General features: G+C 46.3%; 6 protein-coding genes across 6 annotated transcripts in view; 2 read left to right on the top strand and 4 right to left on the bottom strand.

Annotated features, from left to right (window-relative positions):
• The window catches only part of PtA15_11A409 (uncharacterized protein), a gene marked incomplete at both ends in the record, with an annotated part of 4,084 nt that extends 1,346 nt beyond the window's left edge, over positions 1-2,738 (top strand). The window contains 4 exons of the mRNA XM_053161314.1: positions 1-1,494; positions 1,601-2,147; positions 2,247-2,434; positions 2,515-2,738. The exon at positions 1-1,494 is cut by the window's left edge and continues 938 nt beyond it. Coding sequence (XP_053025273.1) covers positions 1-1,494; positions 1,601-2,147; positions 2,247-2,434; positions 2,515-2,738 — 2,453 coding nt within the window. The remainder of the gene's footprint in view (positions 1,495-1,600; positions 2,148-2,246; positions 2,435-2,514) is intronic.
• An 11,147-nt stretch (positions 2,739-13,885) lies between these two features.
• On the bottom strand, positions 13,886-16,198 carry PtA15_11A408 (uncharacterized protein; the record flags this gene model as incomplete). Its single annotated transcript, XM_053161313.1, has 9 exons — positions 13,886-14,446; positions 14,521-14,623; positions 14,708-14,771; positions 14,865-14,941; positions 15,011-15,122; positions 15,202-15,348; positions 15,492-15,824; positions 16,042-16,070; positions 16,167-16,198. 9 exons carry the CDS (start codon positions 16,196-16,198, stop codon positions 13,886-13,888), a joined length of 1,458 nt encoding a protein of 485 aa, XP_053025272.1.
• A 20,341-nt stretch (positions 16,199-36,539) lies between these two features.
• PtA15_11A407 (uncharacterized protein) lies at positions 36,540-36,746 on the bottom strand (the record flags this gene model as incomplete). The annotated part of the gene is made up of 1 exon (XM_053161312.1): positions 36,540-36,746. One exon carries the CDS (start codon positions 36,744-36,746, stop codon positions 36,540-36,542), a length of 207 nt encoding a protein of 68 aa, XP_053025271.1.
• A 4,416-nt stretch (positions 36,747-41,162) lies between these two features.
• PtA15_11A406 (uncharacterized protein) lies at positions 41,163-42,994 on the bottom strand (the record flags this gene model as incomplete). The annotated part of the gene is made up of 5 exons (XM_053161311.1): positions 41,163-41,461; positions 41,533-41,869; positions 41,932-42,063; positions 42,221-42,740; positions 42,975-42,994. 5 exons carry the CDS (start codon positions 42,992-42,994, stop codon positions 41,163-41,165), a joined length of 1,308 nt encoding a protein of 435 aa, XP_053025270.1.
• A 41-nt stretch (positions 42,995-43,035) lies between these two features.
• On the bottom strand, positions 43,036-46,341 carry PtA15_11A405 (uncharacterized protein; the record flags this gene model as incomplete). The annotated part of the gene is made up of 7 exons (XM_053161310.1): positions 43,036-43,043; positions 43,142-43,262; positions 43,361-43,472; positions 43,571-43,695; positions 43,781-43,892; positions 43,991-44,312; positions 46,320-46,341. The coding sequence occupies 7 exons, from the start codon at positions 46,339-46,341 to the stop codon at positions 43,036-43,038; spliced, it is 822 nt and encodes a 273-aa protein (XP_053025269.1).
• A 13,923-nt stretch (positions 46,342-60,264) lies between these two features.
• PtA15_11A404 (uncharacterized protein) lies at positions 60,265-64,458 on the top strand (the record flags this gene model as incomplete). Its single annotated transcript, XM_053161309.1, has 4 exons — positions 60,265-60,267; positions 61,952-62,034; positions 62,099-62,224; positions 64,278-64,458. The coding sequence occupies 4 exons, from the start codon at positions 60,265-60,267 to the stop codon at positions 64,456-64,458; spliced, it is 393 nt and encodes a 130-aa protein (XP_053025268.1).
• Positions 64,459-71,602: the final 7,144 nt, after the last annotated feature.

Raw genomic sequence — 71,602 nt, 5'->3', positions numbered from 1 at the left:
CACAGGACCAGAAACGCTCGCTCGATCAGCTCATCCTCAGTTACGGCCAGCCGCTCTCCCGACTCGTCCGGGTAGAGACCTACGATGGAGATACGCCCTCGGACGATCGAGCAGGGATCCGGAAGCATGCCAACGTGATCTTCACGAACCCGGACATGCTCCATTGGGCGATCCTTCCGAACGAAGAACACTGGCGACGATTCTTCCAGAACCTACGTTTTGTAGTCGTCGATGAGCTGCACATCTATGCGGGAATATTCGGTGCGCATGTGGCGATGATCATGCGGCGATTGAGACGGGTGTGTGAGGCGGTGGGGAACGAGGAGGTGCGGTTCATCAGCTGCTCGGCCACGACGACCAATCCGGAGGCGCATATGAAGAGCCTGTTTGGCTTCAATCAGGTCTCGCTGGTCTCTGAGGACGGGGCGCCATCGGGAGCCAAACGGCACGTGATCTGGAACCCGCCGCTGGTCGATAGTCGGGATCCTGGCGCGGGCCGGGTGAGCGCGATTGTCGAGACCTCGCGGGTGTTCCGGTTACTGCTCGAACGCGGCGTCCGGACGATCGTCTTTTGTCGGATTCGGAGGACGTGCGAGTTGTTGATGAAGCAGGTCCAGGAGGATCTCGTGGAGAGTGGACGGAGGGAGCTGAAGGGTCGGGTGCGTGCGTATCGGGGCGGCTACACTGCCCAGGAGCGCCGCCTGATCGAGTCGGAGATGTTCAGCGGCGAGCTGCTTGGGATCGTCGCCACGACAGCCCTGGAGCTGGGGATCGATATCGGCGGATTAGATGCGGTGATCAGTCTCGGCTTCCCCCATTCGCTCTCGGGACTGATCCAGCAAGCCGGCCGAGCGGGCCGACGAAGCAAGGATTCGCTGGCGATGTTGGTGCTCGAACAGCGTGGCTTGGACCAACACTTTGCGAACCACCCGGAGGAGCTCTTCGACGCCCAAGGCACCTCCGTCTCCCTCGACCTACACAACCCTCGCCTCCTGCTCGCCCATCTCCACTGTGCCGCCTACGAGATCCCCGTCGTGCCGGCCGAAGACACCAAGTTTTTCGGGCCCAAGTTGCCCGATCTGTGTCTCGAACATCTCGCCCGAGACGACCAGGGCTTCTTCCACACCCGCCAATCCAACCCCTCCCAACTGGTTTCGATCAGAGGCCTGAATTCCAACACCGGCCTCGATGGGAGCTCGGAGAGCTACACTATCATCGACATTTCAGTTCCCAACCGTCCTAAAATCCTCGAAGAGATTGAGAGAGATCGGGTACTCTTCGAGTGTTTCGAAGGTGCCATCTTCTTGCATCAAGGCTCTTCCCTCCTTGTCGTCGATCTTAATCATCCCCTTCGCTCCATCTCCGTCCGGGCCGCCGCTGTTCACTTCCTCACTCAACCTATCGTCAACACCCTCATCCTTCCTGACAAGGTCTTTCGAAACTTTCCCATCCTTCCCGATTCTTCTAACTTCGTATTCTACGGAAACATTCTAAGTCAGCTCCTTCTCCTTAACCATACCTTCTAATCTTGTTCTTCGAGATCCGAGACGGAGGACATGATTACTGAGTGGATTGGGTCTTTTTTCTTTGGTTGGGCCAGTTACGACGAGGATTACAGGTTACTTGAAGCTGGATGCGAAGAACCGGGCGAAGGTTCTGGACCGGATCGAGCTGCCGGCCGCTGTAGGAAACACAGGGGAGGATGGGACGGTGACGAATGTCTTGTCGACTAAGACTGTCGGGGTCTGGATCGATCTCCCCACCGCGATCATCCAGTCCTTGGTCTCCATCTTTAAGCCTCCTCACTCCGCCTCCCTTCCCCATCCTTCAGACGAAAGCAGCACAGACCTTCTGTTGCCCTCGTCCTACTATCCCAAAATCAACCTCGTCATCCATTTACTCGAACATCTTATCCTCTATCTCAAATTCAGCAGTAATAATAAGAAACTCTCAGATCAAGATCCGCAGGATCCTAGTCATAAGACGGAGTCAGCAAGATTTCGGGGTCCTCAGCAGCCCCATACCTTGAAAACCAGCTGCCCACTCTTCAAGTCTTCCTCGCCGAAAACCGACTCCCAGCGCGGATTTCATAACGGGGGACCATGGGGAGAAACAGCAAGTCACGAAGAGATCAAGCTGATCGACCGGTACGCTCTCTCCTCTCTCTGTCTTTTTTCCCAATCTATGCACTTCTCCAAAAAAACTCATCCGATAATCCTTGATCAAATTTCTCAAAAAATCGCAAGACTCATGATCTACGAGGACCCGAAGAAAAACTTGGACCGATCGATCGTCAATTGCTCATACAATGATGTTGGCACCAGTGATGATGATGTTTCTGGGTTGAAAGACTTGGCGACGAATGTCGAAGAAGTCTTGACGCAGATCTTATCCTTCTTGGAGCAATGTTCTTGCGTCCATGGATGTCTTTCTTGTTTGTCTCCTTCCCCCTTACTTGACTTTTATTTTCATAAAGAAAGAAATTGATTCACGATTTGAGTTCTTTTCTTTCAGGTATTTTTAAGCCGATTTGCCCTCATCTTGTCTTCCCAGCCTCTATCACCAAGGCCAAGAACAACACCCCGCAGAGCACCACAAATCCGGACCAGGATCCATCCAATGATCATGATAATCACAATCATTGTGGTGTTGATGATGAGTTGTATCGTGGCGTTAAGTTTGGAGTGCTTGTCTTAGCTAATGGGTTGCTGGATAGAGTCTGGGTTCCTGAAGAATGAGTTGCTCCTTTTTTAGAGGAGTGTCATCTGCTCAAGAGCTAATTTTGTTTTGGTCTTAAACATCAAGGTTCTGTATCTAGTCTGGGCTTAATCTTCTCACAGCATTTTTGTGTATTTTGTCTTTTTCATGTGGCATGTATCACCAGGAGAGACTTTGATGCACTCTCCAGAGAGTGCCAGAGTCTAACCTCATGTTTTTGTGGGTTGAATGTGAGTCAGATGTGGATTAGGAAATGATTGATAAATTCTTCAGAAGTCAATGGGAAGTGTGTCAGAAGTGAGGTGGAATTGTTACAGGACCTTGTGCAATGTTGTTTAGAACCATTTCATTCTCTAAGGATAACTTGATTACAACCTATAATGAAATGATAGTTACTCAAAGACCCATGATTAATCATTTATGGTGAATTTCTGTGGATCAATTTCTCTATGTGCAAGGACTAGCTGGGGCTTTAATGGCTTTCTGATAGAGATGGCCCCGGCAAACATGTTGCTGTTTTATGATTTGATTGTGGCCATTGTGTCAGTGGAGGACTTCCCGTCAATCTGGGAACCCATTCCAGACCCAGATCTGAGCCAAATTTTGCAGGGAAATTTAGCCTTTGAGACTCTGGGAGGCTCTCAGATTGCTCCCAGATTGCGACGGGAAATCCTCCAGTGATTTCAACTGTATTCCAGTTGAGTTCCAGTTGACTTCTGCATGACTTCTGGATGATTTATGGATGAATCCAGGATCAGTTTCAGGTCAGTTGTGGATGAGTTCCAGCATTGTTCATGACTTCTTACACTACTTTCACCAAAGGCATCCAGCACAGTTACCAAAAAGGGTATACTATGGCACTCTCTGGAGAGTGCGTCAAAATCTCCCCTGGTAGTGCATCAAAATCTTCCCTGGTGTATTACGTGGAAACAGAGATCCTTTCTCTGCCTAATATTTTGTTAGATTTTCAATTGCTCCCCTTGTATGGCCTTTTGTTGTGAGGATCTGGACTTGAACCCTGCCCCATAAAGGCAAAGAGGGTTAAGGATGAAACCTCACCCATCTAAGGAGACAGGTTAGTAACCACTCCCCAGGCACATGCATATGCATGTTGCTCAGACAGATGGATAAAGCTAACAGCTGACTCCACCGTCCCTAACAGCCACATCACTCAACAAGGAGCCAAACAAGACCACACACTGCAAACAACCTTCAAGGTAAGTGTTACTTGCTGGTCCAGGTTCAGCTGAAGGAATCTTTACTGATAGATAGAGATGGTGATTTTGCACCCGCTGGTGGGTACCTGCCACCTTTCACAAGGCAACTGTGTGCCCTTGCAGGTACCCATGGCGGTGTGGGATGTTCAATCCCAGTAAAAATTCAAGGAATTCACTCCACAACAGCCCTGGGTACCTCCCAGGGCACACAGTTGCATCCTGAAAGGCGGCAGGTACCCGCCAGCGGGTGCAAAATGGCCATGTCTACTGATAGATGTGAAACTCTACAGAACTCACAGTACCAAAGCTCACCCAGGCCTCAACAGCTCCAGCCTTAGACAGCAAATAACCTTGGCATTGACCACAGGTGAGTAGCCCAGTATGCAGAGCCAATCCTAGGACAGACAGCAGTACATAAAACTGATGCGAGTGACTGACCACAGATCACAGCACTTCTGCCTGCCTGTCCCAACACATTGCCAATCATGAAGGTCTATAAACAAAAACAGCAAAGCGTAAGATAGACTTTTCCTAAGTATACTCCAGCAAGTGATGCAGGTGCTGATGCCATGTGCAGTTATTCTCTCTCACCAATTACCATCACTCAGCCCCAGCTGGCCTTTGATAGCCAGCCAGAATCTTGTCATAGCCAGAGAAGGACTCAACCCACTTCTAGGTAAAATTCTCAACCTTTATTTCTTTCAACACAAATTATGCCATCTTTCAATGTACATAGATTACAGCCTTCTAATTAGCCATCAAACTTCTAGATGTTGCAATTCTTTTAATTGTAATGTTTTCAAAATTACTGTCAGAAAAGAAATGGCTCCACCAGGACTTGAACCCGGGTTGGGCTAACTCTAGGTGCCTGCTTTACCACTAAGCTACAAAGTGTGAGTTGCCAGATTCATAATCTAACATCCTCCCGGAATCTGGATGCTCTAAGGCTCTCCTAGACCCGCTGGTGTGCCCTCTCCTCTGCAGGTACGCTTGGCTCTTTGAGCTCGAGACTGTAAATCGGTCAGAAAAGAAATGGCTCCACCAGGACTCAAACCTGGGTTGGGCTAACTCTAGGTGCCTGCTTTACCACTAAGCTACTGTAGAGGGATGGGGTGTGCAAACTCCACATTTGGAGTGTGGATAGTTCAAGAGGTGGGCAAGGGGGAGCAATGACAACCAAGGATTCAGACAACAACAGATTAAGAGTCTTACTCTCCAACAACGCTAGCTATCGGCACCACGGCACTCGGCACCAGTCTTTTTGTGTATGGTCAATACCAGACGTAATCGACCAGAACTTCTAGGTCCTCTTCCTCCGCCAACTCAAACAAAGTGACCTAAACAAACAAATGCCTATAAAGCACTCTTAGCGCTACCTCCACTCCCTCCCTCCCCCACTGACAACCGACCTTCCTCGCATGAAAATCTCCCACAACAAAACCCTCCGGATACGCCCATCAAAGCATTAGCATCACCCTTGAAGACACTCAGGCCTACCCCTCGGGCAAAACCGGAAAAGAAAGGACAGTCGACAAACAAACGTCAACCTTTTTGGCCCATCAGTACTTGTCCACGCCATTGATCTGATTCCAAATCGTTGTCTCCATCACCGCATAGCACGAGTTCGTCTGATTCTGGATCTGCTGGACGATCTCCATCGCCCAAATCTTGTGATTCACTCGTCCAGACCATCAACCTACTGTCAATGTCCACATCGGCCTTGGAAGCGACTCCCAAGACCAAATTCCTTCAACAACCTGGTATTTACAAACAGGATGTTGAGCCTTTGGCCGCCGACGGTTTGAACTTCTCGAAATGGAAACGCAGCCTCAATAGAGTACTTTTCCTCACACTTAGCATCCAGAACCTTTTTGACAACCCGGAAAATTACGTGAAAGTCAAAACTCAAGAAAATGCTAGCATCCTCTATCTTATCCAAGTCACGATCCACAATGAGTTACAATCAATCACGGAACGTTTCACTACTGGCACCGAAGCTTTCAATGCCCTTCAAACAAATTTCCAAGGCACGGTCAGGTTCCGACAGATGGAACTTATTGACAAACTTCTTGAATTCCGCATCACTGGACCAGCTACTGAACCTTCCCAGGTTCAAGGTTTCTTCAACAAACTCTTTGATACCTTTGCCGACCTCAAGAAAGTTGGGGCATCCCTCTCACCTTTGGTTGAAAGTCTCATTTTACAGGCCGTTTCCCCGGTTCCGCCGTCAATGTCCCAGTCCCAATTGTTTCAAAATATATCTCTGCAAATCGGTTCAAAAGACGGCATCATGGCACGTGACGTTCAAACGATTATCACTTCGGCCTATGGCAAAAGTGTTTGGTTTGATTCTAATCTTCAACCAAATGTTTCGGTTTTTTGATCTTATCCTTCCGGCCCAAACCAACCGATATGGAATAATCAACAACAATTGTCTTGGACTCAGCAGCAACAACATCCTTCAAATCAATCAGGCAACCGGGGCGGTCCGGCAAACCAAACCCGACAAAATCCTCCTCAAAACCAACAGCCCCGACATCCTAACGTGGGTACACCAGGAAATCCCAGTCGATGATATTGCGGCTGCGCTCAACAACATCCGCAAAGGAAATCATGGTCCGAGCAATCCTTCCATCTACATTGGCAAACCTTGTGCTTACTGCAAGGTGTTGGGTCATTGGCGATCCTCGTGCCCAACTCTCCGCGGCGATGCCAAGATGCCCCCACCTAACACCACCCTTGGTCGCCCCGCTTCCGGTTACGCCCGTCAGGCCACACCACCAAACGACCCACCCACCAGAATTGATCAGAATGGGGCAGTTTGATCAGCGGTGGGCGCGGATGCAAATGGTTCCGCCAGCGCAGGCACGGTTTTGGATTCTGGGGCGACCCATCACGTGAGCGGATACTTTCACTTATTTTCTTCTCTTTGTCCTCTCCAGCCGACTATCAAACTGAATCTCGCATTGTCCACGGGTTCAATGATGGCAACTCACAGTGGTCACCTGAAGATGGTCAATGGGGATGGTACCCTAACCATACCAAAGGTCCTGTTCAGTCCGGAGATGTCGGGGACACTCCTTAGTCTTGGACAACTTATTGATTCTGGTTTTTGGCCCGCTTTCTTACCAAACCACAATATCCTTTTGACATCTTCTTTTGCTTCGATCACCGCACGCTATCTCAACCGGTCTTGGATAGTCAACCCCGCTTCTTTCCAATTTCTCCCTCATTCTGTCTACCAAGTATCCACTTGTTCATCGTCCAAGCCAATTTCTCCATCATAAGATTGGCACTGCCAGCTGGGCCACGTATCGGATTTGGTTGTGAAGGACTTTCTTTGGCGATTTGTACCCTTGTTCAATCTGAAATCATGGCAACCCTTTATCTGCGAGACATGCAAGCAAACAAAAAGCGAGCGGTAACAACATTGTTTACCGGAGGTCATCCCACGAGAAAACCGACTCGACTTATTAGTCACCGACGTCATGGGTCCCTTTGACCCTGATACATCCAGCAATCGTTTTCTTCTGACTGTGCGGGACCACGCGACTACGTATTCTTTTGTATTTCCGATGAAGTCACGATCAGAAGTCCCCAATATCATCATGGCTCTAGTGAAAAAGATTGTAGTTCACTTTAATTCGGCTCCAAAGTTCATCCAATGTGACAACGCCAAGGAGTATACAGTACAACCATTGAACAACTATCTCGATTCCATTGGCTGCAGCATAATCTTCACCTTTCCATATACACCAGAACAAAACGGTGAGGCAGAGAGGCTGAACCGCACCCTTGGCGACATAGCTCGGTCAACTCTTACCCACTCTGAATTACCATTGAAATTATGGTCATACGCTTATTGATGTGCTTGTTTCCTCGTCAACCGTTTATCAAACCAGTGATGCAAAACATCACCGCTTGAATTATGGTCTGGCCAACAACCAGATGCTTCAACTTTCTACCCGTTTGGTGCTTGGGCAACAATCCACATTCCAAAGGAACGACACCGGAAATTAGATCAACGGGGATGGACAGGTTACTTGGTCGCGTACCAAGATGATGAACGCGGCTAGTTTCTCTGGAATCCTTTTTTGCAAAAGGTGGTGAACTCAGAGTGTGCCACGTTCCTTGGCTTTCAAGGGAAGCCTCTGTTTCCAGTCCCTTCTGTTCTTGCTAACAATCCGAACGTTCGTAGAGTTCTGACACTTGGCCAGGAGAGGACCAAGGAGATCTGCGAGGATCAAGACAACCAAATCAATCATCTTCAAGCTCTGTCTGACGCAGAAATACCGGCAACACTGAAAGCGGCACTTTGGTCTCCAGCATCGTCCGATTGGCGCCAGGCATGCATATCCGAATGGACACAACTAGAAGAAATAGACACGTTTGAAATAGAAGAGAAGGAAAAGAAACACTCAATCGGAACCTGGTTCCTTTTTGACATCAAGAGAAAACCGGATGGATCGGTAGATAAACTCAAGGTACGTTTCGTCGTGCGTGGTTTCAAACAACGGCTTGGGAAAGACGTGCGTTCGACGTTTGCTCCGACGGCATCGCTTTTGACCTTACGAGTCCTCCTTATCTTGGCAATCAAAAATAGATGGCACATCAACTCTTTCGATATCACCGGGGCGTTTTTACACAGCCCAATTGACAAGACAATTTTCGTCGATCCACCTGTTGAATTATTTCCTCACCTTGCGGGCAAAGTTCTAAGACTGAAAAAGGCTCTCTACGGGACTCGCCAGGCCAGCCGGTGCTGGTGGAAGCACTTCAAAGGATTACTACATGGCTGGGGTTTTGAATGCGACGAAGTCAAAGAATGTCTATATTGTTACCGGAAGGGCGACTTGGTGATCATTTTTTGGATTCACGTCGATGATGGAATCGTGTTTGGGACTTGTCAGCCGGATATTGACCTGTTTTGTGAGAAAATGGAAGGCAGTCTTTGGGTAAAATGGGATCCACGGCCTGACAAACTCGTTGAGATTTGATTTGAGTATGAGGATGATTGCATCCTCTTAAGTCAACATCTATTAATCAATCAACTCGTCAACAAATATTGTAATGAAGTCAATTCAAACTTGGTACCCATTCACACTCCGTTGCCTGGCAAGAACCTCACAACGTCTTGGGGTGATCCTGTATCAGCCACCTTGTACCAATCCCTCATCGGCTCAATCAATTACCTAGCTCTAGGAACTCGACCCGACATCAGCTTTGCGGTAAACTATTTGGCTCGTTTTAGTTCCAATCCAAACGAGTCTCACTGGAACTCACTATCTCATCTGGTTCACTACATTAATACAACTCGATCCAAGCGTCTCCGACTACGACCAGTTGGAAATGATTTAGTGACTTGGGTGGACGCGAATTGGGGAGGAGAATTCCAGCAATCAACCTTGGGTTTTGTAATTACTCTTTTTGGCAGTCCTGTGGCGTGGGGATCACGGCGACAGAAGGTGGTAGCGATGTCCACTTGTGCGGCGGATTTCATATCTTTGGGTTCATCGGTTGATTTCCTTTTGTTTCTCATTCCTATCTTCAAATCACTAGGCGTCAAAACAACACTCAAGATCAATTGCGACAACCGCGCGGCAGTCTTGGTATCTGATGATAATGCTTCCAAAGGACGTATGAAAATTCTGGAAAGGAATTTTTTCTTTGTTAATGACGCGGTTTGTGAACACAACATCCGGCTCAAATGGGTTTCAACCTTGGAAAATCTGGCGGATTTTTTCACCAAAACACTCAGGGCCAATCTTCATGCGGTTTCGCTGGGTAAAATATTAGTGTGATCCAATATCTTGTTTCTTTTATTTAGATCTTGTTAAAATTTTCATTTGATTTTAAATCCTCACTCTCTCAACAAGAAAAAAAAAAAAAAACACTTGTCCTAAGTCTCAATATTATTCTCTCATCATATATTTCTTCCTCTCTCATTTTCTTCTTATGCTTGTATTTAGAGGTGTGGAGTTTGAGGGGGGGTGTAGAGGGATGGGGTGTGCAAACTCCACATTTGGAGTGTGGAGAGTTCAAGAGGTGGGCGAGGGGGAGCAATGACAACCAAGGATTCAGACAACAACAGCTACAAAGCCTGAGTTGCCAGATTATGAATCTGGCAACTTGAGTCCTGGTGGAGCCATTTCTTTTCTGACAGATTTACAGTCTTGAGCTCAAAGAGCCAAGCCTACCTGCAGAGGAGAGGGCACACCAGCGGGTCTAGGAGAGCCTTAGAGCATCCAGATTCCAGGAGGATGTTAGATTATGAATCTGGCAAATCGGACTTTGTAGCTTAGTGGTAAAGCAGGCACCTAGAGTTAGCCCAACCCGGGTTCAAGTCCTGGTGGAGCCATTTCTTTTCTGACAATTACACTGATATATTAGGCCCTGTTTAGACAACCTCTTTATATGTCATAAATCTTCAAGGCTGCATGGAATCATTTGATATCCATTTATATTGATATGTATATCAACTTGCATAATCTAGCAGTAAAATTTGGAATTTATGATGTATTTACCATATTGCACCAGGCGTCCAAACAGGGCCTTAGTTTAAGGCCCTGTTTGGACGCATCATGAATGTAGGTGTTATATTGCACAAATCATGAGAGGTGGCCGGCAAGGCGCAGCCCAGAGGTTGGGTGTCCATGGCTCAGCCGGGGTGTTTGGGGTCCCTGAGAGAGCAGACATGGAATCAAGCAGAGCCTCCATGGGTGCAAGAAAAGATACACTAGATCTGCTAGCCTGTGAGCAGTAGTTATCACACAGAAGGATTAACTGTTGTTTTCCCGCGGCAGGCATGACACACAACCTCTCTTAGCCGTAGGACAGTAGCCCAGGCCAAGAAAATTTTAGAGAGGTGTCAGCCAGGCCAGGGAGATGATGGCCTGATAAGCAGGCCACTCAAACAAGGCACAACCTCAGGAGTTTCTCTGTGTGCCCACAGCCTTTTGTTCATTGCTGTCAGGATTTTGGGTCAATCCCAAATTAGAGGAAGGGCAAGGCTACTCAACCTAACCCTATAAGGGATAAAGGTGAGCTGGCGCAACCTCCAGGTGCATGCAATATGCATGCTGCCCTCAGGCAGATGGAATACACTAAAACTAATTCCTCTGCTCCTAAACCTTCAGCCATGTCAGCAACCAACAAAGCACCTAAGCAACCCAAACAAGACAAACCACCTACCAGGTAAGTGAGTATGTTGGGATAGCCTCAGCTAGGATTGATGGAGCTGATTAGATTATCTTTATGATCTCACAGCACACTCATATCCAAGGCCAGCCAAGACCAAACAGCTCCAAGCCTCAGAAATAGAATCTCTAGCCCCAGTAACAGAGGTAAGATCATCACTGCTGATCCTTAGTCATATATGACCCTAGACTGACAGTTGTACATGTGCACAGCAACAGAAAACTGCGGTCTCAACTCCCTCTCAGCTTGTATCAATGGTTCTTGAGATACAAGACCCACAAGCCAAAGTAAGCAGAAGTTTTCTATTAGTGCATCCTACAGAGTGTAATCACTGATGAATCCTTCAGTCTCATCAGCCTTTAGAACCCTTGTATTCATCCAGCTGCACTGCAGCCTTAAGAATTCTTCCTCTTTATCATAAATCAGTACTAAGCGGATCTCCTCTTAGAGCATCTGCATTGGTGCAGGAGTAAGCCCAGTAGTATCAGATTAGCTTACTGCTGGATTAGCGCTAATCTTGGCCATCAAACACATCAGTGAGTGCCAATTTGATGTGCAATTATGGTGTATGCACCTGCAGCTTATGTCAGCTGTGTTTGGTGCATACATTTGAGTGGGGAGCAGTGCCCGCATGCATGGGAATATGCATGAGAGGCTTACTCCCAGGATTAGCAAGGAGTAAAGTTACTTCTCCTTAGTCCAAATTGTACTCCAAGGAGGAGTTTAGTCTGACTAAATCGGACCCAATTGGTTTCCAAGGAAGGGTTAGCTAGGCTAATCCCTCCTTAATTTGCCTTAGTCCACAACCAATGCAGATGCTCTTAGGTACACATTTGTTTCTCATTTCCCCCTCTGTCTCCAAGATTGTTGGATAGACCATAACTCATAGGAAATGATAACCTCTTAGTTGTGTGAAAATTAACAATTACATCATCTTGCAGAGGAATACTTACTTTCCTTTTTTCACTCCACCCAACCACCCTTCAGTTGTTTTCTAGCCCAGGAGAGGGTTGGGATTGGTGCCTCATCCCACCCTTGAGCTATCAGGTTCCAGTGTCTGCTTGTGGGTTTTCTTTACCTGACTCAGTGAGAGCAAAAGTACTGGCAACAGTCTTTTCTAGGGAGACAATTTTTCTCCTCTGACCCGCACACACTTGATTTGAGCCTTCCAGCTGTGTCAGACTCAGGAACCTCACAGAAGAGGTGCAGAGTGTGCAAACCGCTATGGCATGCAACACACCAGGCTACCAAATCCTTTTCTACCCAACCCAGCCGGTGCACTGGTGGTAGAATGGATCAAAAAAAAAACTATTCAAAATGTGGTACCTAAATTGTAAACCCCCCTCCTCCCTTGGGGTTCACTAGGTTTCACTAGGACACAAAACATGTCACATGTAGATAGATATCCTGGTCCCTTCTGCCTTCCCTGGTTCAGCAGAGAACTGACAGCAGTCTCTCTGGACCAGGTAAGCTATCTTCTCTTCCTCAGATTGTTCTTCCTTTTTACTTCTGCCTCATCACAGAGAGAACTGACAGCAGTCTCTCTGGACCAGTGAAATCAAACCCCTGAGTTTGGTCCTAGAAAAATCGCCCTCTGTGCCATTGCTCCTCTCCATTTCCTCCCCCGTTCAGTGAAGGGATCACAACCCTTACATAAATGTTTTGTCAGGGAAGGTGAAAAACTGATCTCAATATTCCCATCAGATTCAAAAAGAAAATGCCCATCTTCAGCTCCATGATAGCAATATTAGCCCAGTTCACATTGGATTCTTAGCACCATTTTTATCCAATTTATCATTAATTTTTTTCAGTTTTTTCAAGCTGGCCTGATTCTTTTGAAACCAATTTTTCTGATGATTCAGAAATTTGTGCAAATTTTACAATAAAATGTGACAAAAATGGTGTCAAAGTCACCAACATGAACCGGGCTATTACACCCTTGACCAATATCAATTTCAATATTGCTTTTATGGTGCTGAAGATGGTCCAATTATTTCAATCTGATAAAAATATTGAGGGAATCAGGTGTTCACCTTGCCTGACACAGAAATTAGGGATCACATTTCTAATAGTTTGTTTCTTATATAACAATTTGTGCAATATAACACCTACCGTTATGATGTGTCCAAACAGGGTCTTCAAATCCCCAAGAGTTTATCTTTGCTCAAAGACATACTACTTTTACTACATGTGAACACTGATGATATTCTCTCTTGAGGATATTCATAACTGCTTAAGAAGTAAGAGTAGTAGGGGGCCCCTCACACCTTTGTGTTGAATACTTAGTGCCCTGGTTCTGATGGTACAGTGTGACACCATCACCTTTTTCTCAAGTTTTGTGGATTGCCTTGAGAGAAATGAGCTTTGAACCTGTGTCTATCCTTAGATGACTAAGAAAAAAATTTGCCTTCTGTTTACTTCTTGAAGCAATTGGTTGCTTTCAGGGTTCCCCCCCAGGAAATGGCCAATCAGTTCAGTCAAATTCAAATCACTACAGTGTTTCTGAGGGGAGCAGTTCAAGGGAATTTACAGCATCAAAATATGGATAATATAAAAAGAGCTAAAAAAATACATGGAGGACTACAGACGATGCAAATCAGTGTACAAAATGTACAGATCATCTATGATGTTTACAAAGGGTGAATGCACTAAATGCAAGATTCCATACTACACAAAAGTGACGTTGAATGGTGGCCAAAAGTCTAAGATTACAATGACCGATCTGCGAAGAAATATCCATGAGAATATGACACTCATCCGGCGAAACCATGCGAGGTTCCGTGGGATCTAGAGATAGAGCTGGCGATGAGATAATATCCAGGCGTTCCGAAAGCCCTAGGAAATAAGATTGGCTGCGAACGTTGGCGTCGAATGGCTGGCCGAGAGGGTGAGCTGAACGAAAACTGGACGGAATTCCAGGAAGAAGGACTAGATATCTTGTGGGAGTTGGGCAGATGATTAAAATGGTTCGCGGTTCCTTGAATGCCCATCGCGAAAGACTGATTTTGATCTATTGGTTGGATCACTAAGTCGGCGACACTGGTCGATTCAGTTGACTCCTCTTCTGGAACCGGCGTCAGTGTGGTATGGCGACCCGTCGAGCGGAGCTTTGCTTGCTCCTGAGGTGCCGTCTCATCTTTCTCCGAGGCAGGTGGCTCTCTAGTTAAGCAGTACACTCCAGTGAAGATAAAACCACAAGCAAAGATGAAGTTTCCCACTTGGGCCGAGCCCAAATTTCTGAAGTCGCCATAGAGTATAGTCGATCCAACCACAGCCATAATTGTAAATATGACAAACTGGACGGGTACTACGTGCTGTGGGTTCAGGAAGCAGCCAGTTAGTTACAGACCACCCCCAGCATCAGTTGTCCAGCGCAATTGGGGCTTACCTTTGAATCGAATCTTTGCAAGGCACGATTCAGAAATATAATTTGTAAGATCGCGGTCACCAGCATCACCACTAACATGATCCAGGTGATGTGATATTTGAAGCTGTGCGCAGAAAGTAAGAAATATGTCAATTGATATCCGACCAGGAGGGTGACCGTACTTGAATGATAAAGCAAAGCCACAAACCAATCAAGAAACAGCGCATTTAGCAATGAACTGAAGGCTTTCGTCGATAAGACAGTGAATCCGCCTGGAAGCAATTCAGCAAGTTGAGGTTGGCATTAGCACTTTACATATTAAGTGTCGTTTTTGTTGTGGATTATGTAGCAGACAAATCAAATACCAGAGATTGCACAAAGTCCGACGTCGATCCCGATGAAGCGGTTGGCCCATTTAGTGCTAGAGAGGCAGATGAGAAGCCTGGTTGATAATTTAGAAACACAGATGAGCATTGCTCTCCGCATGAGGAGTTAGGTCACAAGGACTAACAGGATGGCGAGTAGACAGAGACTGGCGTAGATAATAAATCCCAATCCACGGAATGCAACGGTCAGTTGGTCGGGTGATAGGGCTTCTGAGTTCCTAGGACTACTGAGAACGACTGAAACCCATATTTGGTGCATGTTATTCAGCCATGGTGGGCAGAAACGGATGGAGGGTGACAGCTATCAAAACTCAACTGGTGATGGTCCCTATTATTACCAATCCGATCCCCAGCCAGTCGCGCTTTTTGAACTGTTCACCCAGCAGAATTGGAGCAGCAACACAATTGCCGACCAAGGCCACCGTACCTAACGGGGCGACTACGCTAGCAGGCGCAAAGCCATCTGTTCAATTTCACCAAACAGTCAAAAGTTCATCAAAAAAAAAAAAAAAATCAGCGATTCTGTGTCTCAACAAGCCCGGAAAGTAACATGCTGTGGGCATCATAGCATCCGAAGGATTGCAGCTGGACTGGAGCTGGACTGACAAGACACAAAATTGCCCAATTCGCCAGTGGACATGAGAATGAAACCAAGCCACCATAGCGGAGAAGATAAGTAAGCGAGGTCATTAGGTTGATAAGGCTGAGAGCGCGAAGATGAGGGCGATAGAGATCGATCGGAGGGGTGGACGGTTGAGGAGGATTCGAGATCAGGTGTTGAGTTGTCGAGATCCTGGGACTGTTCGAGCAGATGGGTTGATTCGGATGGCCGACTGTCGCATGGCCTTTTCGATGGCGGCGAGTCGGCTGCTCTTCGGTTTTCGAGTCTTTGGTGCGCCAGTTTCTGGAGGTTCAGGGCCAGCGAAATCAACAGGTTGCCTGGCCGTCGAGTCCGCGCGAACGGGGAGATTCATCCAGACCGCCAACAAACAATCACATCAGCATCGAACTTGGATGCCCTTTGGTAGGCCAAAGGAGTGGTCGAGGTCAGCTCGCTTCCCGGAATGATCTTACTTGCAGCCAGCCATTGTGAGCCAGAAGAAAAAGAACAAGCACAGAAAATGTATAACAATCAGGCACCTCATTTCGAGCTTACCTGCGACGGAAATCCCAACACCTATAAATCTATGGTTTCGGAAAGAAATATAGGACACGTCCCAGGTAAGCACCGAGACAAGCAATCAAGAGTGAGCTGAAAGCAGATCAGACAGATGGACAGACGTGCTGGTCGACGGCTCGGCCTGGATCGTCATCGTTTTTGGACGCGGCCAGAAACCCTTTGGTGGTCGAAATTGAAGAAGGGCAATCTTGCAGCGCGATAGGCAGCTCCGACAGCACAAGAAAGAAAGGAATTAAGTTTAGGATTACATGTCTTTTTTTAGTGCTTACAAGGGCATAGCCGCCAAATTTGGGGTTACAGGGGGTGTGAAAGCCACAGGATGTGAAAGGCCCAAAGGGGAATGGGACAGATCAAAGGAAATGATATTTTGATGATGCAATTTCAGGGTGACTATGCATTCATTCAGTCAAAGGAGAAAACAACTTTTAACTGAAAAATGGGTGGAAAAACAACATTTCAAGTGAAAACTGGGTGAAATAAGGCCATTTTTTTGGGGGGAAAAGACACAAAACTTGTTACTGAAAAGGTAAATCTTTGGAAAAATGGTGATGACTAGAGAGAATCAGAAACTCTGAAAATGTGAGAGAACCTCCTTTTAAACAATTTTTGAAGTTTCATATGAAGACTGGCCACTTTCAGGCTGTGGAATCACTAAATTTGTAGTTTGGCTTGACTTGCTTCTTGAAAATGCAACATAGAGCTGGCCATGACTAAACACAGGTTCATGAAGTACAATACCAACATTAGGGGGTATCAAATATGAGAAATCCACCATTACAAACCAGTCAACAGGGAGGGATGTGTTGCACTCTCTGGAGAGTGCCAGACCATAATTTCTTTCTGGAACCCTGCTGGATGTCAACTGTGTAGAGTGTGCAATTCAAGCTTCAGCCCATTTTGATGACGTGTCCAACTAAAGCTGATGTCATCTGTAACTTAATACGGTAAGAAAAAATCACCTTGACCAATTCATGACTCAAGTGCAACTCAACTTAAATCATATTTGAAGGCCAAGTTGGCTCTGGGCTCACATCATGGGTTACTGTCACAACTTGTGGATGGGACAGATGTGATTCTTCTACAGGATACCATCACAGAAGATCCCCAACTTGAGCCAGATAAGTGCAGCAGGAGACTGAGTTGTAAATCTGGCCTGTTCCAACGCATAGGGCTTAATTTCATGAAGGTTTAATTGAACCTCATAAAGCCCAAGATTTAATAACATGCCTGCAATGAAATCTGAGATCCCCCTTGTCAGGCTGTTATATGTATACCAGCCTGCTGAGAGTGATCCCGCTTGGCAAGCTGGTATATGTATGCCAGCCCCCTAAGAGGGGTTTCCTCTTGGCAGGCTGGTATCTAGGTGGAGTTTCACTTGTGTAACATTTCCCTCATGATTTTTGGCTAAACATCAGGGTGGAAATTTCCCTGCAAAGTACAGGTCATAGAGGGAGTTGTAGCTCCTCTTAATGACCAGCTGTAGTGGTCATTGAGGAGAGTTACATCTCCTTGGATGTGTTGATGGACTGTCACTTTGTGAGCCCCCTCCCAAGGTGTCACACACATATCACAAGACACAGATCTGGACCCATATAGTCCTGTTTCCTCCTCACCTACCTAGCTCTGCAGATATACTGATCTCTCATTGCTAGGTATGTTCTTCCCTCTCTCTCTTTCCTCTCCATTCTCCCTTTTCCCCAGTTGTATATACTGAGAGATACTGATCTCTCATTGCTAGCTCCTTCCCCCTTTGAAATAAATCACAGTTGGGCACTAGAAACCATTGAGACGAGTTTCTCAGCGCCTTTGCAAGTCTTTAGTGAAGAGTCCAAACGGGACTCTTACACTTTTTTTTTCTAGCCCACAAACAACCCGCAAACAAACCAGAATTGTTTTCCCTTCAGTTTTGAATCGTGCCAAACACTTCATCTTCTGCTATCAACGTCAACAAGCCATACTCTGCTCAACCCTTGCCTCCTTTTCCTTTCAACCTGACCTTGCCTTATCCGTGCCTTTGATTACCCAACCTTGCTTTGTCCATTCTTGCACTCGGCCTGCGATTGCTGCAACGTTACTGCCTGCTTTGGATCGCCGGCAAAACCTTTTTTTACAACAATATCTCTCCGTTTTTCTGTTTTCACAAACCGCACACTACCCATCCCTTGATCACTCTGCTCCAAGCCTTGATACTCTAGCCAAACACATCAGGACAAAGATGACGACCCCACTCACAAACTTGAGATTAGAATTTGTTGGCCCGCTCCCCTCAACTGGCGAATTTGACATGATCCTTACGTGCGTTGTAGGACTCGTGTGGGACACTAAATATAATTTGGTGAAATATCTGCTGAGGGGGAAATAAATTGCTTAATAGGTTGAAAGGCTATTACAACTTACGGGTGGTTTGAAAGACCTGCCCCTCTAATAATACTATGCAAATATCTAAGAGTCTTGTAATCAATATTTATAAAGATATGGCTGATTCCAAGATAGATCTTACTTTCATATAGTAATCTCTATCAGACCTAGATCACTTGATTCAACAGGCTAGCAAATCTGTTATAACTTCTTCGCACGCAGGCAATATACTTACTTTGTTATACTCGTACTACACGTTACTAATATGCTGCTTAACTCGAATTTTTTGTTGTGTTATGATTGGTTCTACTACTGCCGACACACTTATACCACTACTAAACTTCTACGGTACTTGTACTAATCACTAATACCGCTAATAACCACTGCTGACTAAACTAACTAACCACTTGTGACCAAACCTCTGTAGGCTGATCCTAACTAAACTAACTAACCACTTGTGACCAAACCTCTGTAGGCTGATGGCAAAACCATCTGATGAGGGGAGAAAGGGCCTCCTTATATATTAAAGGGTGAGGGATTTTTGCTCCAGGGAAGCTCCTCATGAGGGATTATTGCTGCAGGAGATCTCAACTACACAGCCTCTCATGCATGTACTGCGCTGCATGTACAAACAACGAGGGGTTTATGCTGCAGGAGACACTCAACTACACAGCATCTGCATGCGTGTGCTGCACTGCCTTACAAACAATGAGAGATTTATGCTGCAGGAGACACTTCCTGTACAGCTTATCTGCCTGCATATGCTGTGCTCCATGTACAAACAATGAGGGATTTATGCTGCGGGAGACACTTCCTGTACAGCTTATCTGTGAAGCCCCCTTCGGGAACTCACAAGCCGGTATTACATAAGCCATCGACGGACTCTTAGACTCAGCTCCCCCGCGCCCTCCTAGCTCAGCAGAGAGAAGCTGAACTTCTCTCCTGGGCTAGGTGAGCACCGATCTTTCCCCTTCCTTTCCTTTCTCAGTTGTATGTACGGAGAGAAGCTGAACTTCTCTCCTGGGCTAGTACTTTGCAATACACAAGTGGTTCCTAGAAACCGTTTCAGGCCTCTGTGCCGTGTGCCAGCCCAGACAGTGAAGAGTCCCAAGCGGACTCTTACACTTTTTTTTTCTCGATACCACTCCTGAAAACCCTTTCGTGATGGGTTCTCTAAACTCTTCGTCTTCGTCGAGCAATCTGGCTCACCTTTTGCCTTCGTCTTTGCCCTCGACCTCGCTCCCTTCCTCAAAGTTGTCCGACGTACTCAACCCCTCTCTGAATCCGATCAAACCAGCACGAGTAATAATTGAACTGCAAATCACGGGCCGTTATTTCAGGGCTCTCATCGACACAGGCTCTGAGATCGATCTCATCTCGGATAGAGCAGTGGACGACTCCTTTCTGGAACGCCAACCAATGGCACGACCTAGCTCAATTCGCCTGGCGCTGGGAGACGGCTCCGCAATGCCCCTCACCATCCGTCATTTCGTCGTGGCGACGCTGCGTGTCACCCGACCCACATTGATATTTGAAGATACTTCTCTGCGGGTGGGACCGGTGCTAGGCGATTTCGACCTCATCCTTGGAACGCCATTTTTGCATCGTCATGGGCTATCCGTCTCGGTGGAACAACAAGCCATGGAGTGTTCCCGACTGAATGTCCTCATCCCAGACTACCGAGTGGACCCTGGACAATTTCAATCCATAGCCGCAGTCGACACCCCCTCCGAGGCAAATCAATATCCGTGCGCGGAGTCGGAGAGGTTGATTTTGAAGGAATTTGCTGATCTGTTTCCCGAGGACATCCCTGCGGTCAATGAGGACGTTGACGACTCAGATCAATCTAAAGGAAGCTTGTTTCCTAACAAACTACAAGACGCAGCGTCTCGAACTCGACACAAAATCGTACTGACTGACCCCAATGCAGTAATCAACGAGCGTCAATTCCCGTACCCTCCCAAGCACCTCGCATCGTGGAGAATACTCTTAGATCAACATATTAAAGCGGGCCGCATCCAACGGTCAACCAGTCAGTACGCGTCCCCAAGTCTAATCATTCCGAAAAAAGACCCCTCTGCCCTTCCCCGTTGGGTTTGCGACTACCGCAAACTCAACAGCCTCACTGTTTGTGATCGCTCGCCCTTGCCGAATGTGGATGAACTCGTACGAGTGGTGGCTTCAGGCAAAGTTTTCTCGATACTCGATCAAACGAATGCATTCTTTCAGACCAGAATGCGAGAGGAAGACATTCCATTGACGGCAGTCAAGACCCCGTGGGGACTCATGGAGTGGGTCGTTATGCCCATGGGACTCACAAACGCGCCGGCCACCCATCAGGCGAGACTAGAGGAAGCGCTAGGTGACTTAATCAACGACATTTGCGTCGTATACCTCGACGACATCGTCGTTTTCTCGGATTCCTTCGAAGAACATGAAGCACACGTCAGAGCGGTCCTCCGTAAACTCCGTCAAGCCAACCTCTACTGCAGTCCCAAGAAGACGAAGCTGTTTTGCACACGAGTAAAGTTCCTGGGACATTGGATCTCGGCGGAGGGTATTGAAGCGGATGACGAGAAAATTGCAGACATCCAATCCTGGCCTTCACCGCAATCAGCAAAGGGTGTGAAATGCTTTCTTGGGACGGTGCAGTGGATGAAGAAATTCATATGGGGTCTACAGCGCTACGTAGGGACGCTCACTCCATTAACAAGCTCAAAACTTGAGAATAAAGCCTTCCAATGGGGCCCCAAAGAGGAAGCAGCCTTTCAAAACATTAAACGTATCATGACCTCTCTCCCGTGTTTAAAAAATGTCGATTACGAGTCCGAAGACCCACTTTGGCTTTTTACAGATGCAAGCGGCTCCGCTCTCGGCGCGGCCCTATTCCAGGGTAAAGACTGGAAAGTCGCTTCTCCCATCGCTTACGAATCCCACCAGATGACGCCGGCGGAACGCAACTACCCAGTTCACGAGCAAGAGTTGTTGGCCGTCATACACGCACTTCAAAAATGGCGCATGCTTCTCTTGGGGATGAAGATCAATGTGATGTCCGACCATCACTCACTTGTACATCTCCCTTGTCAACGCACTCTCAGCAAGCGACAAGCACAATGGTCAGAACTTCTTGCTGACTTCGACCTCAACTTCAACTACATTCGCGGGGAGGATAACTCGGTCGCGGACGCCCTCTCAAGGAAAGACCTCCCCGACGACGATCCATCCACACCTGAAGAAGTAGCATGCGTGGCGGCGCTGACAGAAATTGGTCTGTCCATTGACCCCTCTCTCAAACAAACTATCTTGGCTGGTTATGCACATGACCAATTTTGCATTGCCTTACGTGATGCTCTTCCCCTCCGCACGGATTGTATAGAAGAGAACGGACTTCTATTCATTGATGGCCGACTTGTCATCCCAGCAAATTTTCAACTGCGAAGATCACTCATCAACAAGGCCCACCAACGCCTTGGCCACTTGGGGGTCCTCAAGACCACCAAAGAGCTTCGCCGGGACTTCTTCTGGCCTCGGATGTCAATAGACATACGACAACTCCTCGAGCGGTGTGAAGTTTGCCAGCGTACTAAGGCTCCCACGACGGCACCGCTGGGCAAGATGCTCACTCCCTCGTTTCCTCGTCAACCCTTAACCAACATCGCAATCGACTTCGTGGGCCCATTGCGTAAGGCAACCCACTACGATATGATCTTGAAGTGTACCTGTCGTTTATCGGGATTCATTCAAATCATCCCGGTTCTCCAAACGGACACGGCCGAAAAGACTGCTAGCCGCTTCTTCAGTGGCTGGGTTGCCAGATTTGGAGCCCCGACCTCTATCATCAGCGACCGGGACAAAACCTGGACATCCCGTTTCTGGAAATGCCTCATGAACCGTCTCAACATCAATTTTCACATGTCCACTTCGTTCCACCCTCAGGCCGACAGCCGTAGCGAACGATCAAATAAAACAGTCGGTCAAATTCTACGTACCTTCACCTCCAAACGACAATCAAAGTGGCTCGAGGCCCTACCCGCCGTCGAATATGCTATCAATTCAGCCGTGAACGTGGCTACGGGTTTCAGTCCTTTCGAACTACTTTACGGACGGAGGCCCTCCCTTTTCCCAAGTCGACCCCCGCCACTTACAGACTCACCGCCAGATCTCCCCACCCTTGACAAGTGGATCAAGCTCCGTGAGGACACCTGGGCAGAAGCCCGGGACACACTCTGCGCAAGCAGGGTCAAACAAGCGATCCAACATAACAAACGACGAGCCGACCCGCCTCCTCTTTCAGTTGGTGATCGAGTCTTCCTAAACCCGGCCGACTGGCGTGGGAAACACCAAACTGGCGTTGACAAGCTGAAAGATCGTTTTGAGGGTCCATATCCAGTTGTTAAAACATTCAATCACGGACAAAATGTGACCCTGACTCTCCCAGAAGGCGACAAGCGACATCCAACCTTCCACATTTCGAAAATCAAGCGTTTCCGTTCCTCATCAATGCCCTCTACTCCGGACGACAACTCGACTCTCTCCGATCATCCTGAACAGTCGTCCTCTATGTCTTATAGGGGGGGAGACTGTGAAGCCCCCTTCGGGAACTCACAAGCCGGTATTACATAAGCCATCGACGGACTCTTAGACTCAGCTCCCCCGCGCCCTCCTAGCTCAGCAGAGAGAAGCTGAACTTCTCTCCTGGGCTAGGTGAGCACCGATCTTTCCCCTTCCTTTCCTTTCTCAGTTGTATGTACGGAGAGAAGCTGAACTTCTCTCCTGGGCTAGTACTTTGCAATACACGAGTGGTTCCTAGAAACCGTTTCAGGCCTCTGTGCTGTGTGCCAGCCCAGACAGTGAAGAGTCCCAAGCGGACTCTTACATTATCTACCTGCATATGCTGTACTATGCGTACAAACAATGAGGGATATATACTGCATGAGGCGCTTGAGCTACACAGCACTTTCATGCATGTACTGCGCTGCATGATGTCATGTGTTGCTATGCAACCAAGCCATCTTCCATCCTCTTCCACACACTCTGCATCCATTGTCTAACCTGTTCCATTCCCAATGTTGGGGGTCAAGGCCTCTCCTCCCATCTTTCTCCTTCTTCCCTTCTTCCCCCGCACTGTATTACACACTCCCTCCACTATAATACCTCTGCAATGGGCTTTTGGCATTGTCACGCATATGGAACACCACAGCGTCTGCAGGCTTTTGGGGTTTGTGAGGTTCATTCCGTTCCGACATGCTGATACAGCTGAAAAAGCAGCCAGATGCTTCTTTGAGAGCTGGGTGACGGCATTCGGAGCTCCAACCGCCTTCATATGCAACCTAGACAAAAGCTGGATATCTCAATTTTCCACAACACTATTGAACAAGTATGAAATACATGTTTGCTTATTGTCGCCCCCTCCAAAAGCTAACAGCGCCAAGATGGGTGGAAAAACGGTCAAGGAAATTCTTCAGAACTTCACAGCCAAGCAAAAAAGCAGGTGGCTGGAATCTCTACCAGCGGTAACAGTCGCAATCAACTCAAATATCAACCCTGTCACAGGGCTTAGCCCATTTGAATTTGTTTTTGAAAGGAGAAACCTAAACCTTGTCCGCCGCCCGCTGTCGCTGCCCCCACCGCTTCCGTCCAACCACCTTGTTGGTGTCCTTCAACACCTGCCTCCTTAGCCACACCAATAACCCCCTCGCTCTCAGACGTGATTCCCTGCAGCTCTCCACCTTCCCGCTCGCCAGACGCAGCTCAGCCACCAACCCAAGGTTCCCACCACACTCGCCCTCACTCAACCAGCACCAATATCACCCACAACAGCCCCACCCATCTGCCCGCCGTAGACCATCAAGCCTTGATCGGCCCCCCAACTGCTCGCGACAATGCCACCAACAACCGAGGTGGCTCCCCTGTCCTTTCTCCTGCATTCTCAAGCGTTGCATCCCCTTGACTTCACCCCCATTGCCCCTCAAATCACTTGCCCGTTGCCAGACTCTCTTCAAACGCTACCCTTCCCCCCGAGGCACCGTCAATATTGTCCACGCTACCGTTGAATTGTTGCTTTTCACACTTGGTCTCCACTTGCTCACCGCTCCTACAAGCAACGGGACCGCCAAATCTTGACAAAATAACATCTACTGATCTGCTCCCATCTGGTCTTTGAGATCCCCTCAGGCCACAAGCCTTCCTCAACACCACTGACAAGGACCACAATACCAACCCATTGAAACCCTACAGCACCTCAAACAGTCTGAGAAGCCTTGATCAATGCCTCACTCAGATTCGAATGCTCCTTGGGGACCGATTCAACCAGAGCCGTCCTCCTTCTTCGGCACACACGCCACATAATTCTTCTGCGCTTTCCCCACCGTTCTCATTCGCCTCTCCTTTGCAAATCTGTTCCCCTCAGCCGACCTCTCCAGCTTCACCTCCACCTTACACACCTCCTTCTGCCCTTAAAATGCCACAACAACCTCACCACTATCCTGCCATTCCACAAACCAATCTTCCCTTACCTCAATTATCCTTTTTTCCTCACATTGCCCCTTGTTTTTAACCATTTCTTTTCTTCCCTTCTTTTTTCTTTTTTATAAGAGGGGAGACTGTGACAGCTCTGTTTATGAAGCTTGGGGCAAAAAACCCGTCAAAATAAGGTTTTTTGGGGAGTTTTGGCTAAGAAATTGTTCCATTCCAAATGGTGGAAAACAGGATCTCATCCTCCATTTGGAATGGAAGAATCACTGGAGCTGGCTGTGGTCAGCTCTGGCACGTTCAGTCCAAATTCCAGCTCACACAGCTCCACCAAGCCAGCAGAATTCCAGCTCACCCATATCCTGCCACACCAATAATCCAGCTCATGCAGCTCCCTTCATACCCAAAAAACCAGCTCACCCAGCTCCACTGGCAGCCCAAATTCCACCTAACCCAGCTCCACTGGCACCCAAAATTCCAGCTCACCCAGCTCCCCTCCAGACACAAAATCCAGCTCACCCAGCTCCAGCTCACCCAGATCCTGCCACACCAATAATCCAGCTCATGCAGCTCACTTCAAAACCAGCTCACCCAGCTCCACTGGCAGCCAAAATTCCAGCTCACCCAGCTCCACTGGCACCCAAAATTCCAGCTCACCCAGCTCCACTGGCACCCAAAATTCCAGCTCACCCAGCTCCACTGGCACCTAAATTGCTCCTCATGCAGCTTCCCTTGTCACCCAAAAACCAGCTCACCCAGCTCCACTGGCACCCAAAATTCCAGCTCACCCAGCTCCCCTCCAGACACTAAATCCAGCTCACCCAGCTCCCTGTGCATCCAGAAAATTCAGCCCACCCAGCTCTACTGGCACCCAAAAATAAAAGCTGAACTTATTAGAAGCTCCCCCTGTACCCAAAAAACCAGCTCACCCAGCTCCACAGGAACCCAAAATTCCAGCTCACCCAGCTCCCCTCAGGACACAAAATCCAGCTCACCCAGCACCCCTCAGCACACAGAATTCCAGCTCATGCAGCTCCCTTTGTAGCCAGAAAATTCAGCCCACCCAGCTCCACTGGCACCTAAATTCCTGCTCATACAGCTACCCTCATCACCCAAAATCCAGCTCATACATCTCCCTCTGCACCCAAAAATCCAGCTCACCCGGCTCTCCTCAGCACCCAAAATTTCAGCTCACCCAGCTCTGCTCTTCTCAACACACAAAATTCAGCTCACCCAGCTCTACTAGGGCACCCAAAGTAAAAGCTGAACTAGTTCCACTCTTCAAAAATTCTCAGCTGACCTAGCAGCACCTGTCACACATTTGCAGCTCACACAGCGGTGAACAGAGCAAATTCAATTAGCCCTGGAAATAGCCTGTTTTTGATACACTCAACACACAATGTAAAATTTTTGGGTTGAAATAACTTCATAAAAAAAGTGGATATTGAATTTTACAAAGTGTTATTTACAAGGTACAAGGCAGTAAAGAATTCTGGGGGGTATGTGTAATTTTAAAATTTCTGTTCTAGATTCCCACCTTTCAATATGAAAACAACCTTGTAAAAATATACCTGAAGTCTTCCATGTGGAATTTTACTTGGTGTTTTTTTTACAAAGTGCCACCTTGTAAAAAATGCACCTTGCAAAATTGCATATTTGCAGACAAAACCTGAATTTTACAAGGCCAATTTGGAGGAAGCAGTACACCATGCAAAATATACCTTGTAAAAATCAATAAAAATGGCAACCAGGTTTGAAATTACTAGCTGTTGTGTAAATTTCACAATAATGGTCATTGTACCTGGTAAAATTCACTTTGTAAAATTCACCCACAGCATAAAAAAACTACTTGGGACGTAATTACCATATGAAAACCTGCAATATTGTATCAAATTGTTCAGCAATTTTTGGACACAGCATTATAAATGGTAATGTTAGTGGAGAATGAGGAAAAGTTTGGGTTGGATGAGTCATAATTTATCAAGTATGAGTCCAAAAAAAAACTTGCCCACATGATTCACAGTCCAAAATATGGTCTGTTGTGAAAGGTTGGTGATAGCCTGAGACATCCCCTCAAGTTGCATACTGACACACAACCTGAGCCTGAGAAAGCCCACTTGGGAAAATCTACCAAGAACTAGCTCCAAACAGCATCCGAATCAGAGTCACCAACCTAGCTCCAAACAACATCTGAATCAGAGTCACCAACCAAGAGATATAATACTTCAGGTAGCTGATTTATGCTTAAATGACTTCTCCCTTTAGCTGATTTTGTAATTCAATCTCATTTTTTGAACAGTCATCATGGTTTCAACCCGATCAAACAGAGGCCAAGCTGGCCAACAACCCCAACAAAACCGAGGTGGGAGGGCCAGTTCTACTCGTGGTAGAGGAGGAGGACGACTCAATACCAGAGGTTGTGGTCGATCTCAATCAGATTCAACTCATGATGAGCAAAATCGACACCAAAGCTCACCTCAGCCAAGTTTGAACTTCGGAGCCTTATTGCTGGACAATTACGAGACGCAGTTGCCTTTGTGGTCGGAAAACCAACTTCTAAATGGTCTAGCCAAACAAACCAATCAATCCAATCGCATTTCAAACAAAGTTCAAGAAGCACTTAGATTCCATAAGAACAACTACACCAAGATCAAGCTCATGTTGGCTTTGGTTGATAATGTTTCTATCAAAACAATCAATTCCTGGTTGTGAGTTGATGGTTTGCTTTTCACAATTCCTCAAAACCCTTTTGTTCTGAAATCCTGAATATTTGTCAGAGGGGAAGATCGCCCTCCTAGGAAAAAATGCGGCTGGAACCGGTTTGTTGCATTCAGTATGACCAGTGCAACTATTCCTGGTATGTAAGTTTTACGAAAATAGTTATCTTTTTTAAATTGACCAGTGGTCAATACTTAGTCCCCCATAAAGGATTGACTCTTGGATGGGATAAACAAAATGGAGACCTTGGAATTGCTTGGAAATCATTATCTCTAGAAGAAAAGGAGGTTTTTGACTCACGAGTATTTAGATTCTTTTCCAAACTACCCATTCCCTATGAAGGAGAAGACGAAGATGATGAAGAAGAAGACAACACTATCAAGGAACTTATCTCCCCTGAAGAAGAAGCAATTTATCAGCCCCTGTACGAGAAACTTGTCAACCACAAAAAGGTCCAGTTGTTGCTCAAAACAAAACACACCCCTGATGCCCAATCAACAGTTGAGAAACAAGCTATGAATCATATTACTCGAATCAATTCCGAGGTAAGCAATCCAATTCCGCATCTTTTTTTACCAACCATTCACAAGTTGAACTTATTTTTCCAATGTTCAGCTTTATACGATATCAAATCTTTATAATTTAACTTACTACTTAATGGCAGCTACCCGATTTCCTGGTAGGGGTAGTTTCTGTAAAGAACTTTCCAATGATCCTGTATGGCTTGGTTTTGCAGAAGATAAGTGGACCTCGAAAGACATATTTGAATCCTATAGTCAAGGTCGATCCATTCAAGAGATTCTCGAAGGACTTCAACCTCCAAAAAAAAGGCCAAGACTATTGCAGGCCAAACAATCCGATGCGATACAAACTAAGTTAAGGGAAAAATTGAACATGTTGCTCCGTGTGTAATAGAACACTACTAGAGTCCAAGGCGGCTACGCCGCCGCACCCAGAGGGTTGTTGGAGAAAGTGAAACAGCGGCGACACCAGGAAACCCCGCACCGTCAGCCCTGCTGACACCAAGGAGAAGGCCGCCGCGCAACTGACTTTCTAACCCTGTAGATCTTGCCTTGAAGACAATCACAAGCAGTTAAAATTCCGACTGACAACCGTTGGCCCAGGCGAGAAACATCCAAAAATGTTCAAAAGTCAAGCAGGAGGGGCTCATTTAGGACCAAGGCGCACCCAGCAAGTAACACACCTCAACTACAAATTTATCAATGCTAAGTTCCTCCACAAGATATGGTTACAGAAAGAAGACTGAGGGAGCGCGCTAAACATATTACCAACAGGTGTTTTGGAAATACAAGACTTGGGAGTATGACTTATTCCCCCAGCAAAACGCACTGCAGAAAAGGTTTCTACTTTACAAGTAGCAAATCAACCCACACCCTCCGAGGAAAACAAACATTTTCAAAAGTCAACATTCAGCGAGCTGGACGTCCCATCAGAATCATTATCCAGCAGATCCTCTGATGAAACGGTCACCTGGGTAACCTGAAAAGCATGAAAGCGTCAGCCCAATGCAGCAATACTTTGCCAAAGATTCCATCATAGTCATTCACCTCAACAATCATTCGACACGACCTGTTCCCAAAACCCTCCAGTGACCCCTTATACGCGATCTTACTCCCGTTGAATAAATTCAATCCTTTTGGGAAGTCATCCGATGCCAAGCCTAATATACAACGCACACGGAAAACTCCATTGTTTGACAGCTTTGGAAATCGTCAGCACAATTACAAAAGAGAAAGAGCAGACGCCGCACCTCGCCTGTATGCTCCACGGCAATATCCGCCAGAATGACACTCGTGTCTGGCCAGGAAGGCTTGCTCTTAATTTTAACAACAGTCCCAACACCGGAAACCTGGACGCGTCTCCATTCCGTGTGATGTCGCTCGAGGTTCGAGTTCCTCTGATCACCAGGCGTCCAAGTCAGCTTAGGAACACGCATAAAGTTTACTCCTTTTATCTCTCCCTCAATCGCATAAAGTTGGCCCGCTACGAGCGGTGTATCTGAGTTGTCCGCCGTCATTAAGTTTACTTGGAAAATTGTCTTCCCGCGAGTCCACGTCCCTGACGAAGCCGCGTAACTCTTACTCGCGCGGGGAGTATCGCCACTTGGATGCCTGACAAATTGGTGTGCCTGAGAGGGGCCATGAGTCTCTTTTCAAAGCTTAAATATCAAGACCAACTCACTTCTCCAACTGGAATCAACTTTCCAACAAAGCGCAAACGATCCTCGCCATCTATAAATGAATCGCCAGTGGCCAAAGTGATCTTCGCCTTTTGGAGCATGTTGGATGGCTTCAAGCAATTTAAATGAAATTCCAGTTAGTTTGAAAGAGATTGTCCGAAGCTGAGAGGCGTTGGATTAGATTGACAAAAAGTTTGTCAGTCCAGGGCAACAGCTTTTAAGGCAAATTTGCCACTTCAACTGAGCGCCCAATAATCCTCTGCCCGCCACGACACCGCGTCCTACGCCACAGCTCTCCCCGAGGCGTGTTGCACCCGTGAATGCCACGGCGTCCGTGGCAAACAGCCAGATTCGTCTTGTACCTTTGAAGGGATGCCGAAAACAACGTATCATTATACATCTTCCAAGCAAACCATGCCCATCGCGCCCAACGAGTTACAATGGCCCAGGTGAATCCATCCCGGCCTCACACCTGCGGGACATCCCGAAACCTGCTCCCGTCTCAGCACCTCTCCTCCGATGATGTCGGTTGTAACCAATGCCCTGTCAACCTAGGCTCTGTTGCTGTTAAGGCCCTGAGGCATGCAAAGCATGGGTCGTCAAGGCCACAAGATTTCTCTACCACATCCGCGAGAGAACTCATTGTTAAGGCCATACAAGAGCTTTTCATTACGCGCGAAATGTATAATTCAACAGCAAAACAATTCGACGTTATTTTCCTGCAGAGGTTCATCACCTTTGATCATCAACATGGGAACTTCTCCAATGACGAAAATACATTAAGCGCGAGAGACGCGAGATAAAGTAAACGTTCACCGTGCCGTTGTCAGGTTACAACCCGCCCCACGAAAATCGCACGTAGCATACATCCTCCATTTGAACCTTCCTCGAAAGCCAATGGTCTTGAATTCAACCTGGAACGGGAAAGCGTCAGTCACGAGCTGATGAGCCAGAAGTTTTCAAGGCACTCTTATTCCGGGACGGGTTGAAAATTGATTTATGGACTACGTTGATTACCCCATCCCGATTCTTTGGCTTTGCAACAAGTAAATCCTTCACATTTGAGACCCGCGATAACGCAACGTAAAGTTGACCATGAGCGAATATGTCTGTCTGCAGAAACACCCCGACCCGCGCAAGGGTTTGTCCTTGGCTTTTGTTGATGGACATGGCGTACGCTGGCTTGACTGGAAACTGAAATCTGAAAAACGACTGGCCCAATCCCTTATTCGCCTTAGTCTGTAGCTTTATCCTAGGCAAAGTAACTTCTTCGCCACCAAATGGCCCACCCATTATCACGCCACATAAAAAACCTTGCGCAACTTGAGTTAGAAGGACCCGAGTCCCGTTGCAAATACCATTTCCAATCCTCAAGTTACGGGTCACCACAACTGGCATCCCAACTTTTAGGGTTAAAATATGATCCGGCAGTCCCTGTGGAGAAAGCTTATTCAAGCACTCTTCCGGTAAACTGTCAAATGCATCGGGATCCGGAGTATCAATTGACCTCAAAACAGTAGCCTGACCCGGAAGCATCCTCATCACTTCCTCATTGATATTCTTGACGTCTCTGTTCAATGGGGCCAATATGCATTGCTCATTCAGGTACTTGACTTTTTCTCCAATCGGTTTTCTGTTTTGTTCGGATATATCCTTGTACACAAAATCAATCAATGCGATGCTACTTGTGACATCCGAATCAAAATCAATAATGTTTATGTTATTTAGATTGATAACCTCGAAGTCGTTCGACTGGTTAACCCCTTCGCCAAGGGCTAACAGGGACTCCGCAAAATTGACGTTGTCGGCTGCCTCATCTTCCGCCAGTGCCCTGGCAAGCCGCATGTTTTCCTTCAGCTTTAACTGCGTGAGTGCCTCCCAAAGTACCGAAGATTTCAATGTTGCATTAAAGGACTTAGGAAATTCGTCGTATTTCACAACAGGAAGAATTTGTCTGAAGTCGCCAGCGAATACGACAGTCTTCCCGCTGAAGGGTTGATTGGAACCACAGAGCCGCTGTAAAGTGATACTCACCGCCTCAATTGCAAAGCGGTGAATCGTGACGATCTCATCCCAGATGATGAGGTTTGAATTGATCAGCTTTTCGCCCAAAATCGTGTCGGCCTCCACGGTGCACTCGGCTCCCTCAACTGGATCGATGGGAATGCTGAAAGCGGAATGTGCAGTTTGGCCGCCGCGGAGCAGGAGCGCGGCAACCCCTGACGAGGCGACTACGATATTCCGGTGACCTCGAACCTCGGATGCATCAATGATTGAATTGAGGAGGAAGGTCTTCCCCGTTCCTCCCGGCCCATCGATATAGTACATTCTCCCTTTCGCGGAACCCAACGAGCTTACGACCTTCTTGAATATCGTCCGTTGGCCATGGTTGAACTGCGCCTGGTGACGTTCAAGTCGTGAGCATATGTCGGTTGTTTGGTGAGGCGTCAACCTTTCTCGTCGCATCTCATCAAGTCTTTCTTCGGAGGAAACAGCGATTCCGCAACTCGCCAGCGAGCTAGCCATGCTTTCCATCATCGCCTCGAGGCGGAAAATGCCGAGGACACGGCGCTCTTCCAACCGTAGTTGGCGGCTATTCCGTACCGTCATGTCCACTCGGATTAAGTCGTCGGTAAGAGCCTCGAGATGCGCATCAAACAGTGCCTTTGGGTCTGAAGGCGGAGAGTGGTAGCGTACATTTGGGTGAGTTGGTAGCCCGACTGAACTAACCCCGCCTCCGCCAAAGCTAAGTCATAGAGAGAATCATTCGCGAGTAATCCGCGAGCGTTGCAAGCATCCTGGTAGGAAGCATAGAGTTCGCCATTGAATTTCCGGAAATCTTCAAAGGATTGTGCCCCCTTTATGTGGAGCAGCAATACTCGAAGGTAAAATTTTTCCCCAGCAAGATAAGACACCGTGTAAATCCTGCCAACGCATTCTGCTTTAGTTTTTCGAGGTTTCCACTCCTTTTCGCCCTTATGCCACCAGAAAAAGACGGGAATGTCCCCATATAGTAACGTTCTCGCTCGCCGGCCATCTGCACCAACTGCGTCCGTCTGATTCAGTTGTAGATAGCCTGTAAGCGTTGTTTGTGCTGCTTTCCCGCTTTTGATCTGACCTTCAGCCCCCTCGTTCTCATTGAAATAGACAACGTTTTCGTTTTCTTCGTGAATGGTAAGGCGAGTTACCGCCGGTGATCTATCTGAAAGGGGAAACTTAAAAAGACGCCAAGCAGCTGCAGTTGATGTGTTAGCTCCAAAAGTAGTTAATCAGGAGAACCAATACTTCTACTAACCTTCAGGCGGTGATATATACCGGGCGTCAATATAAGCCTTAGTCTCATCTTCAACTTCCAATGCCATGTAACTCCGGTCATGCCCCTTTGTTATATACTTATACAAGTATTTGATTGCTGTGCTATGTACCGGAATCTCAACGTTTATGTGGCACTGGAACATTAACGTGAGGAATTTGTTGAAAGGCACAACTGAACCGTTGTCAAACCGTGTGGCTTGTTTCTGGACAAAACGTCCGTCATTGCGTCGCAAATACACAGGATATGCTCCATCAACAGTGACTGTGCGTGGCGAGAAGGGTTTCGGGAATCCTAGCTTGCAACCCTTCTCCCGAAAACAAGACCTGCCCTCGCATGGGCCGTGTAGCATAAACCGGGTGACAAGGGCGTGCAGTTGCGGCTCTTCAACTTCGTCGGGGATTTCCGCTGACACAAGGAGATCAATTTTTTCCGGCGTAGTCGGCTTGTCCTTTTCGTCGAGCGTGACCATCAGGTGGGCGTGCGGCAAACCGCGCTTTTGAAACTCAATGGTGTATACGTATGCAACCACCTTTCCAAGACGACCCATTTTCACAAGTTCATGTATTAATCCTTTAATCTTGAGACGAAAGACTCGCGCGACGATCATGGGATGGTCGAAGGCCTTTTCGCCCTTTGGAATCATCGACGCTATCGCAATCCAATCTGGATTTGCGGTCATGGTTATAAAAAGGGACGGCGGGCCGAACTTGTTGCAAATTGCCATTGAATTGTAGTAAAGTTGGCTCATTCCGCGGGGACTTCCAATAAAAGTGGCAGGCAACACGACACGCCTAGCTGAATAAGATTTCTGGTTCTCGAGACCCTTTATCAGTGCACTATATTGACTCGCCTTCATAGCTTCCTGATTATCCCTTATGTACTGCAATCGTTGGCGTTCAACGCAAACGTACATATCGACAAAGAATTCTTGGAGGAGTGATTTGCCGCGAAGAATTGGGGAGAACCTTCCAGGTCGGTCGAAAAGGAGATGCGCGTACCATTTGAGTGATCCCACTTTCCTGTTCTTGACTGAAGGCAGCGTCAGCTCATTGATCTAATTTCCAGTAAGCGGGACTGGCAAACCCCTTTCAGTTGAACAACGGTAATGCAAGTGCCATTGCTGTTCGCCCCTCGGAAAAAAGAGCGGGTATCGTAGAGGAAAATAAGAAGAATGCGTGTCTGAAATTGAAATCAACTTATCATCCTTGCGGTGGAGTAAAATATCTCTTTCCTGCAGGATTTCCCCGTCGCCCGCCACCACCGCGGCCACTTCGCTGAGGGTAGGCTCATTGTACCGCTTTGGGTCTTCGCCGGGTCTTGAGATCCCTTTAAGCTTCAGCGTTTTCGCGTTCGACTCTTCGAGGACCTGACGTGCCGATTTGAACAACTTTGCATAAGGGTTATGCTTATACATATAGGCCATGATTGTTGAAACGGTCGAAGGTTGCAGCCTTGAAACTCCCCCGTTGATGATTCCCAATCCTTGTGCCTTCCGAACCCGAAGTTCTGCCTCGTTTGTTCCATGATCGCCGACGACGAAAATTTGGGCAAACCCCGGGTCAGCCGGTCTTAAAGGCTCAATGCTAGAAATCAGGTGAGTAAGGCCGCCGCTCATCCGAAAAACATTAACACCAGCCGGCCCCTGCACCGAGTAGTCAATGTTGGTGCGCAGTGACGTAAATGACACGGCGTTGTTGTACATCCGCGTCAGATTCTGGAAGTTAAGCGCAGCTGGAAAGCACACATTAGTTGTTGGATTGTTGGATAACGTCCTTAAATGAGGTACTCACAAGGAGTCTTCAGTGTGAACAGCTTCTGGAGAACTTTTGGGTAGCACTTTGCCGCTTCGTCAAATATAGGCAGCCGTACTTTGTTCTTCCCACAGCACATTGTATAGTCTATTGCCGCCTTGTTCTTATCGCTGACTGCACATTCACCAGCCCAGTGCAAGGCCCCACAGGAAGCGCAAAGACGATTGCACAGCCCAATATTATGTGGTATACTGACAAAGTCGAAACCAAGAATCTTCTTTTCACAGTTTCGTGACGGGTGGTCGATGACTTTTCCCTTTGATTCTACCATCCCGTCAGGTTTCTAAGAGCGCAAACATCAAGTCAATTTGTTCGAGCAGAAAGACGAATGAGTCAGTATTTCAACTTGGATATTGAATCAATTACATAGCCAACAGAAATGCGCGACCTACGTTTCGCGACGGCGGTGACTTCACCTTGCTGAATTACTTGAGAGCGGAGACTGGTTTGGAGGGTACAGTAAAAGTGGTTGGCGCTTGAGTCTTCACCGGTGATTGGAGTTTGCGGCTGCCTGCGGTGTTGGCTGATGGTTCTTTTCTACTCAAATTTATTCTTAGTGCCTCATCATTGCCTCACTATTTGTCATTCAAAATTTCTCCTTCGTTCGTCGAGTCTCTATATTTCTATCAAAACCTGGACCAGTTTGGTCCATACAAAAATTTAGCCGGTTCTGATCAAGATATGTGTGCCGCTATACAGTCTGTGCTCATCATGCGAGGCTTGAGCGTTGCGCTGACCTTCTCGGGCCGTTCGCCCGGGCTGGTTTTCGCGTTCTTCTCTCTTGCGCAATCGTCCGTGCCAAGTCATTAATCTTGAGACCATTAGCGTTGGTGGCTGAAACATTAAGTGGTGCTTCCCATCAGAATCAACTGTATGCCTTTGGCTAGTTCAGTTACAGGGCGCTCACCGCACTATGAGACTCCCCCCTTCCCTTCAGTTTTAGTCAATCAGGTCATCGGGGATTTGGGGGGCATTGTCATTTCAGCTAAGCGGCTCAACGATACTCGGGTCAGATCACCCAATTAATGCGGCGAGTCTTCATTTATGAACTCCAGCGTGGAGTAGGCACATATTTGCGTTCGCCGTAGCATCGCCCCTGTAAGAAGATCTCTCTCGTTCAAATGTTTTCACGCGAACTTAAGACAACAGACACCATTTCCCTGCGACTTGATAGTACCACGCCCCTTCGCTTCCAATTTGTCACATCTCACTTGATCACTGTATGTTTTACATTCCAGTTGACAAAAAATTTTTGGAACTTGCTCATAGTTGCTTCAAAGGACCTTGAATTCCGGACAAAAAATGATCCTCAAACTGTAGGACAAAGGGAGAAGGAAAACAGACGCTTCAGATTAGAGGAAATTACAGACTTTCTGTAAGATTGGTTTGGCAACGCTTCGTTTGATATTAAGTCGACAAGCGCCTTGTAGAGCCGCCGCGCCTGACACTCGGCCGATACTATGTCGCTGATAAAACTGACTTATGTGCGAGGAGTTTGGAAAAAAACCGCTCCACCTAGGGTGTCTGAGTGGATACATTCCCGTCAGAATGGCTTATTCGCCTACTACGGCACGGGAGATTACGCACCAACCTGTAAACCTCACAACTTCTTGAGGCGTTTGGCGGCATCCAAGAGGATAGCCTTGCGCGGTAGACCTCGGGTTGGTTTAACTGCCACCTCCTCTTCATCGTCTTCCTCTGCCTCAGGCTCGACTTCCACCTCATTGTCTTCTTCACCGGCAGATTCTTCTTCAATGACCGCCTTCGCCTTGCCCTTAGAGCCAGAGGGAACGGGGTCCGGCGACATCTTCGTGAAGATCCTTTTGCAGGGGGAAGCGCTCGGTGTAGCCAATGGAGAGGTCGGGTCTTCCGATCCAAGCTTCAATCTATAAATCACTTTCAGTCAGTGGCTAATTGCTGCCTAGTCTCCGGGCCACGCACATGTTTCTTCCTTTGCCATGAGGACCCAACTTCGCAGGTAAGCCTGAGCCACTTGCTCGGCTGGGTTGGTGCCCGCTGGTTATACTGCAGTCGTTGACCTGTAATTGTTATCCGGTCAGCGAGCTGTGAGGGAAAAAATGACAAGTCCTTACCAAAATGACAGCCATTTTTTGATCAAGGTCAAAGTCGACTAAAACCCCGCTGATTTCACATTCCCGCCCAATGACGTAGAGCGCGTGAGTCTTGATAAAGTTTTTTGACCCGGGGACAACATATGTGACCTTGAAGGATTTGTGACGTCGTTCCTAGCAGTAACAGCTCAGTTTCTGCGCGAGATTGAAAGACTGGATGGCTTACTTGAGAATCCCAATCACTATGCTCCATTGTGACTTCGAGGGCTCTGTCATTCCCGGCAGTGACTTCTTCTCGTTTGATGACGATTCCGAGGCCGATTACACTTGCCTTATTGGCGAAATCGAACCCCTCCTCGCCAATTTCCCTGACGCGCGAGACCGAATGTTGATTGTACGTCAAAATTGGCGTCTTGCCGTCGTTCGTCGCAATTAACTTCCCAGCCATGAAGTAGACAACATTCGCAGCCAGGACGTTGGCAAGGGCGGTGTTTGTAGTGAGAGTGATCTCAAAGTCTCTTTGGGCAGCCCCGTCGACACCGGCGCATTGCAAGAATGATTGCGTCGTCACGTTACCGTACTGGTTTGCGCGTATGTTTTCTGGAACAGACTGTGGGGACCTTTAGCGAAAACGTCACACATATGACGCATGGGGGCAACGTACATCCGCGAGAGGTTCGTACATGCTTGTCATGTGAACGGGGTGGTTTGGGTTCCTGTTCATAGCCATTCCTAATCTATAATGTTAGATGTGCTGGTGAGGATCGGTGGTGCGCGTTACGGTCGAGTTCTGGCGCTGTCTTGGTGAAGGCTAAGGTGGAAACCAATATAAAATAATTAGAAGGTAAATTGTTAACAATGTGGATAATAATGAGATCAATTGTACTAAAGTTTTTGATTTAAACACTCGAATTGAGACCTACAGGGAGAGGGCGGAGCGGGAGTTTCGAGTTCTGCTTGAGGGGTCGGCGAAGACGAGTGTAGAGGAACAGCGAGTGATTGCTTTGAGGAAAAACCAACAGCAGCGGAGCAAGCTCAGCAGGGTTTTGAGGAGAAGGCGGCAATGAGACAAAACAGGAGCGTAGTAGGTGAGTTGATGCCGAGTGAAGTAAGAATCAGTGTGGCAAAAGCCTCTCTTTTAAAGGTATTCGCCCAGTCAGGGAGAACACTATGCATGAGGTAGTTGTTAGCGCCAAGGGAAGTAAAATTGAACCAAGCAACAGTTTCTTACCACAAGCGTTTGAGGCCCGGTCCCTGTGTGGCGCCAATCAGGGTACCAATTGAAACTTGACTCAAGGGTCCGATGACTGCAACCTTTCAGGACAAGTGACAAGGCACTGCCGGCGGAATTCGCAGATGCACTCACGGGTGGTGGAGCCTGAGAATCTGCAACCAGGTGCTGGACCAGATTAATGTGAACTAACGCCCCTGTGAAAAGACCCTGATTGATCAAAGACCTCGTCAATGGTTAGCTGAGTTGCGAAGCGACCCGACGTGTGACCTGTACATCAAATCATGAATAGAAAACATCGAGTATCCAGTATAATATTAGCCTTCTTCTTCGCTAGGCAGCAAAGATCCCTGCCGAGGGGTAAAATACAAGGCTTCCTGCACTCTATGATTCACGGGCCCTTGGGAATCAAACGTGGGGGGGAAAGCAAGAGTTGTAAATCGAAAAAAAAACGGCCAGCTAAGAGTTCACTCGGAGGATGACTTACATTAGGAGTATGTATGTATATGCCTTTCCGGGAGGTGTAGTCCTCTACGAGTGGTTACAGTTGCGTGATCGTATTGAAACCGCAAGCTGAAAGGTCAGCCCTGATCCGGAAGCGACGAAACATTATCTAAACGGGAATATCAGTTTCCCAATGAAGATTCTTGATGAAACATCCCTGTGAAAAACCTGTGAAAAATACCGGTAAGGAGAAACAGGCAAGAAGCCCTTCGACCATATAATGGGTTGATCATTGAGTGGTTTTCCGCTGGCGGCTTGAGTTCCCCCGTTGCGCTTGCACGGGTAGAGCAAGCTCGCCCTGGTCCCTCCGCCATCACACTTGTGATAGGTCCGAGGGGTTAACCATAACCTTTCATAAACCTGCTGCATTTGCACAGTTATATTTTAGCCCCCCTCCGTCACTTTGCACTTGCGAGTGACCCGAGGACCTTATTTAATTAATTCACAGTTTTTTGCCCCTCTCCTGCCCTTGCAATTGCAACTGGCACGAGGGGGTTGAACCCGGCCCCTTTTCATTCCTGCTTCAGGGATTGGGGGGCCAGTCCGAGGCATTTATGTTCGGGGACTATAATTTAATTTTCTGACGGTATTGATACCTGAGGAAATGAGAGGTGGGAGACAAGTGGAAATTATAGATCATTTGCCACCCCTTTTCAGAAAAATGCAGGGGGAACCCTTGATCCCAATTTCCACAAAAGCGTGGATTTAATATACTTAGATTCCTGCCTGATTATTCCTTTATTTATTTTCGGAGGCTAATTGACATTTGAATTCACATAACAGGATCAGTTGTCAATCTTCCCAACGCAACATTTCCGAAGAAACCAGATCCGGAGGCCATCCTTCTTGCCAGGTTCCCGCATTTAAGAATAGTTCAATCTGAAGAATCTACCCTTACTAGTGATAATTTGAAAATTGGCTTAGATTCAATGATCACTGATGTTAGAGAATTGTGGTTAAGTGACATTGATAGTGGTGCCTTCCAAATTGTTCATGCAGTCACTATTCCAAACACCTGATGAATATCCCATTTTTCAAACACTTCTCAAATTGTTGAACATTGTTTTGTTGTAGTAGAACTTAAACAATTTACCCTGAAAAGTTTGACTTCTATTACCTGCCCCTAGTGGTCTCATGAAAACAAGATCCCATCTCTTTGGTGAAAAGTTTGACCAAACTGGTTTTTGGTCCAGTGGTTTTTCAACTCTCCAAGTTCAATCATCAGTTGATCCAAATATATCAAGGGTGCAACCACTGTGCTGCACTTTGTGCAGCACAGTGGTTTTGGCATCTGCTTTGCTGCACAGAAAGTAGCTGCCCCACTAGCTGGACTGCTTTAGAATTAGGGACCTCTACTTTCAGCAGTGAAATACCACTGTTTGGCCTGCTGGCATAGCGTTCCCCTGCTGTGCTGGCAACAGTGGGTCAGGCGCAGCACAAATGCGTCATTTTTTAGTGTAGCATTAGCGCAATCCTGTGCATCTGTGCTAATGCTACGCAAATTTGCACCCTGTGTGCGTAGATTTAGCCCAGATGCGCGTAAATTAGCTAACACTAAGCTGTGCTAATTTTTAGTGTAGCATTCACAAAATTGCGCGCATTAATACTACGCAAATGCGCACAGGGTGCAAATTTGCGTAGCGTTAGCGCAGATGAGCGCAAATTTGCTAACACTAAGCATGCAGGAGATGAGCGCAAATTTGCTCACACTAAGCATGCAGGGAAAAAATGTGAGTGCGCTACAGCACTTTTTGTGTCAAAAAAAGGCCTTTTCTTCACTAAAAGCACCTTAGAGCAACATGGCGCAGCGTAGCAGCTGTAGCAGGCGCTAAAGGCCTTTTCTTCACTAAAAGCACCTTAGACCATCATAGCGTAGCTTAGTGGCTGTAGCATAGCCCTTTTATTGGCTGTAGCATAGCCCTTATTCTAAACAAAAATTGGTGCTAAATTCAGCCCAGTGCAGTGGCGCTACCAGCTTGCTAACACTATTCAAAAAAGGCTGGGGCATTTTGCTGCTTGTCTGCGCAGTTTTCTGACTGAGTTTTTCAATCAATTTGCCTAATATGAACCCAAAAAAGCCTGAAAAAGTCAAACAACTGCTTGGATAAGACTGCATTCATGTGAAAAAGTGAACAACTACCAATTTTATTTGAAACATGGAACATAGGAAACATGGCACAAGGTTAAGATTTGATTAACTAATTGGGCAACTTATTCTTCTGCTTCATTTCTTTGTGTTCCTGACAAACTAGATACTTTTGATCTGACCAGATCTTTTCAACTTTTGTGCCATCATAGACCGGATAAATGGGGAGCCAGTAAGATGATGCACTAAGTTTCTGTAGTTGAAAAACACTGGCAATCAGTTCAGATCAACCATCCACATGGTTTATCATCATCGTACATGATTTCCAGTTCAATAGGCTTCATGCCTAGCTATTGCAGCAAAGGACGAAGCTGGACTCCAGAAAGCCACTGAAAATCGTCTTGGTTTTTCCTCGTGATCTTCAAACCCAAACTTTCCAACGCCATGCCAGAGTATCTTCATAGGACCATGAAACGAGTAGCCAGAGCCCCCAAAATAGGCTACACCCAACGAGGGAAGGATAAATTCCCCACCTTTGTGATTCCCAAAGAAGAAAACCGAATCAAATAAAAACGAGTTGTTGAAATCGCAGTGGGTTTGGACCTGCAAATTGATGCTTATTGTTCGGGCTGAAACATTTTGAAACCATGAGCTTTTCAATTGTTTTTTTGGTTGGTTTCGCAATGGAGGAAACACTCACAGGCAACAATTGGATTTAACTCTCTAGACAAATTGGCCTTGAGATGCTCACTTCCCCACTTTTGAAGATACCTGACTCCTTTTTCAGCAACTTCACTGGCCTGCGATAAGAACCCCTTGTTGATCCAAAGGGACAAGATTGCGTAGTAAGCCATATTGTTTTTCAGAAATATACCAGAGTCCAATACTTTGTGGCGGGGGTCTTTTCGGAGCGGATTTGGAAGAGCAGGGGGGGTTTTCTCTTCTTTCCAAATCGGATCAATGCCTTGCAGTTGAGATACTACTATTTTTTTATTGTAATGTTTGATTTTCAGATCCGAAACACCTTTGTAGTTTTTCTGAAAAGTGAAATCAAGTGATCAACAAATATTCTTCTATCTGTTGTGAAAATTCAACTCACAGCACCTTCCCTGTACCCGTAAGTTTGAAACGATACTGAAGCAGCTTTGGCGTCTTCTTCAAGCCCCTTTGCAATCCGTTTGGTTCCTTTGTTGCTCTCGTTCAGTGGGTAAGGTGTTGTGGGCCATGATTTCTGAACGTATGGTTGTTCGGTTCTCTTGTGGCAGTTGGTATTGAGCTTATTAGTTTGCACAAAATGTTCAAGACCTTCCTTTGCAAGTTTCTGTACACCAGATATCAAAATTATGCATTTAAAAGGCTTTGCAGTACTATATATTTGCTTGACTAACCTCTGCTGATGGATGAACACTTAGCAAATTCTCCTCCAGTCGTGGGACCCCAACTCCGCAACACCTTCCGCTTTCATCCAACAGAATCACCATTTTCTGGGTATCAAGAAGTCGACATTGACCCTCAAGAGAAATGGCATGCTTCAAAACATCAGCATGAGTTGGAAATCTGAGGCAGAAAGGTTTGGGGATTGGATCGTCTGAAGGTGGATGGGTTTTATATTTAAGAATCGTTTTTTCAACCTGTAAAACCGCATCCTGGTATTGCTTATGCAGCATAACTTGGGGTGGTGAAGTTTCAAAGGCCTCTTTGATCATGGTAATGATCTCTTGGATGTGAATCCCTGGAAACTCCTGCATTAAAAAAACTGCAAGCAGGTCATAATAAACATGCTCTACTACAGCTTCTTTTCGAAGTTTCATCAACCTCTTGAACATCCTCTCTTCCATGGCAAACGTGTTGGAGTACGAAGACCCCTTAGCATCCCCTTCTGGTGCCTTTGTGGGCAGATGCTGCAACCTGTAATTATAAAGACAAGAAAGGTCAGTATCGAGCTGGAATCACCCAGTTGTTCCCAATTGGAATGGTGGCAGCATATTCCGCACAACCACCAGGGTCCAAGAAAGCATTGGCTTTAGAATAGATTGGTTGCAGCATATTCCGCATGACAACCCAATTCTACTGTGCAACAACTTGAGGGTGTGGAGAGGGGGCCTGTCTGAATCCTATGCAGGTAATATGGGAACAACTTACTTGGCTTTTTTGTTCGGCATTGTAGAGGGAATAGGTAGGTTTGTTGGGCCCTGGACGCTTACTAGTTGTCTGCAAGACTCGGTGGAGCGTCAGAAAGCAGGGAGCAGGCCCCTTTGCAGCGATGGAGCTGCAAAGGGGCATAAGAGAACTTTCTTGAATCTACTGACCTCGTGGACCAGTCGGCCGGGTGCTTGTGGCTTGGAGGCAGTCTACAAGACTCGGTGGGGCGTCGTAGAACAGTCTGAACAGTCTGAACGTGTCGGCGGGGTGCTCGGGCTTGGAGGGAGGCTATAAGACTTGGCCGGTCGTCAGAAAGCAGGGAACAGGCCCCTTTGCATCGATGGAGCTGCAAAGGGGCATAAGAGAACTTGACTCGATCTACTGACCTCGTCGACCAGTCGGCGGGGTGCTTGTGGCTTGGAGTCAGTCCACAAGACTCGGCGGGGCGTCGGAGAACAGTCTGAACCTGTCGGCGGGCTGCTCGGGCTTGGAGGGAGGCTATAACACTTGGCTGGTCGTCAGAAAGCAGGGAACAGGCCCCTTTGCATCGATGGAGCTGCAAAGGGGCATAAGAGAACTTGACTCGATCTACTGACCTCGTCGACCAGTCGGCGGGGTGCTTGTGGCTTGGAGTCAGTCTATAAGACTCGGCGGGGCGTCGGAGAACAGTCTGAACCTGTCGGCGGGCTGCTCGGGCTTGGAGGGAGGCTATAACACTTGGCTGGTCGTCAGAAAGCAGGGAACAGGCCCCTTTGCATCGATGGAGCTGCAAAGGGGCATAAGAGAACTTGACTCGATCTACTGACCTCGTCGACCAGTCGGCGGGGTGCTTGTGGCTTGGAGTCAGTCCACAAGACTCGGCGGGGCGTCGGAGAACAGTCTGAACCTGTCGGCGGGCTGCTCGGGCTTGGAGGGAGGCTATAACACTTGGCTGGTCGTCAGAAAGCAGGGAACAGGCCCCTTTGCATCGATGGAGCTGCAAAGGGGCATAAGAGAACTTGACTCGATCTACTGACCTCGTCGACCAGTCGGCGGGGTGCTTGTGGCTTGGAGTCAGTCTATAAGACTCGGCGGGGCGTCGGAGAACAGTCTGAACCTGTCGGCGGGCTGCTCGGGCTTGGAGGGAGGCTATAACACTTGGCTGGTCGTCAGAAAGCAGGGAACAGGCCCCTTTGCATCGATGGAGCTGCAAAGGGGCATAAGAGAACTTGACTTGATCTACTGACCTCGTCGACCAGTCGGCAGGGTGGTTGAGGCTTGGAGTCAGTCTACAAGACTCGGCGGGGCGTCGGAGAACAGTCTGAACCTGTCGGCTGGCTGCTCGGGCTTGGAGGGAGGCTATAAGACTTGGCCGGTTGTCAGAAAGCAGGGAACAGGCCCCTTTGCAGCGATGGAGCCATGGAGCTGCAAAGGGGCATCCGAGGATCTTAATCAAACTACTTATTTTGATATGTTTGATTTGTGGGCCCAAGCGAAGCCATTTCTGGTTGTCTGTGTCAGGTTTGGAAACAGTTCTTTGAGAAAAACAGTGCTGCTCTCGACACAGAAAGCAGCAATCAACCTTAATTCTCACTGTCTCCGCACTGCTTTGTGTGCTTTAATTCTTTGTCATCTCTCTATACTCTAGCTTGTGTTCTGCCCCATTAGTACTTTCTTCACCCATCTTATCCACCACTGCTTCCTTAGCAGCATTGTTTAAGAGTTGATACTGTTTCCTCTTCAACATTTATACCCAGTTCTTTTGGGGTTTTTAAATCAAAAATAAATGAGGGAAGGAAAAAATAGGAATCTGGTTTGTGTTTATTACTGGAGAAATTAAAGGTGTTCAAAGTTAAAATCATAAATTTTTCATATGTTCAAAGTTGAACTCATAAAATTAACATTTGTTTTTGTGTGGTGTGTGTGCTTTATTGATGCAAGCCAACTTTAAACACCCCAAGGCATAAGTAAATAGATGTGGGAGTTCATTGAATGGTATCCATCTGGAAGTGGTAAATGGATCCTACCCATTGGATGACCAGTCTTTTGCCAATTGATTCAACTTCTATATGATAGCTGTTAGGTGAATATATTTGAATGGATATGCACACTCTTGATCATTGGATTTCTTGTTAAAAATTTTAATTGACAGGAATTGTTTTATGACCCAGTAGTAGCTATATAAATGCCCTGGGCAGTACCAGTCAACAGTTCACTTAGGTATATTTTGACAACAAATTGGTAAAAGTAGGACAGCAAGATCTCTCAGGAATGTGAACAGAGCTGTTGAACCTGCAGCTAGTAATTCCCCTTTTTGTCAAACACTTTGTGGCTATAATTGTAGCTGAGATTGGACTACTATGTAATATTAGATTAGTGTAACAAGAAATGCTAGAATGAACAGCTACAACACCAAGGCAGTGTTTGGCAGGTTCATATTACGCAGTGTAAAAAGTTGACTTGCATAAAATCATAACACCATAAAATCATAAAATTCTGACCTGAAAAAAATATGTACCACCCAAACACTCAAATTACAGCAACATCTCTAGAATGGTACATATGAAATCATCACTTGATATATCTATGATTTTATGATTTTATGTATTAAAAATTTTATGATTTCAACTTTGAACACCTTAAATGAATCAAAAAAACCAACCTTACATATTGTTAAACCACATTTGTTTAGGATAAACTCCTAAAAGTAATCTTTCATTAAGCTTGACAGCTTACTACCAAATTATCAGGCCAAACAATTATGGTTTACATGTTGTAAAGGAAAATGCAACACTGCCAAACCCAGCCTAAATGTAGTGTAGTAAAACTTGAAAGCTTACTTCCAAATTATCAGGACTAACAATTAGGGGGGTTGCTGATAACTCTATTTATCTTCTAGAATATTCTTGCATTGACCTGCATGAGCAGCCATCAATCTTCAGCAAGGTTTGTAGACTGATTTTGAAATCAGGCTAACTTGAACCCCCCTATTATGTTTTACATGCTGTAAAGGAACATGCTGCAATTATGTATTGTGTGAGAACTACACTGCCAAATGCAGCATAACTGTAGTGGGGCATGTGAAGCCTTGCTCCGAGCCCCTTCGCTTTTCACTAAACAACAAAAAGTTGCATATCAATCAATTTATTGGCCTTTGTCAATTGATCGATCCCAACAATCCACCTACCAGGTTGGTGAGCCCCTTTTATTTTTACTAAAAGCCAAGTGTTTTTTTACTGTGGAAGATGAGATTGACCGATCTACATTAGGACACCGGTCAAAAAACTCATTAACTTGTCAGCAGCTTTGCTTTTCACTTTCGCTACACATCAAGAACTTTGCTTGGCTGTTGAAGATGTGACTAACTGATATAATCGCCTTTGGTCATGTAGATTTATTTCAGAGCTGGATAAATTGACTGTATATAATTCAATCAGAGCGGTTAGCCAGTAAGCTATTCTTTGTCAAATATATAGTTTGCTGGTCTATTACTGTTAATTTCTGACCTTCCACAGTTTCCTGGAATAACCGGTGGTTCACTATCTTGTCGAAATGAGAGGCTATGAAGGAAAAGGGGGGAAGAAGCCCAAGAAGAATAAACGGCCAAAGACCAGCAAAGGAGTTGCCCTTTCGGAAGAAATTGCTGAATCAAGCAGACGAATCGTTGAAACAGCTGGTCCTCTCCAACCCCCAAGAGCAGTACCATATCAGCAAACATTTGAACTTGATGACCAAAGCGACCTCCATATCAACCAACAACATAGACCACAATCAGATGATCCCCAGGTTGACCCAACAGCCCAGTATACCGAAAACCAGAATTATGCAAGGCAGAGGATTGCAGAAGAAGAAAACTGGGAAGAGGCTTATGATCAAATGTTCTCTTCGTTTTATCAGTGTTTGCTCAAGACGTCGACCTGGGGTGATAACCAAAAGTGGAACCATGACTGGAAGCCAACATGCAGCTGTGCAAAACCTCGTAAACGACCAGTGGTCCTTGTAGATCTCCTCAGTTGAGTATTAATTTCTACATTTTGATCTTATGGACTGAAAACTAGAGCTCAATGTTATAGTCCGCAAGCAATCAATAATCGACTTTTGTGCATGCCAAAGTGACCAAGTACGACTCATTCAGATGGGGTACATCGGAGCCTCACCAAAATTCCCAAGAACCGCTTTTTCAATTCGCCTTTTAAGATTCAACCACATAGTTTGGAAACATTCAGCAATACCCATTCTCCCCTTTGCGAAAGCAATTGATGAGTTCCTCAAAGCCGACAACCCACCCATCTGGGTCCCCAATCGGAAAGAAGGTTCAGACTCTGGCTTTAGTGTCAGTGATCATATTTTTCTACTTAATCAATAGAAGACCAACTGAGATCATCGTTTGAACCAGACTCCAGAGTGGAGGAGAACATTAACTTCAGCAATTGATGCTTACAGGGAAATGTTGAGGAGGGAGCGATTGTTGGCTGCCGAGATCATGAGCATGAAACCTATGGACCACATGGCTGAAATTTGTTCTAAATGCTACGGACCTCAAGTTCTTGGGAGCAGACCAGATAAGCCTGATTATATTGTTTGTATGGATGGTAATTTTCAGCACAGACGACACTTAGCAGCCAGTGTGGAGAATCCAGAACACCTCAAAACACCAAGTCTTTTTGTTGATCCTCAAACAGTATTGGAAATGGCGCTATCTATGAACCCTCATTCTATTAATAACAGTGTTGTGAGTCAATTAGGATCTCAAACTAATTGAAAAAGCTTTCTCATTAATTTCCTTGAGATTTAGGATCGGTGTTCTCAACAACACACTGCGGCGGATGATACCAGAAATGGAACCACTTGGAGAGAGTGTGACGAAACCGGTCTTTTTGGGATGGCTTGTCGCCATGACCAAATCATCAGTCTGATCAACATTTTTCAAAGCGGTGAGAAGTCAGTACATGGATTCTTCACTTTGTTAGATACTCCGAAATAACACACTCAACCTCAAATGACAGAGCATATTATCCGATGACCATGATTGATCATCTGATCAAAAATACCAAAGAAGAAACTGGTCAGCCAAAGAAATTGGCATTTCTTTACGATATTGGCTGCCACATTGAGAAGGGAATAATATCTGTATGTAATTTCACCTTAAAGTTTGTTTCTCTATCACCTGAAAATTGATGTAACAAATTATCAGAGGAATCAATTTGCAGAAGAGCGCGAGAAAAAACTTCTAAAATTTGGAACCAGTGTATTTCATGCCTATGCACATGAGTGGTCTTGCCAGCTCAGGTATAATCCGCGACTGAATGAGGGCTGGGGTATGTCAGATGGTGAGGGGATGGAGCGGTATTGGTCGGACATGTCACCGCTGATCAGTCAGCTACGATACTGCACTAAAAATCATCGAATTACAGCGTTGGATTTCCAATCCATCCATCACAATGATAATGGAAAGCTTTCTGCTAGTGGGTCACTTATGTCATCCAAACTGCTTCTTCTTGGTCTAATATTTTTTTTCTAGTCCGATTGCTTTTAGAGAGAGGTGAAACAGTGGAAAAATCAATGAAAGACTCACAGAGAATCTTGTATCAAATCAAACAAGAATATGGTCACACCACTACCTATTTGAGCGAACAATGGACTTGTCAGCGTGACATGCAACTTGCTGCCATGCAGAATGAAACCAAGCTTGAAATGAGGAAACAAGTTGAAGAGCTGGTACTGCTGGAAGACAAACTTCGTGAAGCACAGTGAGAATCATATGCAACTCCTTCCAATCAAAAAATGTTCAAAGAATTGATTTGTCTTTCTGTTTACAATCAGACAAGAGATGCTTGAACTTCGGCAAACCAGACGGAGAAATCGAACCTCGCTTCAGAGGGCGCAGATGGAACAAGCACCTGATACCCTTGTTTTCCTAGAAGGAGAAATAGATAAGATCATCGGAGATTTGGGCTCCGATTATTTCAGGAACTTGCCTGGTGCCTCAGGTAAGTGAAATGTTGGTATCCTTGAAAACAAGCAGATTTTCATTTTCTTGACTTCGTGTGCATAGATGAAGAAACCAAGTCCCTCATCAAGCTGAAAGTTAGCAAGTCCAAGCTTTATGAAGCCAAGGTTGGTATCATTGAGATGCAAAAAAGATGGGATCAGCGAGGATCAGGTATTTAATTGAAATGATTGCATCTTGAATCGCTCTTTCTCATTGTTTGCATATTGTTTTCAGGTACCAGGGTCCAAGAGAGATTCAGGAAACAAATGAATTCCAAAATGAAACTTTTTAAGAATAAATGGCTGTCTTATAACAACAGGTCGATCGAGTACAATACCAAATTTTCTCCGGATATCCAGTTGCCGACCCCAACATTTGAAGAAGTGAGATCATTTGAGGTGGACAATCCTTTCTGGAGTATTGGCTTGCTTGATCATCCAAATGAGCCCTGGGCTGTTGATTCTAACATTCAAAACGGGATTCAGGCTTATCTTAATGTGATACACTGTTCTGATGAGTTGTGCCGAATATTGCGGGAGGTCCGACAGGCAGTCAAATGGTCAGTCAAACAGGCAAGAAGTTTGGAATCAGTCTACAAGGCATTGGAAACTGGTGGGTCATTATGTGAGATTTCGACGCAATTCACACCTTGTTCATCTTCTTTTTACTGTAATTTGCTGCAGAGATGAATGAAGAAACTACCCTCGGCCCACTTCAACAACATTTGGTGGAAGTCTACACCAATCATCGTATTCCAAAGCAAGTCTTACAGGCTGTAGTACATAATCTTGCTAAAAAGCAATGTGGACTATGGATTTCGTGGAATACTCATTGTGTTAAGCTGCTCAACTGGAGTAAGAAGTGGATTGATTCACTGCATCCTGATTTTGATCTGACCGAAGATTGGAATTCAGTCATCATTTGTTCTCGATCAATCTTGGAACAGCTAACAAGTTACCAATCGATAATTTTTGAGCCTGAATCAGAAGATGAAAATGAAGAAGAAAATGACCAACCACAACTCAACCAGTTCCAACACCATGAAGATCAAATTGAAGAAGACATTTAGCTATACCTAATTCTTGTATCATGGATTCCAGAAACAAAAATCAAATCAATCTTTTTTTGAGTGAAAACTAGTTGGCTCTCCAAGAACTGGTCTTTTTTGTACATTACACCTGCACCATTATCAAAACACCAGAATCCAAAACTTAGACCAAGAAATGTGGCAACTTAGTTATATTGTTATGATGGATGCTTTATCTGTGTGATTTGTGTAATTTAACTACCAACTTGATCCACCTTGATCCACCATAACCTGTTGGGTTACAAGCAACAGCTATTTAATTGGCATATGGTTATAATAACCATTTTTTTTTCAATGCTGTAGTGACACTAATTTATTGCTTGGATAACACAAAAATTAGGCATCAAGTGCAAGCAGTTTTCGCGCCCTGGAAAATGGTGTGTCATCTGGCGCACTGCATACCTGATAATGTAAAAAGGATAAAACAAGATACAATAAATGGTTGAATGACTTATTGCACTAAAAATAGCTTTCCTAGCGCAGCGCAAATACACTGTTTTTTAGCGTAGCAATAGCGCAATCAGGCGCATTGGCTATGCGCACAGGGAGCAAAGCTATATTAGCTTTTACGTTAGCGCAGATGGGCGCAATTGCGCTAACGCTAAGCACCCAGGGCGCAAAGCTGCGCTACAGCGTTTTTCGCGGCAAAAAAGCCTTTTCTTCCGCTAGAAGCGCCTTAGCGCAAAGTAGCGTAGTGTAGCTGCTGTAGCAGAGTGCTAACGCTAAACAAAAATTGGTGCGCTGTTAGCCGGCTGAAAATTAGCACAGCGTGCCGCGCTAAGGCTATTCAAAAAGGCCGGTGCTTTTTGCTGCTACAGTAAAATTTAGGGCTAAAATAGCGTAGTTTATCCTAGCAGCCTATGGTTGTTGTAATCTTAAGGCTGAAATAATGTTAGTTTAATGTTACAGTCTCACAGTAAAGAAGGTTTTGATACAAGCATGCCTGCACCCACACCCTTAAAAAAAGGGATTATTGCACAGCACACCTACCTTTAAACCAGCTAGATTAGAGATTGTGGAATTGCACCTGTTGTGGGTACCAGCCACATGCAACAGGTGCCAGAGGGTCCGGGTGCTGGTGTGGGTTTCTGGAATTCTAAGTAAAATCTGGTGGGTACTGTTGAGTTAGACTTAGGTTTCTGTTTTCTGTTTTCTTTTTCTGCTTTACAAATGTCTCTTTCTTTTCACACACATATCACAGATTGTATGTAGTGTACCTGAGGCAGCGGTTGTGGAAGGAAATTCTCCTCATCCTTCCACAACCTGGTCCGCTCCCCACACCGTATCCCCTGTCCTCAGGTATGTAGCTTTCTTTCCTTTCTCATCCTCTTTCTTTTTCTTCTCTTCCTCTCTCTTGTTTTCTCTCAGCTTCATGACTGGTGTAATGAATCTCATCCTTCCACGAGACTCTTCCGCTCCCCACACGGTGTCAGCTGTCCTCAGTCCCAGTCTAGCTCATCAGGTACAGTAATTAAACCACGGCCGCCAGAACCTGCCCACCTCTTTGGCCAGAAGGTGGTATTCCCTTCCAGTAGCAAAGGTTGTAAACCCAGGAAAACCAGGATGAACCCCTCCTGATTGCAGATGTTAGCCTCTGAGACCCAAAGGAAATCCTCCTGGTCAGAGAGGTTATATAAACTAGGTGTTTCAGCAGCCAGATTGAACTCGCCTGACTGGGGACATGGTTGTAACAGAGGTATTTTGCCTGTTTCTCCTGAGAGAAAGAGTAGAAAACGGGTTGCACAAAGGACATAGGCATCCTGGCCTTTCTCCTGCAGATGGTGGGTCTGGGCATGGAAAAAATCTTCAAGTGGACATGTGCCATCTTTTGTTGGAAATCCACAAGTTCTCCTTCCCCTCTGAAAAACAAACCAAATTGATATCAGAATCACGCAGGAGTGGATCCAATATGGTGTCATCTCATGCACTCAAGATGATTCTTTCTTTGAATTTGGATTGCATGAAACAATCCTACAGTACTGGCCTTTGTAATTTTTCCTGCTGGCTTTTGGTTGTTTTCACTGTCCATTACTATGTGATAGTAAATATGCATAATCTACATAGTAAATATGCATACTATTCACATTATATACAACATGCAGGGTTTCTTGCCAAGGGCATGAGAGCCAAGAACTTCCAAAAAAGTCAGGTGTGCCCTGCACACCTTCTTTTTCAAAGGGTATGGGCGTGGGCTTGGGTGTGGGCTTGGGTGTGGGTTTGGGTTTGGGTGTGGGTGTGGGTGTGGGTGTGGGTGTGGAGGGTTTTTTTGCACACGTATATATCAACATGCAATCAAGTTGTGATCTCACCAAAGAACATGATCTGGAAGGTTGCAAGACCAATCTCATACAGTTGTACATATCCCCTTGATGACCAGTCTGTACCAGTCATCAAGAGGGTTGTATGTTCTTGAATGGCGGTCTGGTTTGGGGCAGGAATTCAAATTGCTCTTGTTAGTAGTGATTACTCCATCAATTTTTTGATGCACAGGTGGAAGAGATTGGTCTGTAGAATTCTGCACCCCAAGATATATTGTGGTGTAGGAAGTTTGGTAGTGCAAATGGTAATTTTTGGTAGTGCCTAAACCAGCATTGTGGGTAGTTAAGTTACTTGACTTTCTCCACGAAATTTTGGTAACATAAATATCCTTTTTGCGCATTCATTGAATTCCTGTTATTAGTAAAAGATGATTTTTTAGTCTTGCACTTAACAAAACAGTCCTGATGCTGACATATGTTTAACATTATGGCTGCAGAAGAATTCACTTAGCCCTCTGCACTAACACAAGGGCTAAGTTGAGCTCATTTTTGCCTAGCATCTCACTGGTGATGAAAGGGAGATGGGGAGCCAGTTAATGTTAGCCCTGATGGGTCTGTGTGAGCTGGAGGTGTTTTGGTGGTGGAGGGGGAAATAAATGTGCTTTATTTTGGTACCAGTGGGGAATTTTGGGTGCCAGTGGGCTGGCTGAGCTGGATTTTAGTGTGCTGAGTTGAGCTGGGACAGAAAGAATTTGCAATGATGGGGGAGCTGGGTGAACTGGAATTGTTGGTGCAGGGGGAGCTGCATGGGCTGATTTTTTTGGTGCAACCAGAGATGAATGAGCTGGATTTTGGGTGAGCTGGATTTTTAGGTGCAGACAGGAGCTTGATGAGCTGGAATTTTAGGTGAGGAGGGGGCTGAAGGAGCTGAATTTTGGGTGCGAGGTGAGCTGCAGGAGCTGGATTTTAGGTGCCATTGGAGCTGGGTGAGCTGGTTTTTTGGGTGTGGGAAGGACTTTTGTGTTCAGAGGGAGCTGAATGAGCTGGATTTTGGGTGCTTGTGTGCAGAGGGAGGCTTGTGAGCAGGATTTCGGCTGCCGGGGGAGCTGGGTGAGCTGGTATTTTGTGTGCTGGACCAAGGTGCGTAAGCTGGATTTTAGGTGCTATCAGGAGGTGGGAGAGCTGGAATTTTGTGTGCAAGTGGAGCTGGGTAAGCTGGTTTTTTGGGTACAGAGGGAGCTGCATGAGCTGGATTTTTGAGTGCTGTGGGGAGCTTCATGAGCTGGATTTTGGTACTCAGAGAGCTACATGCTGATTTTTGGGTGTTGAGGAGAGATTTGTGAGCTTGTTTTTTGGATGCAGATGGTAGCTGTATGAGCTGGATTGTTGGGTGCAGAGGGAGCTGCATGAGCTGGAATTTGGGTGCGAAGGGGCATGAGCTGGAATTTGGGTGCGGAGGGGTGCTGTTTGAGATGGATTGTTAGGTGCAGAGTGAGCTGCATGAGCTGGATTTGGGGTGCAGAGGGAGCTGAATGAGCTAATTAGGATGCTGAGGGGAACTGGGTGAGCTGAATTTTGGCTTCTGAGATGAGCTGGGTTAGCTGGATTTTTGGGTACAGAGGGAGCTGGGCGGGCTGGATTTTGGAAGCTGAGGGGAGCTGGATGAGCTAGATTTTTGAGTGCAGAGGGAGCTGGCTGAGCTGGAGTTTTGGGTGCGTAGGGAGCTGGGTGAGCTGGATTTCTGGGTGCAGAGGGAGCTGGGTGAGCTGGATTCTTGGGTGCAGAGGGAGCTGGGTGAGCCAGATTTTTGGGTGCAGAGGGAGCTGGGTGAGCTGGATTTTTAGGTGCGGAGGGAGCTGGGTGAGCTGGATTTTTGGGTGCAGAGGGAGCTGGGTGAGCTTGATTTTTGGGTGCAGAGGGAGCTGCATTAGCCAGATTTCTGGGTGCAGAGGGAGCTGCGTGAGCTGGATTTTTGCTTGCAGGGAGCTGGGTGAGCTGGAATTTTGGGTGCAGAGGGAGCTGGGTGAGCTGGATTTCTGGGTGCAAAGGGAGCTGGGTGAGCTGGATTTCTGGGTGGAGAGGGAGCTGAATGAGCTGTATTTTTGGGTTTAGAGGGAGCTGCATGAGCTGGATTTTTGGTTGCAGAGGGAGCTGGGTGAGCTGGATTTCTGGGTGCAGAGGGAGCTGGGTGTAGAGATGGCCAAACGAACCCGCGGGCGGGTACCTGCTATCCGCTGGCGGGTACCCGCCCAAGGTCGGCGGGTACCCGCCAGCGTGTGCGTGTTCGGGTGCGGATGTCTGATATTCTGGGGATATCCCATAGGGTACCCGGGTATTTTTTGCCACACCCGCGCACAGCTGTACTTGTGTGCGCTGCAGCTGCGCACCACAGGATCTCCAACCGGGCTTCCCCTCCCCCTCCTCAACCATACCCGGCAACCTCACCCATCCTCAACCATACCCGGCAACCTCACCCATCCTCAACCATACCCGGCAACCTCAACCATACCCGGCGCCCTCAACCTCCTACCTACACAATGGCCCGAGCGCGCAAGCGACCCCGACAAAGGTCAGAAGACAAAACAGACAGACCCACCGGCCAATCAAACAACGAAGAAGATTATCGCGAAGAAGATCACAATCAAGATCTTGACTCGGCTGGCGCAAACGTTCCCTCCGGACCTGAATCAACTGATGAGCAGCGACTAGGTAAGCCTCCATTTCCTATTCTTTATCATCTATACTTTGATATGCCAGCTCACCAGCATGAATCCCTTAGAACATGCAATCAAACTTTCCCAGAATTAAGTGAGCTCGGCATACGCTTCTTACGACCCACCCAAGTTATCAGATCAGCTCAATAAGTTCAATCGCCACATGATTGCATGGCAATGTAAATTGTGTGTATATTTTATTTTATTCGAGACAACTAGAATATATTATCCTAACCTGAATATATTATTCTCACCAGGTGTTCTAAAAAAATTAATCGCCCGACATACGACTCGTCCTGCAGCAATCTTCTGACACATGCGGGTCGATGCCTCAGGAAGCAACAAAATCCTTCAAGTAACAAGTCGCTTGCATCGTGTGGAGTAACCGGCACGGGTGACATAGACCCGCGGGAGGTGAGACTTATTTCCAGGTCTTTCTATTTGGTCATCTCATCTGAATACCTTCTTTCTTGGGCTCTAGGTTTTGCAACGATGTTCTATATGGTGCGCTGAGGGCGCAAAACCCTTTTCAGCCTTGGAGGAAATCAGCTTCAAGAGGGTTCTCCACCCAGCGATCTTAAAGAATCTTCCGACTCGCAAGGCGGTATCGATCGCGATTCATAAGCTATATTTGAGTGTTCAGGAGAAGCTCCTTGGTGAGCTGAAGGTAAACTTTCGTTTTTATTTTTCTCCAGATTGATTAGAAACTAACTTCGACTTGCACTCAGGTCCACAATGGGGCACTGTACTTGGGTGTTGACGCCTGGCAGACACCGAACGGATACGATATCATCGGTGCAGTTATCTACCGACTATTGGATGATCCAAGCGGTAAGGTTGTTTTAAATGCGATGCCTCTGGATTTTGTCCAGCTCAAAGAAAGGCATACTGGTGGCTACTTGGCTCGCGTTGTACAATACATAGTTGAGAAGTTTGAATTGGAGAATCGCGTACGTACTCTTTCTTTTTCATTTTGTTTTATTCCCTTTTCAGCTTTCTGATCCTCTTTGACTCCCCTTAGATCTGTGGGATAGTTTCCGATAATGCAGCAAACAACGGAGTGATGATTGAAGAGTTGGCAAAACTCAAATGGAAGCGATTCCAAGGTGAGCCGCACTGGATCAGGTGCTTCGCACACATCCTCAATCTCATAGTCCAGGCGATACTCCGACGATTTGGACGCAAAGAAAAAACCCCTTCAAACACTCCCGTAGTTACTGAGATCAACGAATCTGATGAGGAAGAAGATGCCCATGATTTAATTGAAAGGTACGTTCGTTGTTTACCACATACTATGCTTATTAATTGTCGCTGATCATGAACAATCGTTCTGTCTCTATCTACCTTTTTAGCTTCCAAAGCCCCAGCAATGAGTTCGGTGACTCCGATGAAGAAGATGACAGCGACAATCTTCCCAATATTACCCATGGACAACTTGGCAATGACGATGAGCTGACCCTGGCTGACCTCGAAGACATTGAAGACGAGAGCGTGGATGATAGTTATACCTCCGAAACTTGTTGCCGATCACTTGCAAAGGTGAGTTTTTTACTTATTGGCTGGTCTGTAAAACAAACACTCGAATTGACCCAATATATCTTCTCATATCCAGTTTCGTGGAATTGCAACCAAACTCAACAAGTCGCCGAACTCCAAGGCAAAGTTCATAGAGCTTTGTCAAGAAAAGAATTGCAAGAGGCCTCATAACGTCGAGCGAGACGTCCCAACACGTTGGAACTCAACTTACTTGCAGCTTTCAAGCATCGTTCGATGCGAGGACGCTATGTAAGTACCAATTTGCTAATATTAATTCAGATTGTGAACAAGGCTGACCCTCATTTCTGTAGTATCATGTGGCAACGAGACAAAACGTTTGGCACCCCTCGCGGCATTCATGTGAATCAAGAGGACTTTGACTTGGCGGCGGACCTGGTGAAGGTTCTCAAACCTTTTTACGAAATGACCCTTCAAGTCTCAACATCCTCCTTGGCTCGGGTTGCCGAGGTTGTCGTCTTGATCGATCAAATCACTGCAAATCTTTCGGCGGTGATTGCAAACAAGGATGGTGATTATCCTGCAGCTTTACGAAACGCCTGCCGAGCTGGGCTTGCGATTACAAACAAATACTATTTGCTTACGGACTGTTCGCCAATATACAGAATCGCAATGAGTGAGTGGATTCCCGCTTCTAATCTCGTATGCTTTCTGAGGTTGACTAAGCAAAACTGCCTCCAAACTCCCAGTTCTCCACCCGTCTTTCAAAGACAAATACTTTAAGCTTGCCAAGTGGCCCAGGGAATGGATCGACGAGGCCATCAGACTCACTCGCAATATGTATAGCAAATGGTACAAGCCAAAAAATTCAACTTCACTCCCTAGAATACCAAGACAAGGACCACCAAAGGTAAATTTCCTCCTGCAATCGATATCGCTATCTCACCATGAGCTGATCAAATTTGTTATTTAGGTACAAACAGGTGTTCTTGCTGGTCTAGGTGCGGCTGCTTTAGCCAGATCAGCTGAACCTGTGTCAGATCCATTGGACATTTGGCTCTTGGGCGGCCTATTTTTGGAGGATGGCGAGCCGATCAATGCCCTCAATTGGTGGGCCGGGCAGAAACAGGGCGGAAACAATCATGATGGTCTCTCGCAGATGGCTCTCGACGTTCTTAGTTGCCCAGGTAAGATTAGATGAGACCCTCTTATCCTCTTCAGTTGATTATCCATTCTAATTTTTTTTTTATACATAGCTACAACAGTCGATGTTGAGCGCACTTTCAGCTTCGGCCGAGACTATGTCTCTGTCAGGAGGCACAAACTCAATGCCAAATCAGTAAGTCGAGGGATGGCCCTGTCGTTCTATTCGAAGAACGACAAGATCAAGCCTCTGGCCCTCCACGATTACATGGCAAAGGAGAAGAACAAGTCTAAGAGTAAGGGTAAGAAAAGTAGCGGCAGCAATGTGAATGTGGTGACTGTGGAGTGACTTTTAGCCACTCCACTGTCACCATAACTATGTATACAAGACTATGTGAAGAAATAAGAACGATATCTGTCTTTGTGATCAGAGTATTGAGAGCATTTTGCGTAACGGGTACCTGCAGGTACCCGCGCGGGTACCGCCAATACCCGCTCTGTTCCACTCTGCGGGTGCGGGTGCGGGTGCGGGTGTCCTACTTGGGCTAAAAACAGCTGCAGGTACCCGCACCAAAACGGGTACCTGGGTGTGGCGGGGCCATCTCTAGCAAATTCCAACATTTTCTTTATTAACTTGGGTTCTTGTTAGGCCCTGTTTGGAGCTGATATAATCCGGGCAATATATGGGTTTTTTTGCCTGAAATCCTATGTGACATCTGATCAGGTCCGCCAAAAGTTGATCAGATGTCACAAAATTCCAGATTATATTGCACAATTATATTGGCTCCAAACGGGGCCTTAGTTTTTACCATTACTGTTTTTAAAGTGTTTGAAATTATAATTGATCTCTACAAACTACAAGTTGTGTAGATTTACATGTCAAAAACTCTGGTTGCATAGGAGGAGGGATATTGGAAGACTTCTCTTCAAACCTATAGGGGGCGACAGAATCAAAAGCAAGTCTTCTGTTGGTTTTTTGACTGCGGACCACACAAACAAAGAGAATTGATGAGCCAAAGGCTTGAGATGGGGCAGTGAAGATGAGGTGCTCACCGGATGCAGCTCAAGATGGGGTGTGGAGAAAGATGAGGAGAACCAATGAGTTGATTGCTATGGATTATGCTATGTATGTATAGACTAGATACAATGCATCAAGTTGTGGGTGAGAATTTTCACGAATAGAATTTTGTAGAAATCAGAAAGAGAATTTCACAAGGCACTACAACTGTCACCAACGTATAGTGCAGCCGCAAGAGTATAAGCAGTAAACTTGGAAAGTAACAGTCTAATCTAATCAGGGATCAAATTCTACAAGATAAGTAAGAAGAGGACATGACTAAGAATAAAAGACCAGTGAGTGTGCTGATAAGTGTATAGCTATGTAGATCCAATGAAGACACCATTGAGATTGATAACAGGAAGGGATAAGGAGGCAGAAGAAAAAAGGAGAGGCCGAGAGGTTTTGCAGAAGCATACAAGTTATTCTTGATTCATTACTTCAAGATTACGTGTCGAACGAAGAGCCATCACGTATACAGTCCTGTATCATATACTAGTTGTTTTTTCACGCGTATGAAACCAAATCGAATTGGGTGGTCAGGTTTATCAGATAGGTCCCAAGCCCGAGGGGAAGTCTCGGACATCTGAACTGGTATACTGGACATCGGAGGGCGAGTGTCGGCTGATGTAAGAGGACCAGTGCTTGACCAGTTTTCGCGGCCTTGATTGCAAATCGGACCCTCGATGCGTTTGGCTTCACTACTAGAGCTTGCGGGATCAGTGCCTGTCTGGCTAAAAGTTTCTGGAAATGCCTTTCCGTCTTCATCGATTGTAAGATGCACCTCGGACTGATCACCTCTCCAAATCATATGTAATCAGCTCGCGAAACCTTGAAATTGAAGGCTCAATGTGATGAACTAAATTCTCTCACACTGGGGGGCAGTCGGTCATGTTGAGGCAAATATAGGTGTTGTTCATGTGGGGCAATGGAATTGACCTCTCCAGCGAGTCCCCGGCCGGAATCCGGTATGTTTATGACTGACTCCGACTGTAAGCTAAGCCCAACGAGCTAAAAATTCAATTTTGAGTGGTAAGATTTGAGTGTTATAATCCCGTGCCACAATCCCGCCAGAATGAAATCAAGAGCGCTTAACTATAAGGAATAATAACCACGCAGCCATCATGAAAATAAGGTGGGGTTTGATTTGCAAGGAGTTCATAAGTTCGGCAGTTCTGATCGGAAGCAGTTCCAATTTTTGGTTGAATTTGCGGAGGGATTACACCTATTGAGCAGATTTATTGATTTGACTTGGTTTGTCGCGATTGACAAGAATTCTCCACCAGCAAATGTTCACTACAGGTCGAGTCAAGTAAGATACTTATAAGGATGATTGAGACGATAGACTGGAGATCTACACAGAAGAGTATATGTAGAGGACGATATTGTGATGTTGAAAGTGTCTTCGAGTTGGCAGTTTGATTGTTAATGTTAGGATGGGAAATGGCGAATCTACTTGTTGGGAAGAACTTATGATTAATTGTAGGCTGGTGGCGAGCTGGTGTAGGATCTCGACTTCCAGTTCTCATGAAGGAGCTTTTGAAAGCTCGCACAAAAATGAGAAAAATGGTAAGATTTGATAAAAGCTTTGACACGCCTCAGAACGTGTATCCGTTTCTAAAGACAGTGCCAGCAGGTACAATATACCAGCCGCGTTCGATGAGGTTCTCAGGGGCCGGTGTCGGGTTTGGCCGAACAACCTCATGGGGAAATTGTTCAGAATTGGGGGTGAAAAAATTGTCTCAAGAACTTTTAAGACTTTATGTATCAATTTTCTTCTTGACCAGGCGTGTTCTGAGAGCCAGCCTGTCCTTCGATATTTTGGAGCGCCGCAAGCAGAGATTTTCTAATATAACGAATTCCCTCTAATATTGGGGTACGCCGTCCCCCAGGGACCCTCAGAAGGAGGGCCTTGACCACATTGGTGAAGATTAGGGGTGGTTCCATCTCAACAGTCTGGAGCGCTCCTGTTTTGTGCTTGAGGCGGCAAAGTTGTTGCGCCAGGTCGACGTTTCGTACTTGTCCTTTGCATCATGCTATGTATCGTCCAAGTTATTCCCGATCAATCCAATCTTCTGGTTTTTGATATGGGATTCAGTGTTTGCAATCGTGTCTCACCTTTGGTATCCACAAATGCCGGATGGCCAGCTTGGCCCACAGGTTTTTCTTCAATCATACCCTGAAACCAGTGGGCATGCATCTCTTCGGGGCATAACCTCATGGGGCCGCCCAAAACGGAAGCCCGGGAGCAATCGCGCCAGCGGCTTCCATGTGTGAGGGCCCGCCTAATACTCTTACTTCTTAAATGGCTGTGAACGATATTCAAGAGAATTCGTCGCCGATGTTCAGATGTATTAGGGGTAGTTTATCTTCGGAGTGAAGAATAAACTCTTGAAAGGGTTTTAATAAGGATGGATATTCGAGACTCAATAATGATGATAAATAAGAAACAAAGAATATCGCGATGAGAAAGAAAGAGAAAAGAAACAAAGAAACAAAAGACCGTCGGGTTTATAACAATGCGCTCAGACCTACAAACAAATCGTTCACAATTAAAAACCTATTAAAGTCTCATAATTAATGTTAGTAGATTTCCGCACGAACAACGCAATTGTTCGCATAACAAACCACACATAACCTTGCAACCTCACATAACGAAGAAAACGTTACACCATGGTTAACGCGGCTGTGCAGTCTCGTCGGCCAGGAATTTATCCGGTCAACAAGGTGATGCAACCTTGTTGGCGGAGAGGAATCCTTCCCGGTCCACAAGGTTGTTCAACCTCACCAATTAGGAGGGATTCTTCCGGTTCACCGAAGCTTTATAATTTTGTTAGGTGGGTGGCATTCTTCCCTGTTAAGGAGGTCATTGAGGCTCGTCAACTGGGACAAATGCCTCTCGTTATTTGAGGGTGGTAGTATACAATACCGTCTACGGGAGCAATACACAGTCTTGTTGATCGCGCGGGGAGACATTGCTCCTCATTGCTCCCAGCCGGAAGGTCGTGACCAATGAATCAAATTCTGTGGAGCGGGCAGCCGAGGCAACCTTGGTCACCACCAACCGATTGATGGAGGGTCGGCTGAAAACCCAACCGAGCCTTCATACTCTCGGTCATTATCAGCCGATCGATTCGAGATCGGTTGTTGACCGCCCACCAAGGAATATAAACCTCGGAAGGTCACACACCGATGATGGTTACTGGCTCATCTGAGGCAATCGCGCTTGCCAGTTCTCGGGGGTTTGCTTCAGACAGGCAGCAGAACTCCTCCGAAGGGGATTAACCTGGGGCAGCTCGAGGACGAGCCCGCCGAGGGCCCGGTCGGGGTCGCCTGGTCTGCAGGAGGCGGAAAAGGATGAGGAGGAGGAGAGCCCCGTGGCCTGGTGTTTGGCACGCAGGACGGTCATTGCCGCTTGCCGCACCGTACGCGGGTTGCGGTTGGTCAGGAGCAGGATGGACAGGACAAACATCTCCAGGTCGTTCCGATCGATCTCGGCGCCGGATGCCTGGCGCAAGTTGAGCTTGTGCGTCGACCACCCAGTGTGGGTTGAAGATGGAGGGGCGTTGCGGCTGGATGAGGATGGGACGAAGGAGGCCAGCGCGCTAACTTAACAAAGTCCCTCCCCTGCTAGGCTGAGTGGGGAGCAGAGTGAACCCGACCGCAGGGAGGGACTTGGGACTAAAGTGGGGGTCGTGGCGCGTAGAGAATCTCGGAAAAGTGTGGTTCAGCTTACACAGGCCGTAGCTTGCTCGTTTTGTGAGCTACATATGAGTTCCCAGGCATTAACAGATGCTCCGGCATCCCGGCTATCTTTCTGTCAACTCAGAATTTTAGCAGACTAGGGAAATCGCGGCTGCGCCGCGGCACAACAGTAAAATATGTAGAGACAGAGCAGGAATACTCGACAAATGCGAATCAAATGATTCCGCAGAGCTTTGATGAGTGATAACCTCACCGGATAAAACAGCCGGAAAGCGGTAATGGTAATGGGTGGAATCTCCATATCTGTGTGAGGAATTGTGATGGAAGAGGTGAGCTGTTGTTGCAGGTTGCAATAGAGCTCATTGCACTATTGGTATTGATGTCGGGAGAGGAGGAGCTTAGAGAGTTTTCAAGATTAAGGTGTGGAGGGGCTGGAATAGATTGGCAAGAGAGAGAATTGGGAACGGCACGGGAGATTCGGAGGAAGAAGCGGTGGAAAATAGTTTCCAGTCCCGGTCTTGAATGAGGGACGTTATGAAGTAGGAACAAAGGAATTACTATGATTGGCAGGAATTGTAAAGAGGAGAAGATATAGAGCCGAGGAAACTTGAGCATGGCTTGCAAGAGTTCCAATACCGCTTTTTCAGGGAGGAGAATGATTCGGGAGGCGTCGAATTGCTGTGGCGAGCTGGAATCATAAGCGTGAGAGGTTCGAATGTCCGGATGAGGGATGTGCAACCTGTTGTTTTTATCAATATGAGGTACCTTCGGAGACCGGGAAAGGAAAGGAGTAGATTTTTGAGCGTTGCGGAAATGTTGCATCAGGGAATAACAATTAGAAGAGGACTTGGAAAACTATAAATCAGGTAAAATGTGTGATAGACGACACAATTTTGTGTCCGAATCAGATCGGGGCATCGTGAAGATGAACAATAATCAAACAATAATGTGAATATAGAGAACAATAAACATGAACAATAGTCTGAGAGGTACACAATAGGAGTGACGGAACAATAACGTGTGCGGCGGCGGTGTGTTCTGAAAGGTATAAATACAGGCTCTTGATGTGAGGAGATGGAGCAAGGCTCCGGAGTTTCAGGCTTGCTATGGAAGCCTTCAGCGGGGGGAAATGCTGCAGAAATTTTTCCAGAAACCGGGAAATCTCTGATTGGGATCTGTTCAAACAAAAAAGAAACAATGAAGAAGCCAGACAAAAACTGGCTGTGCTCGGACCCCCGGGCTCAAGCACCGCGTGAGATATGGATGTTTCTGGCTTGCCTTGACTTGCTTCAAAAATCTACAAAAAATCTTCTGGTCGGCTGGGTGAGGGGACGATCAGCTCTAAAAATCGGCACCATCGACGAGCTTCTAAGTTCCTGTAGCTGGGACAGACAGCATCAAAGCTGTAGGCTGTAAAATTCAAAGAGTGTGTTTTCGCGACTTTTTGGTGGGTGGCCTACGCGCCACGACCCCCACATTTGGCCTAAGCTAACTTAACTAAGTCCCTCCTCGGGGGAGCGAAGCGACCTCCCTAACTTAACTAAGTCCCTCCTCGGGGGAGCGAAGCGACCTCCGAAGGAGGGACCTCCTTCGGAGGTCGCGCTTCGCGCGAGGGCGCTTCACGCCAGCCCAGGCTGTACCAGGGCCCTCCGAAGTGGGGGACTTGTGTTAAGTTAGAGGCCTAGAGTCCCTCCCTGCGGGAGGGGTGGCTTCGCCACCAGCCAAACTTAAGCTCCACCCAAATGAGATATCCCCCGTACCACCACCCGAACTCCGAACTCCGACCTCCCGCATAGGAAGGGACTTTGATAAGTTAGGCCAGCGCGCAGTCCTGGGCAAAGTGCGCATGGATTGTCATCTCCGCGCCGTTGCAGCTGGATTCCACTTGGTTCCAATCCAGAACACCTTACACCGCTTAATGATAGCTGGCCGGCCATCGGCTACCGCGAACTTGGCACCCGAGCACCCTCCCGCCAATCTCTGCTTGCGGCGCTCCAAAGCATCGAAGGACAGGCTGGCTCTCAGAACACGCCTGGTGATCACATAGAGTTCTAGAAGTTCTTGAAACAATTTTTTCACCACCAATTCCAAACAACCTCTGCTCCGCGAAACCCAACATCGGCCCCTCATGAGAACCTCATGGAACGCGGCTGGTACCGAGACGGCTACACGTCTTGAGGCGTGTTGAAGCCTGTATAACCTCATTTTCGTCCATTTGGAGCTTCACACCTCCTCCATAATAAGGTTGGGTCGTCTCAATCTTCAAATTCTTTCAGTAACAATCTCGACACCAGCCTTGCCCATAACTTCTGCCCATCTAGTGAAGAAAGATAGGTAAGTACCGATTCTCACCACTTTCCATCCTAACAATCGAACACCCGAATCAACATCACTTGCAACATGACAATATCATATCTTGTTTATCTGCTCATCCATACATCCTGCGTTGTGCAGAACTTTGGTCTATAGCCTCAATCGTCCCTCTTAATTGACCCACCCACTCTAGTTATTGCAGGTGTGTAGTCTGTGCCGGTGGATCATTCTCGTCGAGGGCAACAAACTAAGGCAAACCAGCATATCATTTCAATAGGCGTAATTCATCTGCAAATCCAACCAACCTTTGGAACGTTTTCCGATAAAAACTGCCGAACTCTTCAGATCCTTAAAAATAAAAACACTGTGCATTTTCGTGATGGCTGTGTGGTTATTGTACTTTTTAGTTGAGCGCTTCAGATTTCATTATGGCACAGGATTATAATACTCAAACATACCACTCATGATTGAATATTTAGTTCATTAGGCTCAGCTTACAAATGCACTCTGTGATAGAAATCCCAGAGGCTTTTGACACGGGACACACTCCCGCTAGTCGCCGCGTCCTACATGAAGACCACCAAGTTTTGCCTGAACGACCACCCCTCAATGTGAGAGGATTTTGTGCATGAGATATGGCCTTAAATTTCAAGTTTTCGGCGGGCTGATTTTTTTTGTATCTGGGGAGGTGAGCAGCCCGACACACGTTTGACAATCAGGGACGACGGAACGGTATCTCTAGGAACTTTTAGCCAGGCAGTCGCTGATCCCGCAAGTTCCAGTACTGTTGAAGCCAAAGACTTGATTGAATGTCCGATTTGCTTCGAAGATCGCCTAGGATTGAGAAAGCTAGCATGTAACCATGAGATATGCGCTGAATGTGCGCATACTATGTGGAATCAATCTCGGCAATCCTTTTTACGCTGTCCGTTTTGCCGAAAGATTTGTAATAACCCGGATAATCCTTTACTTAGCCGTGGCTCACAATCACACTCTGTCACAAGATCACCATCGTGCCTGTGTCAAGTGTATAGACTTATTTTGTGGGCTCTTGATCTTACCACACTTATACTAATTGTCTATCTCACCATTCGAAAATCATTCATGTAACACAGTAAGCTCTCTAGTTAGGCTTCCATGTGGCATCTCAGTTTGAATCAACTTTCAGGCCAAATTTGGCATTGGCACTTCAGGCATAATTGAAGTCACCAAAAAAATACTTAAAGTTTGATGTTGGGAAAATCATTGAAAAAATCACTCCCTACTGAAAAAAAATGCTCTCTGAGCATGTTCAGCAAAAAAAATAAAAATATATCAGACTGAGTAAAAACAATGGAACACATTTTTGGGGTGATTTTTTGGAAGCTCCTGTGTGAGGCCCACATGGGCCCACACCAAGCCCAGTAAGCCTATGGAAAAAGTAGAACTGGTTTGGAATTCCCATGCTCAGCTAAAATATGAAATGGGTCAAACTGAATAAAAAACATGTGGGCACATTTGGGGTTCTCAAAGTTGCAACATAGCGGCATATGTCATGCAAACATCCAAATTTATTTGCAGGGGCTGTCAAATGCTTCCCTGCAAAAAAGGTGTGTATGGCAGTATGTCACATTTGTATGTTTTTAACTTTGAGAACCCTAATTTTTGGAGTTTTTTTGACGGGCCTACATGCATTGAAAGAGTAGCCTTGTTCAAGAATGCCTATGCTCAGCTAAGAAACAAATATGTGTCAAACTGAGTAAAAAACATGGGGACACACTTTTGTGGAGGGTTTTTTGACATACCTGCATCAGGCCCAAATTGGCCCACCCAAAGCTATTTGGGCCACTCCAAGAGTATTCTTAGTTAAGAATTCCCATGTGATGTTTGACAACAGCACCAATTGACCACTGATCACCATAAGATATTAAAGGGCTTCTGACATCTGTATGACATTGGCTGTTGGCACAACAATCACAGAAGATGTGCCAACTCTCAAGGCCCTACCTTTGCCTAGAAAATGTGTTGGCCCATACAGGCCTGATCCAGGCCCATCAAAATACTCTCAAAAAATGTGACCCCTTGGTTTTTACTCAGTTTGGCACATTTTGGTTTCTTAGCTGATCATAGGCATTTTTAACCAAGGTTACTCTTTCTATGGGCCCAGTGGGATTTGTGGGGGCCATGGTGATGTGGGCCTCTTCCAGGCCTGTCAATTTCAGCCTTAGAGCCAGCACAACTGGCTTAAAGTCTGTCTTTTCTACTCTTTTACACCATAATCCCCTTATATCTTTTCCACCTTAAGAGCTATCCTTGTTTTGAATTCAGATTCTGTTTCCTCATGAAATTGAAACCTAGTTCCAACTCACCACTTCTTTTTAACTCTACTCCTTCCCTGATTTCTTGAGTTATGGCGCGCATGGGCAGTTGTGATGTGGCAGGGCTACCAGGTGCGCCAGCCGCTTGTGCATATGTAATTATGTAAGCAAACTCTGAAACTTTTTGAAGTCAGGATCTCCCTTGCCTGAGGAGGATCTACAGACTTAAGAAAACCAGAAACAAACCCCAGATAGCCCAGGATCACCACCAAAGAGGATACCATGCTCCCAGTACACCTACCGTCACAGGTGCCTAGGATATTGAAATTAAGTATACTCCTTCTTAGAACCTTGCTTGTCCAGAGTGAAACTCTGTGTCTCTTGACTGTTTCTTCCTTATTTCTCTTCACCACAACCCCTCTCAAGATCAAGCTTACCCTGTTAATCCTAGTGTCAGCCTTAGAGTAAACGCAGTTGACCAAAACTGCCTTTTATCTCCATTTTATACCTAAATGTGTTTATATCTTTTTAACCTCAAGACTTGATGTTGTTTTGACTTCAGATTCTGATTTCCCATGCAATTTTGACCATAGCTTCCACTGATCACTTTCCAATATTCCTGCTCCTCACAGAGTAATTTGTGGTTTGTGGCACATATGCGCAGCAGCGCTGTGTAGGCACGCCTGAGCACTCCAAACCACATGTACATGTGTGATTATGTCATCCAACTTTGAAAATTTTCGAAGTCAGGATTCCCCATGCAGCTGGAGGATCCACAGACTTCAGCACACCAGAACCACACCCCAGATAACCCTAGGATCACCACCAAAGAGTTTACAACACTCCCAGTATACCTACCGTCACAGGCGCCTAGGATATTGACAGTAAGTAACCTCTTTCACTGAACCTTGTTTATCTCAAAGGTACAACTCTGTGTCTTGCTTGATCTGCTCTTTCCTGCTGGCCTTTGCCTATTCTTGATCACAGGGCTGTCCCTCCATATCTTCTGGCCTTTTCCTCTACTTGATCTCAGGGCTGTCCCTCTATATCTGCATCCTTTTTCTTTGGTTTTTGCAAGAAACAAACCACATAGGTTTCCCTTCAAAGAACCTTGACTATCCAGAAGGAAGCTAAAAAATTGTGGCTGGATTTAACTTATCTAATCCAGGATCCCTCCACGTTTCTTTGGTGAGAGGAGGCTGTAGCACTCTCTAGCACAGCTTGGCAGCACTCTTCTGAAGAGGTAGCATTGCCAGTGGACGTGCATTCCCACCAGAATAACCTTGAATATCTGCTTATCTTGAATCTGCTCAGTTTCTCTCTCTCTTTCTCTCTCTCTTTTATATTTGTATTTTCTTTATCCAAAGAAATCCAAATATTGCCCCCCATTTTCTTGTGTCCTGCTGTTACTATAGAGACTCAGGCTCACACTAAGGCTGACACGAACCACACCTCCAGACAACCCAGGATCACCAGAACAAGGCCACTACACTCCCAGTATTACCCACAGGAATATTTACAGTTAGTACCCTTTTCATTGACCCTTGCTTATCTCAGAGGAGTTCCTCTCTGTCTCTTTGACTGCTTTTTCTCCTCTCTTGTTTGCTTCTCTCCTCTTTGATCACAGGTACATATACCTCTAGAAATCTACTCTTAAGGATCAAACCTCTGCATATCCTTCTTTTTCTGTAGTTTTTGTTAGTAAAAAACCACATAGGTTTCCCTTTAAAGAACCTTGAATATCCACAGAGAAGTCTAAAAAATTGTGGCTGATTAGACTTGTCTAATTCAGGTACCTTCCACATTTCCATTGTGAGGAGAGGCTGTTGCAATCTTTGGCACATCTTGGCAGCACTCCCTTAAGGAGTAGGATTGCTAGTGGATGTTAGTTCCCATCTACAGTTCAAAAGAACCTTGATTATCATCTCTCACATCATCCCTTTCTTTATCTCTCTTTCTCTCTTACTGTTTGTTATTTCTTTATCCCAATAAATCCAATCAGTGCCCACCCATTATTCTTGTGTCCTGCTGTCACATATGAGACACAGGCTCACATTGGTGCGCTCCCCCGAGGAGGGACTTGCATTAATTTTACGCACTCCTGTGGTGTATGTATATACTCTACTAGCATTTACTTAGGCCCTGTTTGGCAGCAATAATGTTATGTGATGTCGCGCACTTACCTATTGTGATACACATCACTCTTGAATTTCATATGTTTCAACATAACACAAGTGTTTGGCTGCCACTAGTGTCACACAGCTTGCCCACATGACAAGATCCATGGCCGGTAAAACCGGCCATTGAGTGTACATACCGGCAAGGCCAATCAAGTGTTTAACTCTTCTTGACAATGGCCAGTACACGGTCATCAAAGGGAATACAGAGTCCCTTTCAGGGAACACATAGTCTCATCTATGACCGATGCAATGGTCATCAAGGAAAATATGTACAGTTCCTTTGATGACCAATGGTCATCAAGGAGAACACATAGTCCCTTCAATGACCAATAGTCATCAGGGAGAATACACAGTCCCTTTGATGACCAATGGTCATCAAGGGGAATACATACATAGTCCCTTCAAGTTTGATGACCAATGGTCATTGGGAAAATACATAGGCCCTTTGATGACCAATGGTCATTGGGAAAATACATGGGCCCTTTGATGACCAATGGTCATTGGGGAAATACATGGGCCCTTTGATGACCAATGGTCATTAAGGGGAATGTCCCTTTTGTCAGCCTCGAGCGCAAGAGACGGCAACGCTCATGCGCCATAAGGCTGCTACAGAGCACCCAGCGCGGCAAGAGAAAACCTTTTCGCGCCAGGAAGAGCGCAAAGTGAAGCGCAACGTGAATACTAAATCTATTGAGACTAGCTGCTCTCAATAGATAATAGTCATTCCCCTTACATTCACCTTTCTTATCTCCTAGGGATAAATTAAAAGGTCTAAGCGCTCAGAAGCGCGCATAAACCACTTAAAAGCCAAAGGACCTCGAAGCGAAGAGATCCTTAGATTAGAATTACCAAAATTAGACATAGGTTAATTGATCTCACCTTACCAAGCCCAAGCGATTACAACACTGGTCGTGATTGGGGCTTATATATTTCCTTCTCTTTTACTCTTTTCCCCTTCCTTCTCACTTCGTCATCCATCCTCTTTTCCCTTTTCCTTATCTTCATTATCCCACTTACTCATCATCATCCAGCTTTGAGCGTTACTTGTTTCTTTTTATCATCTTCCTAACTTACGCGCGCTCGATATTTGTATTCAGCGGTAGTCACAGAAGAGACTACCCCTGACACCTTTGATGACCATTGGTCATCAATGGCCGATTGTGTTGGATTGGTCATCAATCTCAATGACAGGTTGTGTTGGCCCATTGATTGGAGTGTGTACTCCGCTCGGTGACCGGTACAAAGTCTGTACCTGCCATTGAGGGGAGTAACAGAGGTAGAGCTGGGGGTGTGTTGTGTAAGGGTGCCAATATCACCCCAAATACACCCCCAGGGTACTATATTGGAAATGGCGGGGATGATGGGGAGTGATGAGGAAAGTCGTGATGACCCTCATAATTCTCAAATCTGCCAAACATGTGAGTGATACGATATGGGCCTTGGTGAGGCCCGGTTATAGAAAAGCAGTGGTTCTTACATAACATCACTGCTGCCAAACGGGGCCTAATAGTGCGCAAGAGGGGGTTTCAAAATTGATCCAGGAAGTGTTCCAGGTCAGGATTTCCAGGAAAAATGAGCGACCTGGAACGCTTCCTGCGGACCTGATCTCCTTCTTCCTATGCCCTTTGTCAGCCTTAGAGTCAACTCAGCTGACCTAAAGTCTGCCTTTCTATACTTTTTACATATGAATTACTTCATATCTTTTCATCTTATGAGATAACCTTGTTTTGACTTCATATTCTGTTTACTCATGCAATTTTAACCCTAGTTACAACTTACCAATTCTTTGTAACTACACTCCTTCCCTGAGTTATTGAGTTGTGGCGCGCATGTGCAGTTGTGACGTGTCAGCGCTAGCAGGCGCGCCAAACCACATGTACATATGTAAATTACATAAGCAAACTGTTAAAATTTTCGTAGTCTGGATCCCCCTTGCCTGAGGCGGATACACAGACTTCAGCACACCAGAACCACACCCCAGATAACCCCAGGATCATCACCAAAGAGTTTACAACACTCCCAGTATACCTACCGTCACAGGCGCCTAGGATATTGACAGTAAGTAACCTCTTTCACTGAAACTTGTTTATCTCAGAGGTACAACTCTGTGTCTTGCTTGATCTGCTCTTTTCTGTGGGCCTTTGCCTCATTCTTGATCACAGGGCTGTCCCTCTTTAACTGCATTCTTTTTCTGTGGTTTTTGTAAGAAAAAAACCACATAGGTTTCCCTTTAAAGAACCTTGACTATCCAGAAGGAAGCTAAAAAATTGTGGCTGGATTAAACTTATCTAATCTAGGATCCCTCCACGTTTCTTTGGTGAGAGGAGGCTGTAGTACTCTCTAGCACAGCTTGGCAGCACTCTTCTGAAGAGGTAGCATTGCCAGTGGACGTGCATTCCCACCAGAATA

The sequence above is a fragment of the Puccinia triticina genome, chromosome 11A (genome assembly GCF_026914185.1).
Source record: "Puccinia triticina chromosome 11A, complete sequence".
Taxonomy (NCBI): domain Eukaryota; kingdom Fungi; phylum Basidiomycota; class Pucciniomycetes; order Pucciniales; family Pucciniaceae; genus Puccinia; species Puccinia triticina.
The sequence above is the reverse complement of the archived record's forward strand: the minus strand, read 5'-3'. Positions and strand labels throughout refer to the sequence as shown.